Here is a 71,031-nt window from a genome sequence, read left to right as displayed (position 1 = left end):
TGAGTGCAGGTATGAGACAGAATGGAGCTCAGGAACTTCCAGTTCTCCAGTTGTCCCATGGAAGGGGTGAGGAGTGGAGCTTCCAACCTCTTGCCCACTGCCAAAAGTCAGGTTGCCCATCCAGAGCCACGGATTGAAGATCAGAAGAAGAACTTTTGTGATTATTCAGCTCAGTCTCCCATAAATCCCCCAGTCCCAGTCAAATGTGGTTTTTAACTCTGACATGCCCTGCAAGACAGAGCAGACCTCGTGTTCTCTTTCTTGCTGTGGCCTCAGTGAGCAGTGTCCTCTCCAGCAGTGCCTCTGAATTTGACTAATGATATGCCAGTCATCATTTATGGAAACAGGGGCACAGTGCAGGGAGGGTGTTTAAGTGTTTGTAAGTGATTAAAGGCAACATTCAGAAACACTCTAGTATTAGAGGCAAGCTCAATCTGCATAACTCTACACAGTGTCAAAGACTCATTCGACACAAAGGATGGTTAAGGAAAATCTCTGTAAAAAGAGGCCTTGCAACTTCCTATAAATATTAGGCTTTCTGCCTTCCTTCTGAAATATATTAACAGCCTCAAGAGGGATTATTGATGCTGGCAAGTTTAAACAGCCCTCAGAAGTCCCTGACACTGTGTACAGCATTAGATTTTTGCATATGGTTCCCCCCTCATGCACTGAAGTGTTTTGAGGTTGGGGTGACTGCAGGTCTCTGAGAAAGCAAGATTGATAAAGCAAAGCAATCGGAGTTATTTCCTATGCATGAAATTGATTAAATGCTTCACTAAATGGCTTATAAATTTGGCTCTCATATTTCTGTCACCCACTGCAAAGATTACAGAAACTCCGTCTATAACCATGTTGTATACAATACCAAATTACAAAAGGTTGTAAAAACTAATGTTTTGTTTAAAGTTTTGAGCAGGACCATATGCCTTCGGTGACCTTGAGTAAGCTATTTTAATTCAAAACATTTTAAAGAGTAGAGGAGAAGGAAAAAAATCCATCTGCATAACAAAACTGAACTAACAGAATTTAATACTTAGGATGCTGCATATCATTTTTTACTTCTTGCCAGAAAAAATGTTGAATACCCTTCTACCAGAGTATTCTAATTTTATAGCTACAAAATATACATGGCATGGAACCTAGAAGCTCAGGTTTCCCCAGATTGAATTTGCTTTTCTTATTTTATGAACTCTGTTATCAAATCTACCTGGGAACTTACATGCTCCCCTCTACTCTTGAACTCATGTGCATCAGGCACTGGTGTTTTCTTGACCTCATCAAACCCTTTAAAGCAAAGCTTTATTGATTTTTGCCTTAGCATAGAGTTTCATTACCTCCCAAAATAGGGTGAAAAACTGAGCCACAGAGACACTGAGGATCTTAAGATGCCAAAAACAGGTGTGAGTGTAGTTTGCACCCAGATCTGCTTGCTTTCCTTCCACAGCCATAGGACTCCCTAGAGTTTGTGCAATGCTCTGTGAGTAGTCAGCTGCTGAGATCTGCTGGTACAACATTAATTTCCTGGCTGTGCTCAGCCATGTGCAGTGTTCTGCACAGATTTGACAACAGCTTCTGCTCACACCCAGTTGTGCTCCTGGTCTACAGCAGAACAAACTTCAGGGCATCTGAATCTTCTGTGATTTTAAAGTCTTGTGTTGGCTTATGCCTTGGCTGGCCATGTGTAAGCACCTGAGCTGGAAACAAGCTCTCCCATAGTGTCTAATTGTGGATGTCCCATCCCTGGCAGTGCCCAGTGCCAAGACAGACAAAGATTGGAGCAACCTGGGGTAGTGGAAACTTCCCTGCCCACAGCAGAGGAGTTGTAACAAGATGATCCTGAAGGTTTCAACCCAAATCATTCAGTATTTCTGTGACTGTAGGCAAGGACATTACTTAGCAAGTTACAGATATATGGTTAGCCACACTAAAATAGGTAGATTGCTTTATAGATCCAATAAACACTGAACTTTTGACAGTCACAAATAAAATTTTGTAGGATCCTTTTTGCATGGAGCTCCATTGTACAGATGAGAAAAGTGAAGTTCAGTGGGCAAATTGCTTTTGCCCAGTTTCACAGTGCAAGTCTTTTGGTAAAGCTTGAGGCTGAGCTCTGGCTCTTCTACTCCCCTGTTCTTCAAGAACTCAACCATTCTCTCCTCAGCTATACAAATAAAGACTTTAAGTGATTCAATGTAAGTACTGAAGAGAAGCTCATAGCAAGCAAGAGTGATTTGGCATGAAATGCAAACACAAGCATGAGAAAACAATCCATGTTTTAACCATAAATGCCTGTTTTCTACAGGAAAAGCTGTGTTCTCCCATAACATTTACAAGCCATCCTGTCCCCAGCAAGGATTAACATTTGGCATCCAAGTACTGATCTGGCAAAGGGCTGCCAGTAATGTAATCTTTTTTACAACCAACAACATGCTTAAAGTCTTGACAGACTTGACCTCTGCCCATTGCTAATCCCTCACTTTCTTGCCCACTCAGATATACATCTTTAAAGAGATGGCACCGAATGTATAGCAAACAGCTAAACTTTAGCTGAGGTGAAACAAGAGCTGCCCAGGGAAAATCCTTGGGTGGAGGGAAATCCAACTGTGCTTACCCAGCCTGGCTGGATTCTGACTCCATGGTGGGTAGAGGTGCCTGCTCAGTTACACATTTGTGGGGGCACTGTTGCCCTGATGGGAGAACACACCTTTTGGCAAGGGAGGATGTAATGTATTTGCTTGGATTACTGGAGAGCCCAAACTGTAATCAGACTCTTTGTGCTCAGACAGTCTGCACAGTCCTTGATCCCAAAGGATAAAGCTAAACAAAGTAGATGAAACTCACACATGGAAAAATGAGATATAAAGAGACCTTGTATTTTACTGAATCAGTTTCTCAACTCCCAGTTCAGGAGTCTGGTTGAAAAACCAGAGTGGTAGATTTACATTATATTCACAGAAAATAACAGTCAATCCAAAAAGATTCCAGCTGTCTTTTCTTTCATTTGTGTGACAACCAGTCCTGGGACACATGCCAGCTCCTCAGATATTGCTGCTCCACAGTCTAGTTATTTTAACTTCTGGCAACTGGTTATTTGACCTCTTGGTGGCTTGTCACTTTAGTATCACTTTCTCTATGTGGATAATCTAGTGGGAATCCTTCCTTTATAAGGCAACGTGGTAATTGGCCAGAACACTGAAGTATTGTGCTGTTAAGTCCAGTCTTGAGCTACAGCTGAGGAGCTGTGTCTGGGAAGCACAAAAAGTACATTTCAGTGTCATGTTCATGAATTGGTGGTCATCAGACACTGGGAGAAAACTAATTTTGTCTAAGCCATGTGTTACATATCAACTTGGAATACTCCATAAAGCAGTATAGCAACCTCCTTCTCCTGGGTGAGCACAGCCTGGGCTCCAAAGGACACACAAGGAGGAGATTTGAACAGCATCACCCTCAGCTTTCACTGGCTTGAGAATGCTGAGTTAGATCACTTAGGTGAGAGAAACCAGCCAGGTGTAAAACTGATCTGTCCTTCTCTGCCCCATCACCAGTGATGCCAGCAGGGTATAAAAGCCAGAAATGTCTCTGCATCCCATGGACATCCTCCAGTGACTGCCCAGCACTGCTGGATGAGGGTTTGCTTTTCAACAGTTTCCAAAGCAGCCTTAAAGCCTTCAGCAGAGCCTTGTGTCTGTAAACAATCTCATCTTCTGATGACAAAAAGCAGTGAGAAATGTAAACAAAAGAGGCAGTCATATATCTTTAATATAAGGCAATATTCCTTTGTCCACCTGGGCCAGTCAAAGCACAGCCACAGATTTTTCCAGTAGTCTGGAAATGGGATCTCAGAAAATGGTATACTCAGTCTGACTTGAACTTAAATAGGTTTGAGAATAATCCATTATGCATCAAGTGTTTAATTGACATAATTAATATTTTTAAGGGGAGCCATTTACACTGTAAGTTCTATACACATTATTTACAATTTCAACAGTAACAGTTAATGCTCTGTGACAAACTATATTGTTTCCAGCTTGTTATCCATTCATAACAAGGTCAATCTATTACCATTATTTTTGTGAATGTAGCTGTTACCTTGAGGCAAAAAGTTAATTGTAAATTACAGAGGAGGGATTATTGAGTTGGCTTTTTTTAACTGTATTCACTGCAATGTATGGTAATGCTGCTGTTTTATGAAACATTTACATTTAAAAGCATTTCATTATTTATATCACACATGCTGGACAAAATCACTTTTAAACTTTCCAAGAACTTCCTCAATGGGAAGGGAAGAGCCATTTGGAAGAATCTAGCTGAACTCTTCACAACCACTGCAGTTAAAACCAGATGGAATCAGATATTTCTCCTCTTTGTCTGAGGCTGGTTCTTCTGCCATCACCAGACAACACAGCTCTGAGCAGGGTTTAGTGCTCTGAGGAGTAGGAGCAGATTTGGCTGAATTTAGAGTAACATCACAAAAGTGGTCTGGAAGAGATGTGTCTGCAGATTTTATTCAGCCCCTGACACACAGCAAGTACACAGGGCCACTCTGATCTCTGGACTCTTCTCCCCCCTACTTCTGCACAATTTCTACTGCATTGGTTGATGCCCTGGCAGGCAGAGTTAAATTTTATATTTACACCCTGCCTTGTTTGCCCCCACCTGAGCAAAAGCCAAAGGGTCTGTGGCATTGCTGTTTCCAGACAGCAGTAAAGTTGTCATTAAGAGATGACACAGAAAAGGATGGAGAACCATCATAAAACCTGTCTTTCCAACATCATTTTAACAATGCATCTCAGGGCAAAACCCATGAGCTTTCCAGTAGATCATGGACCTGCCCATCTTAATGGAGAGCTGATATCATTTAACTCCAGTCTAGATCTGCCTGCAGTGTTGATCTCCAGTTTAGGTTTTTTTTCCATATTGTACTTGGAATTAGGTGACATATAATCTCATTCTATTCTGGCTTCAATTAAAATACTGTCACTTTATCTTCACAATCACTTCCAAACAAACTTTATGAGACAAACTCATAAACACTGAATATTTTGAGCACACTAAAGAATGTAAGAGACTGATCAGATGCAGAAATGCATTTCCAGTCACACAGAAATAAGAAAGTGTGTTAGAGTTTTATCTTCCTTTCTTTTCTTAAGACTAGGCATGTGAGAGTTGTTGGGATATTTCCTTAACCAGCCTGTAAGAGATGTGTTCTAAATTCTCAGTAATGACACTAGTGTAGTATGCTGAGGATGTTTAGGTGAAATTTTATAGAGAACAATTCAAGTCTGTTAGAATCTCAGTTGTCACTTGAAAAAAAAATTATTCCTTTCTTCCACAAGTCCTAAGGAAAAATAAATTTGTCAGGCTTGTGTCTTATATTTAAAATGTTTAATGTGCTGTGTCAGACCAATGTTTTGTTCTACCTCATGCTCTCAGAAACTTCAAATCATCATCAGGTATTAGCATATCAAGCTTGAAGTGGGTTAATTAACATGATTTCTGTGGTCTCCTTTGCTGGTAGCATGTTCAAAGTGCACAAAGCTCAGGACATGTGCATTCTCCATCCAATAACTTGTCCAGTAATTGGAATATTGATTGCTAATGTCATCATGTTTTAGTATATATAAACCCTCTCACTCTATCACACAGCCCCCAACAATCCAAGAAGTCATTGTTTATTCATTGCAACTCCCAAACTGGCCGTGTCAGATTCTGCTCCAGGCCTTGCTGATAAAAATCAGCAGATGATTGGGCACACACATTCTTGACATGGCTGACCCATGACATCTTAGGGCCAGCAGGGAGCCTGTCATTATGTGTACAATACTCTTCTTTCTTCCCCCTTATCTATTCCCAGATGACTTTGAGATTTTTATTAACTCATTAATGACTGAAGATGTCATTAAAGAAAGTGGGGAGGAAGGGGGAAGAAGGACATTGTGTTTGTTTGTTTAAAGGTGGGGAGCAGCAAGCCATTGGCTCCACTTGGAGAAAGGTGAGGAGCCTTAAAGACAAAGCTGAAGTAGGAGGACTGAAGCCAAGCTTTGAACAGAGGAAAAAAAATATTAGGTCTTATTTGAAACAGAACTAAAAAGGGAAGGATGAATTTCTCCACAAAAGTAGCAAAAAAGGGTGGTCAGGTTTATTTAGCACATAAGGATGTGTCCCTGGCACTGACTAGGTGTTCAAACACTTCAGTATTCAGTCAGAAGGAGTTTTGTGTTCAGGATTAGAATTTTATCATGTCTTTAAAAGAGCATCACTTTACACAGAGAAATAGAGTCTGGGTTTATGGTTTTTTTTCATTTTCTTGCATACATGTCAGTTGAAAGAACATTGAAAAGCATTAAATAGTGATCACACCTGAAGTTTTTCTCAGCTTTTGTTTTTCCCTAAGTTTATGAATTCTATCTGTAAATGTAGAAAACTACTGTATATATAATTTTGCAGATTTTTACTATATGGTCAGAATTTTATTACATTCAAATATATATTTTTAATGAATAATTTTCATTAGTGACTCTGTTGACAGCCTATTTCTGATCCTACAGCATTTGGTCACAAAAATTACCCTAAACTCAGGATAAACAGTTAGTTCCACTTTATAGATTTTTCTTCCACCTGAAAATATTGCTTATATTTCTTAATCTCCCTATAAAACAATCTCAAATTTGATACTTTATTGGAAGCTGGATTCATATGACAATGAAAACAGCATTTTCCTCCTGAAATTTGTGTGTTTCCTATCATTAGAGACCTGTCAGTTTAGAACCAAGGACTTAATATTTTAAAGATTGCAATTATTTTATTTTAATGATTGCCATTTGTGGGTTGACTGAGGAATAGTGAACATTTTCCTTTCCTGGACAGCTGCCCTCCATATGGTTGTTGATCTCAACCTAGAAAACTGCTGTGATTCTGTGATTCCAGTGGTACTGGGTGCTAAAGTGACACAGAGCTTGGTGCCATCTGCATTGGCTGGCCCTTAACATTCCTTGTTTCCATGTTTGCCTGCTCCATGAGGTGAGTGGAAGAAAGGTGAGCCTGCTTCTCAAAGGGAGCTGCAAATATTGATATAAAAATAATGGAATAACCTCCACAGACTGGACCTGTGAGTTCCTGCAACCAACTCAAACAGGAATCTGCTTATTCCATCACATAAACTGCAGATAATGGATCAGATGTATCAATCTGATCTTAGAGACTAAGCACAGTCAGTTTTAGTACTCCTAATAGGAGCTAAATTAAAATAATTTAGTTAAACCACAGTGTTTGTGACAGCTCTCCATTCTCTCCACTCAATAGGTGATCAGATCACCTGGGTCACAGGGCAAACATTTATTCCCAGGAATAATGATAATATTTGCTGTTCTGAGTCCTTGAGAGGACAGTGGACATTTTCTGCAATATTAGATGTCATTTCTGGTTTGCTTCTTTAAGAGTGATTTCTATTCTTCTTTTGTCTCCTGATAATTAACAGAACATTGTTTGTATTGTAGTGGGAGCTGGAGTTCTCCATCATAGGTCACAGACTTGTGGAAGGTTCTTCTGGGGCTTAAAAAAGCTGCACATACATATATTTATATATATATCTATATTCTCCAAAGGAACACAGATGGGTTTGAAAAAGAAAAAAAAAGCAAACTGGCAAGCATTTGCTGGCCTAATCAGCTATGCCCTGATCAACCAAGGTGTGTAATTTCCCAAATGCACCTTTCTGAGAGGAAGCTTTCCTTTGTCCTTTGTCCTGCCTTTCTGACATCCAGCCTCTCATCCCCGTGTACCAGAGTGGGAACCTGTGATGAATCTTTGGATAATGGATTGTTGCTTTGACAAAGTGCTCCTGGTGAAACACGTGGCTGTCTTGGTGACAATAATAGCAAAGTGCAGATTTTGTGGAAGAAATAGAGGTTTTGAGGGCTACAGCAGCAGACTTTGACTCTATAAATTGCTGGCCTGGGACGTTAGATGCCTTTTAATATTTTCAAACATCCAGTAGAGTAATGAAAGAACTGTAGGACTACCCTGATGTAAGACCTCAGGAGAGTTGTTTTAGAGATCATGGGAGCTCACAACTTGTTTAAGAACATGGAGTCCTGTCCAAGTAATAGCTGGAAATAAGTTGCTTGATTTTTCTATCCCTAAAGACAAATTCTTGTAATAGCAAAAGTGTAAAATACAACAAAGAGGGGCTTGATACTTTCAGATACTCCAGCTACTTCCTAGTGGGGAAAAAGAAAAGGCAGACTGACAGTGAAACTATTTGGGGTAAATAATGAGGACAGACTTCTCAGAAATAAACTGGCATGGATTTGGCCATGAGACGTCAGATTCATAACTTGGGAAATGAAAGCCTCTGTATTCTAGAGAGCAGGCCCTAGCCCAGCAGTGGCAATTCAGCCTTCTGAGCCACAGGGATTTCTTTATAAGCAGTGGTATATTAAACGTGGGATCTGGTAGGCCAAAGGGACAGCAGTAAAACAGAGACAACGTGCAGTGACCAAAAATGAGCTAAAGTCAGACACTAATTACTTCACAGTGATTTTGTTTTCCTGTAGAATTGACCAATATTGCTTCCTCCCATAAACTAAATGCTTTCCCTATCAGTTAGGTTTTACACCTAGTACTTTTTTTTTTCCATTTAAGTGAAACTGACTGGGGAGAAAGCACTTTTTGTTTATTTATCTGATGTTGTGCCTTTTTCAACGCGAAGATGAGGGGTGGATTGTTACACTGTGCACATAGCTGGAGTGGGCTGAGGAGGAGACAGGCCTAGGTCAACAAAACAGATTCATCCATCACATCTGGCAGAGTGGAAAGATAGTCTGGATGCTCGGTCAATCCAAGTCCTTTCTGCTGAGTCAACTGACAAGATTGCAGATATTTGTGACAATGAGGACACTCACCCACTGGTGAGTGGAGTGAAGACCACCAACAGTTTGGCAGTGGGTCTTTATCTTGGGGAGCTCTGAACTCTTGAACACCAGAATTGCAGCCCTCTTCTCCTTATCAACTGAGAATCCTTACCAAAAACTAAGATGGAATCAGATAAAAGAACAAAAGGAAGGGATTCTGAGGTGCTAATGGTGGAAGGTGTGAGAGTCAGTAGAAAGTACAGTAAAGAAGCCCATGACAAGTCATGATAAATGGGTCGTTATAAAATTCATGTTTAGGCTGCACCAGTCTGGGGATAATGCCATTCGTCATGGCAACACTGGGGCACTAATGAGCCCTCATTGCATATTCATGGCTTTGGCGCCTCTCTCCTCTCTCTGCCTCCCTCCCACCCCCGAACCAATGCCTGGTAAATATCTCCACCTCAAGCTGAAACTCGACTTAGGCTGGTTTTTTTTTTTTTTTTTCTTCTTTTTTTTTTTTTTTTTTTTTATTTGTTATGTTGCAGCAATTACACTGTAAAAGTGCTGCACAAGATTGATTGCTCTGATCTGTAGTTCAATTGTAAATTAGAATACACATCCCCCTGGGGACACACGGCCCCTATTTGTGATTAAGAAAAAAGCCCCATAATAGACTAATAGCTAAAGTTCTCTCTCTTTTACTTTCAGGCAATTAGCTTGATGAAATGGCCTCTTTTTGTGTACCCTGGAAGTGTAAACCGATATCATAATGAAGTATATGATGTTTATTCTATTATTTTCACCTTGCCATGTATGCAGGAATGCATAAATAATGGCTGCTTTGTCTAGTACATTTACTGATTCAGAAGTAAACTCTGTCTTAAAGATGCAGAGTGTGATCCCTTAGCCTTCTGTTAAGCTGGACACTGTGACTAGTCCCTACAAAAACTCACATTCTGCCCAAAGTTGGAGAGCATTTTTATCCAGGTGATTAAATACTGTTTGCAAGTCACTTGCATCTATGACGAACCTTAATTGGAAAATCCTCCTAATAACCTTGTGAGGAAAACAAGGTATGTCCATTTTAGAGAAAGGAAAACGGAGGGGCAGATGCTGAAAGACCACAAGCCCACACAGGACCTTAATAAGTACTTAAGAAATCCTACCTCCTCGAAGGTTTTTTTCAGGCAATCAGAAGCTCCCTTTCCTGTCTCTTGTAGAGTTATTGATGCTGTCCTGGATGGGTCATGGAGTGGCTCTGACCTTAGTCTTCCTCAAAGACGTGCAACTCTGCGGTGTCACGGTTGCCTTCATTCCCACATGACACACACAGACAAAGCTCTTTCACCTGAATCCAAGGTGGATATGGTCATGCCCATTCTCAGTATCATGTGTTGGATGTTGGCTTTCCCAAGGCTCAATTTGAGCTGTCAGTCTGAGCCAGTCAGTGAGTGCTGTTGTGCAATGGTGTTATAATGTGGGGATGGTGTTCGTGCAGTTGAGCTCCAGATAAATATCTGGGAAGAAAACTGCCATGTGATGATAGCTCTGGGCATATCTGCCTGCTGAGGAAAGGCTTCTGCATCAGCCTTTCACTTGGCCCAGGAGTGCACTTTGGAAGAGAATCCTCCAAATAACCCTGCTTACCCCATCCCACCAGGGCAGGCAGCCTCGGAGCACGCAAAGGGAATTCTTGAGTGTGGAGTTCAAGCAGGTGATGTGGTCTGGGAGCTGCAGCAGTTAATGGGAATTCAGTCCACATGAGCATGCTAGGGCTAGTCTGAGTAAATCTTTCAGTAAAGCCAGATCCTGCTCCTCAGACCTTTCTTTGCCTCTTTGCTGACAGGAACAGGGTTCCTATCCAAGGAGTTATGACAAACTTGGATAGGATGGCAGGGAGGACGTGAGAAATGGCCTGAAAACCCTGCCTGAGGAAATCCACTGCTTTATGTACAACCCCATCAGTTTGCCTGCAATAGAAATGTCTCCATTTAGTTTAAATTCTGTGTGAGAAGGGTTCTGTAGGGGAATATAACAGAGCTTGGAAACATTTTGGTGAGAAGCACTACCAAGTGCAAGCCTTCAAAGGGTAACTCTGTACATGGCTACAAAACCATATTCTGTTTAAACTTGTTCATCATTGTCTTCTTGCATGACAGCCCTGGCATTTAAAATATGTTAGGGGTGACACAATACTTTCACCTGGTGCAGACATATATCACTGGAAGGATGTTCTCATAAACAAAGTGCTGCAGGCTATGATCTTATCATTCTCCTCTTCCTTCTTCTCAGCTCAGTTCAATGACAAACACGTATTTCTCTTCTTTGCTCCAGTTTCTGCTCTACAGGAGCCTGGTGTTGGAGCAACAGGTGATGTTGCAAATCAGGAATGACAAGCGTTGGTGGTGGCCTGGTGGGGGGAAGCATCAGAGGGGGCAGAAAACAAATGCATCAAATTTTATCCTGGTTCAGCTGGTGCAGTCTCACGGCAGGAGCAGAAGTGCATGCCTGCACACGCGTGAGTTTTTTGAGAAAGACAAAGCAAATTAGAGTGTTCATGTGTAATTAGCTGACTATTAGTGTGGTTCAGCCAAGGCAATAGGCAGACAGTTAACTTGAAGATAGCTGGCAGATAAAAGGGCTGGGGAGGGTGTTCTGGGGAAAGCTGGAGGTAATAGTTCAGAAGATAAAATCCTGACAAATTGAGCAGGCATCTCAGAAGTTCTTTCCCCACACCATTAGCACAGTGAAGCTACACAGGCCTTCCCTCTCTCCCCTGTAGATTAACCCTTCAGAGCATCTGGGGCTCTTTGTCCTTGGATAGCTCGCTTCTACATTATTTAATATTTATAATTTTCTGTTTAAATACATTAGTTTGAAATAAAACTGTGAAATTTCCTGCTCATGCTTCCTGCCCTCCTTGTGCTAGCATATGAAACAGAGATTATTACCCCTGTAGAGACTGGAATACCTCCAGCTCTTTATCTGAGAGTGTGGGTGACCAGGTCTAGTAAAACATTCTCATTAAGCATCACACCTGGGGAGAAACAGAAAGTGTGTCTGAGTTCAAGTCTTTGCAACTTCTGTGAAAATATGGGTGTTTTAGTAAATCTCTGCTCTAAATGAAAATGTCATTATAATTTTCATTCATTTTATAGCTGACAGGGAAGTGCTTTTTTCTGTCCTTTGGGAGTTTTCAAGATTTCATTTTTTTTCAGCTAATTCTGTGGCTAACCAATAAGCTGCTAAAAAGTGAAAAATCTAAATGAGCCATTTGCTTCAGTAGTTTCAAAATATTTCATTTTTTTTTTACTTTCACTTATAAGTTAAAAATTAAAATCAAAATATATTTCAAAGCAAATATATGTTCAGTTATAACAATATGTATCGGGACACTTGCAATAATTTTGAAAAGTCTTTAACATCTTTTTTTCAACAGAGAAGCTTCATGAAAACTGCATGATTCAATCCAAACCTTTTTGCTTGTTTGGCATTTTCCAGAACAAAGTTCTCATAGAAATACCTAGACATAATCCACTCTTGTCATTAATTCAGTACATCAGGTTGCTCTTCTTTGGGAGGACTTCTGGGAAAGAATAATTGAGAAGTCTGTGCTGGGTTGATCCAGAAGTGAAATTCTCAAATACTGCTGTAATTATCCATACTTCTGAGTATCCATTCATGGAAAACTTCAATTTCTCAAAGGTCTATTTGCCTATGGCCCCTTTCATTCCTCTCAAACAGGATTGACTAAAAGTGCTTCTGTTGGAGTAAAAGTTTATCACAGGTTTTGTACAACCTGTGCACTATTTCTTTGTCATTATCTAAAGTGTTGGAACTTTTTCCTGCAATGAAAATGTACTCAGGGTATTTCAGATGAGATGTTCTTTTTTTGTTCTTTTTCACCAAACCCACAGGAAGACCTGCACTGTTGGGATGGGCAAAGCCATATTCATTGAAGAAAATGCTATTTTTTGCAGGCAGTAAATCACCTCTCACTGTACAGTTAACATATTTTTGTTCATAGCTATTCTTTAACCCCCCAAAAGAAAATTGCCACTGCTACTTTTAATGCTTGTTTGTCCAAGCCTTGTGAAGGCATTTGTCAAGAGCAAAATTTGGAGTAAATTCTCTATTGAAGAAATGCAGAATCAAGAGTGGGCAAGACTGTGTTGGTGTTTCTGTTCTTGAAGGAGGGAACCTTCTGCTGCAGATCTCAAGTGATGCTCGAGGGGAAGAACAGCACGTTCAAGGAGGAGAGCCAAGAGCCTGCCACTAGAGAGAAACCCTGGGGACAGTGTCAAGGTAAGGGCCCTCACCAGCCACTCAGCAAATGCTTTCTTTGTGACTTTTGCTGCCTCACTTACCTTCTTCCCACGTCCTGTCGTTTTCCTCACCCCGTTTTGCACAATGACAGGAAAGCCTGAGGTTTCACACAGGTTTCTGGAGAGAGGAGCAAGCTTTCAAACAACTTTCCTTGGCTAAAAACAGTGGTTGGGTGACACCAGAGGTCCTGCAAGCCCCTCACCCCTCACCTGAGGAGCAGCTGAGGGAATTTGGAGTGTTCAGCCTGGAGAAAAGGAGGCTCAGGGAGGACCTTGTCACTCTGTGCAACTCCCTGACAGGAGACTGCAGCCAGGATGGGCCAGTCCCTTCCCCCAGGTTACAAGTGACAGGACAAGAGGAAGAAGACTCGAGTTGCACCAGGGGAGATTTATGTTGGATATTAGGGAAATTTAATCACTGAGAGGGTGATCAAGCATTGGAACAGCCTGCCCACAGAAGAAGTGCAGTCACTATAGCTGGATGTGTTTAAAAAATGTATGGGTATGGTGCTCAGGACACGATTTAGTGATGGACCTGGCAGTGTTGAGTTAATGGTGAACTGATGATCTTAGAGGTCTTTTCCAGCATTACTGATTCCATGATTCTATGGCCCCTGTGGCAGAAACTCCCAGCAGATATACAGAAAAATGTCATAAGTCAATAATTCTTCTCATGAGGTATTTTCCTTGTTCCTATCACTCAGTGCATTAGAGACTGGCAATAGAAGTTGCATAAAGCAAGAATGTTTAATGGCATTCTAAGTTGATTATATTTTTGGTATTCTTTTGGCAGAAAGTCCTGCAATTTAATTAACTGATTGTGCTGCATGACAAAATGTTATTCACTTTAAACCTCTTTTGCTCCTATTAACATAGTCTATAAATATTCTCCTCCTAAGAACGTTCTCCATAACATTTGCCATGGTATAAACCTCAGCCACCTCCTTCCAAAGATTTCTAAATTTATCTAGTTTATCCTGGCATGGAAGCAGATACATACAATTACTGACAAGACAACCACTATCAAACCCAACTGTTGTTACTGAGGCTGAAATGCTTCCAAAAATTAATTATTTAAAATAATCCAAACGGTGCAAATATCCAAAGATCAGGCAGATCTATAAAACTTGCCTGTAGCAAAATCATGCAATTAGAATCATGCTCATAAGTGTTGCAGTCTTAAAACATTAATGGAAGGAGTTATTAAAATTGTATTTGATTTGCATTATTACAACACTGAATGCACTATGGAAAACTGAGTCCATGAGTGGGGTGCAGCACAAACCAGAATCTTATTATCTGAGTTGGAACTTTAAAACTGACTGTGCTTTACAGTTCTTCCTTAATTTTCTTTAGTTTTATTGCTGTTCTAAATTGATAAGGACTCCTGTTTTTATATTAGAAATAGAAAATGAGGAGGAGGATAAGAAAATAGTTGTAGATAAAGACTCAGAAAAGCAATTTGAGAAAAAAACAATCTTTCCCAATGTAAGTAATTTTTATCAGAAATGAGATGTGTTGCTGTGATCATAAGTGCCATCAAAAGCCCCAAGAATTGCAGAGTTTCTGCAGACAACCTAGGAAAAAGTTGCCCCAAATGTGGAAGCAATTATAAAGAAATTCATGACTCATAGTAAGAATTCCTGGTTTTATTTCCATTGCATATAGACTGTAATTTGTGGATCCCTATCTGACATCTTTTTATTGGGCACTTACCCTCCCTGACATGTTTATAAAATTACCTGTTTCATTAGTGGGACATCACCAGCAAATCCAATGCACAAATTTCACATTTAATCCAGTAGGAAACAGAGTTTTTTAAAGTCAATGGAATAATTCCAATCATTTCCAACAGAATTAGGGATAAACCTGTGAGGGTTAAAAAAGATATATATATAACCACTATGACGAAGTGTAAGAAGGAATACAGGGAATTTTCTTTGCAACTGAGATATTTTTAGGTTTTTATTCTTTAGAATCCCTGTACAGGCACGTCCCTCATGCACAGTTGTCAAAAATAGTGTTTAGGCATTTAGACTTGAGTTGATTTAATCCAGTACAGAAGTGTGCTCTAAATTTTTCAGGGCAGTGAAAATGTGTAAAATGGTGTATTCATGTTCAAAAGCTTCATTTCATTTAGAAGAACGGTGCCAATAAATTAAATAAATCAGAGTATTTCTATTAAAAATAGAAATAGTGTCTTGTAGAAAAAAATACTCTTTCCTCTGAACTTAAAATACGCTTTAAAATTCAGTATTCACATCCTTAGCAGGTGTAAATCATCACAGAAATTATGCTGTTACACTTTACATGATATTACCAAATTGTCTTGCTGGTAATTAAGAATATCCTCTATGGAATAAGGACCAATGACAGGAGAAAGTATAAGTTGATATTGTCTCAGCACGCATAAGTGGTAGACAGAAATATTCATGTGCATAATCTTACACCTTCCCTACATGATACCCAGTGGGCTAAAGTAATAGTGTACAGAATTATCTTGGAAAAGGCAATTCTCAACAGAAACTAAAAAATCTTATGAGTTGTCTGTGTTTCTCATAATTATACATGGCAAAAAATGAAGATAAAACTAACAGGCATGCTCTTGGAAAATGTTTCTTTAAAAATGTTTCTTTAAACTTTCAGCATATTATACTCAAATGCTTTCCAAGCCCAAATTTTCTGTATTTCATTCCAAGAAAATCAATATCCCTTTCTCCATTTGTTTTCATGGGTCTATCATATCTATAATGTACAGCCCAGGGAAACCAATGTCACTCCTATTATTACTCTGGAAGGTTCTAATCAAAGATGAAATTTCTGAATTTCTGGTGTAAATTTCAAGGGAAAGGCCACAGCTCCTCAAATTTACCAACAGAGAGTCTTTTCCAGAACCAAAATTTTCTTTAAAATGCAAGTGCTCTCCTTCCTCAGTATTATAAGTGAATCTCTTCTGATTCTTGTGAAAATTATTTTCAACACCTTCCTTGAGGATATGTCCATTATGAGCAGGAGAGGCTCGTGGCTGGAATTTCAGGTGTTCATGAAACGTGCTCTGAGCTATGTGTTCAGCTCCTGGCTCTCCCCAGTCTGCTTTGGACTTTAGAAGTCACTTTTCTTTAATTCCACCTAAGTTACAGTGAGGATACAAGATCTAAATTCCATGTAAAATGATGTTACATTCAGGTAACATCAGAATGCAGCTGATGACCAAGCCCCTGTTTTCTCATTTTGGATAAAAATGGATAAATATTGGTTTCAGTATCCCCTCAAAAAATTTTGGAAATAGTCAACTGAGAGAGGAAAAATCTGTGGTGAATGATGCTTTGATGCATGTGTTTAAAATATCCTATTAGTGCAGAGTAATCAGAATCATGATATCATAGACATGTGACATTAAAAGGCCAAATAAATTAAGACCAAAAAACATTCTATAGAGATTACTGTTGGGCATCTTTATGGCAGAAACTAGGCTGATTCTGAGGGATATTCTAGACTCTAGCAGGAATCAAGAAAGAATTAGGCATATATGTATATGTAGGATGAGTCTGATCCCATATAAAATGTAGAAAGCATAAAATACTGTGTGTTAGAGGTCCCCTGAGCAGGAACTATTACCCAGGCATCAGCTGCAAACACATTGCCATCAGAAGACTTATTCCAAGGTACAAAAAACCCCACTAAGAGCAGGAAATAGAAAGATTTGAAAGCTCCTCTGGAAGCCCCAGAACCAAACCAGGATGCCTGTGTGTAAGGCAGGCTCCAGCAGCACAGTCCCTCCAGCTCTGATCAGCACTTTCCTGATCTTTGTGCCTGCACACTCCAAGCAGGGACATGCTGAATATCAGCATCTTTCTGTAGCTGCTTAATGTGTGAGGCTCTTTTTTCACCTCGTGGTATCCTGTCTTCTCATGGAATGCAGAGAAGTGTTGGGGTTTTTTCCTTATTAATATAGAACTTACAAGTAAAAAGTCACCTGTTGTAATGCAGGAAGAGTTTTGTACAGAGGGAAAATTCTGTGTCCTGCCTTCTAAATGACAGGCACAAGCAGTTCCTTCTGTATGGCCCCCAGTGATCATATCTCATTTTTTTGTGCACATTGGAGCTTTTCAAACCTCCTGAGTTTTGTGTTTAGCAAAGCAGATGTGCAAATGGAGATCTGGGTGACCTCCTCTCTGAGAACCAGGCCTTTGACACACATTACTCCCCTGCTGACAGCACCAGAAGTGTGGATCAGTTGGCATTTCACACCTGCAACTAATGTAGAAGTTGTAACAATATGAGTGAGCATTAGGGAGAGAAGGGATTCTTTGGACATAAACCAGCTATATTTAACAGGAAAGGTGCAAATCCACATTATGACTCAGGATATGTATTAGCTGCAGCCCTTCTCTAACCTAGAAAGAAAGAATTATATCCAAGGGAACTTACCTCAAAGAGTTTCTCTTTCCTCAGGCAGAAGTGATGATTAGGCTAAAACTGGCCATTTGTTTTATCTCTGGGTTGGGAATAGACAATTTAGTCCTTGCAGCTTCAGCTGTCTTGGCTCAAGATCCTGATCTACAATAAATACCTCTTCCAATCAATAGAGCACTGAACTTGGAGTAGAGCCCAGGACCTTTCCCGGCAACTTTGGCCTGGACTGAGCTGACCTGGTAAATCTGCAGGGCTTGGGGAGAGATCTCACTGAAGATCTCCAGTTCTGCAAGTCCTCTCTGCCTTGGGAAGTCTGTGCCTCCAGTTAGGCTGCTGGGGACATGAATTACAAGCTTTTCACATGCTGTTTTCTTGTTGGTGACAGATGCTCTGCACTGCTCCTTGGGCTTTTTGGACTTTCCTGATGCTGCAGCTTTTATCCTACAACACCCATCACTGCTCAGAGCTCCTCCACTGAAGCAGGGATGTCAGCTGCAGAGCATTTGGGGTTGAATATATTTGTTCCCCCATTTAGGAGTAGCAAATCTTGTTGGTGGATAGAAAGGTACCACCATCCTTTGTACCAGGTCCAGCCCTGGGAGCTCATCTCCTCTGGAGGTTTCTTTTTCTGGAGGTGTCTAAAGGTGGCTGCTCTGATTCCTCCCTACAGCCTGATGCTTTTCTTCCTGCCTGAGAAATGTCACAGCTGTAAATGAGCAGTTCCAGCTCCTCCTGCCAGGGTGGGAAGGGGCCACAGCACATCTCTCCTTGAAAAGCCAGGGTGCAACCCCCCCCAAAACTGGGCAGTTTCGTGACATTCAGCCTGAGAAAGGAAACCGGTTTGTCACCTCTTGCTTAATGGTGTCACCTCAAGGCAGAGCTGAGGAGCACCTATGGGCACGAGAGATAAGACTGCATTATTAATACCATATTCATCTTGTTCTGAAGGTCACAGAATCATAGAAAAGCTTGGGTTGAAAAGGACCTTAAAGATCACCTAGTTCCAAGATATTCTGTTTTCCAGCCTCAAAATGTGATACAACATTAAAAATGTGGTGAGAGTCTCACTTACATAAATGTTAATTTATAGATTCTCCTACCAAAGAAAGTAAAGCATCTCTCCCAACTCATCTTCCTGATTTCTCTTAAAAGATAAAACAGCTCCAAAGTCAATGTGAGCTGTCATCATCCATGACCCCTTGGCCTGAGAACTGTAGGAAAACATAGAAAAGGTGTTCTTAACCCAGAATAACATAAACTACAGATGAAGTATGTGTGAATACTTTTGTGTAAGGTGCTCTGCAAAATGCATTTTGGATGTAGCTGAGAATAGGAGTGTATACATTTCAAAGTTACCAGGAATATTAATACAGGTGGGAAGGGCACAGAAGAGACAAGGGGAATTGTAGACAAAGGCAGGCAGAAAAGGAAAGATGATAGATGTGGAGACAGCTATGAGGATGACAGGTGTGACAGGCAGGATCAGGTAGGACAAATCCAAATGGTTCATAAGATGGAAAAATGCCTCTCTGCCATTGTACCTTTAGTTTGTTTTTCCACAGTGGTGTTACAGTTCTTTTTCTACTGCTACTGCAAATGCAGCACTGAAGTTCTCCTGATTAGTTTTTCCCCCCTGTGTAAGATGTCCTTTATGCTGGGATGAGATCATTTGTGTATTAGTTCATTTTAATCTTTTCAGAAGGAATCCAGGAACTGCAGTGAGGTCATGACTGCAGTAATGTCTAAAAGGATGGTTTTATAGAGGAGGGGAGAAATATTCCTCTCATTTAGCAAAACTGTAACAGAATTTGTGGCTCTCAAGTGTGTTGGACAAGTTAAGGTTTGGTTTTTTTTCCGTTGCGTGTTTGCAAAAGACAGCCTGCTTCATACTCTTGTTTTTTCCCTAAGTATTGCATAAATCTAATAAAGGCTGCAGACAAAGCACCCTGTTAGAACTCCACCTGAACAAGCCTCTAGCATCATCCCAACCCATGGCACCTCCCAGCCTTACAGCCAAGAGCAGGGTAAAAAACCCAGAACCTCTGATGGGCTGAGTGTTCTCACATTAGACCTTCTGTACCACTGAGTAGGGAGATGCCTCACTGGGAACATCCTTGTTCCCATCTCTTTCAAGGAGAAAAATCCTTGGGACATCCCCCAGGGCCATGGTGTCACTTTAATATGACATATTTGTCCCTCATGGATCAACAGAACAATGTCGGGCATGAATTTGGACCGTGACATTTCAGGCAATGACCCAAAAATATAAGTGCCAAAGTTTCACTGTTACTCTGCTTTTCACCTACAGTCTTTTCCACTCTCTGTGGACATGACAAGACTTAATGATATAATTCTGAAAGGTGTCTGGATGGATTTTGTACTGGAAAGAGACTTGTACACAGATGGAATCACGTGCCTTGCTTTGCCATGGACAATGTATTATATTTTAATGTGTCCTAATGAACTTTAAAATTAGTCCCCAGCACAATTGGTCAGAGGGGCTGTTCTGACTGTGCCATCTTCCTGGATCCTTGAGATCATTCCCTCTGGAAGAACAGAGCAGTGATAACAAATACAGTGCTGCTTTAACTCAGCACTGTGCTTTTCCCTCTTTGCTAAGTGCACTTGTTCATACTAAGAGTTACACTGCTCCTCTTTCAGCAACTTCAGGGCATTAGTCAAGTGCTCAAAAACAGTTCCCCTTTCATATCTAGAGACCAAACATCTTGGATGATCCATGGGACACAGAAGATGCCACAGGCTTAGTTTTGCTCCAGGGGTTTAAGAGATTTAGTTACCCAGAGAGGAGTGGGAGATTAATAGTGCTTGTTGATGGTGACAGGGACCTGTGTGCTCTAAATCCCATCACAAGCAAAGAACCCACCTCTACACATTACTAATATGCATAACTATGGAAAGTCTTTTAAATAAAAAAAGACTAATTAATAGTGCTTAGTGGTCTAGGTGTCTAAGTATGAATTGTCAGGGAATTCTGCAGGCTTAGGGAGGTGGGGAAGTGGGTTAACATCACATTGTTTCAAATTACAGGCTTTAGATTGTTTCAAAGGAGAAGCAGAGAGGGTTTCCACGCCAGATTTGAGACGTTTTTTTCTCTTTTATTTGTATGAAAATTTCGGCTTCAGCTCACATTCATTCTACCCAGGCTGCTCCCCAGACCAGCTAATTTGTCTACCTGTGCTCCCTTTTAGGCCTTGGTTTTAATTTGAGGATGATTCTTGCTAATACCATAGACTGGATAGGACATCCATTAAAAGTCCACACAGCAATTGAAATGGAAAATTCCAAAAGAAACCCTATTAGAGTTTTTCTCCATCAAATCAACATTACAGACTTCTTATGCATTTCTTAATTAGACATTGATATTAACTGGACTGTTGCATGATTTAAATCTAGCTCTTAATCTCAGCTATTCTATGCTGCTGTAGTTTTTATGACATCCAACTAGCGACTGCTTTATGCATTAATCTATCTGGAAAACCACCTTCACATTTTTTTTGTCTTTTTTTAGAAGAATAAAGGCCCCAAGAAGGAAATGAAAGCTTTTGGGTTCAGCCATTAGTAATTTTCTGCTTAGTATTTGAAAAATTGCTTATTTTAATTGCTTCATAGAAGAAAAAGATATCAAAGCTAACGTTCTTTCTCTCCAAACTTTGTAATTATTTCTCTCAGACTCTTATTTGAAATGCCTTGAAAGGATTTTCATTGAAATGTAGATTTCTTCTCTTTCAAAAGTACTTTTATTCCCCTGTGCTTCTTTCCCTTTTTTTTCCTAGTGACTTCCTCTCTAGATTTAGAGCAAAAACATAGTCTCCAATGTCTGGACACTGCAGCATGTGTCACACAGATGTCCCTAATGTGACATCTTCTTTAAACCTAACCTTCCCATGGCCTGTAGACTGTGCTGACAATTTGCCTTAGGTCTTAGTCTGGTACCCCTGGGCTTCCTCCAGGGATAGTGAAGAAAAGTTATAAGTGTTATAGGGGTTTGCTCTGTCAGATGACTCATTCTGAAAAGTATTGTGTGATTTGCTAATTAATATCACCATTAAAATTAGGAATCTAATGAAAAAATTCTATAAATATGAGTGAGGGGGTCAGTGAGCTGAAGCCAAGGCACAGGTAAGCCTTGTATAGTTTTGGGTTCTGTTTCCAGCAGTGTAAATCCTGAATATCCTAATCCAGAAGGGAATTTGCTAACCAAACCCTGTAGTCAATTCTGCATTGTATTTAAATGTCAGTGGCACAAAGCCTCAGGATCATGTTGGCCTCCACAGTAATCCTTGCTACCAATACAGCAATAGTAGCAAGGAGTTCTTTATTTCACCTATGCATTTTCAGAGAGCATTATTTACTAATAGATTATGATCTGGTCAAAATGATCTATACATTCATTACATCTGGAGTGGGCCTTCATAACTCACAGGACCTAAGAATGAGGCAAAACTCACATTTGTTTATAGTCCTGCAATTCTGCTCAGCAAAAAAAGGTGCAGAGAAAACACTGTCCTAAGCACTTGTGGCCTGCCCTGAGTCCCAGGTGGTTTCTCATGGCAGCTCACAAATATCTTTAAGAGCCTCAGAAGAGTGGGGACCTGGCTGCCTCAGAGCCACCTCAAAATACAGTGGCTCCTCTGCAAATCACTCACCCCACAAGCCTCGTGCACTCTTGGCTGAGGTTATCTCCCAGGGGGAATCTTCCCAGTGGAACAAAACATTTTGAGAATAGAGGATTGAAATGAAGCTAAAGCATTCTCAATATCAGATTTTGCACACTTTTTTTTTTTTGCAGTAACACAAAAGGAAGAAAGAGAATAAGAAAATGAGTTAGAGGGAGATGGAGAGAGAGATGGTCTATTAAGCAAAGCTACATTTTTACTCTCTGAATTTACAGTCCTGATAGACATCTTTTTCCAAAATTACTCATTTTTTATATTCAGATACTACAGCTTTCAGTACTCGGTCCTAGATTTGTCTGGACAGATTACCCTCTTATTCCCACAATGAAACTTAATTATCCTTTTTATGTCTTGAGATACTTCCAGTTATTTCCTGAACTGTTTCTGGGGACAGAGAGCAGCTGATGGGTCAGTCAGTAAAGTAAATACTGTGCAGCCCTGCTGTTTTTAAGGTAAAAGCACTTTGGCCCCAGGTCTTTTTAGAATACTTTGAGGGCTAGTACATACATGTAAATTTGCTCAGAACTACTTTTTCTGAGCTTTTTTTTTTTTTTTTTTTTTTTGTGTGTGTGTGTGTGACTAGGCAGAAACTCCTCATTTTCTCAGCACCTTTCTGTGTATTACTTGGAAGCATCTAAATGTGACTAACTCACCTGGAATCCATAGAGGGATATTTGAATGCGTCATCAGTGAGACAAGAATAACTCCTCATGAAATCCAGGGTGGAAATGACTGCATGGTTTCAAACACCCCTTCCTGTACCCCTGCTGCTGCAGCAAGAAGAAATGCATCTGAGTAAAAGCCCAAATGAATAAATAAACTGGTTCAAAGCAATGGTAGGAGCACAGAGGGATGTGGAAGTGGCTGGTATTGAGTATTGGACTTTAGGACACTCTGTAGGTTTCATCTGTAAAGAAACATATAGCACATTGCCCACTGTCTCTACCTTCTGTCTGAGCAGAACTAACAACATAAAAATGTCACCTAAGATAACCTAGGACCTGCAAGTACTGAAGAGAAAATTATAGTGAGTAGCCATTCACACTTTGAGAGTTATTTTTTAGCTTTTTTTTTTTTTTTTTTAATCTTAGTTGTTCAAATTAGGAAGTAAAGAAGTGTTACAGATAATTAAAATATAAATTGGCGAGAGAAAATCACCCAAATCATCAGGAAGTAGAGAGAGAGAACAACTGGGCATGTTGAATCTTTTATGAATGAAATGCTAAATCCTAAAGGCCTGACCTGGCAAAATAATCTCAATATGTAAATAGAGCAGGTGTTGCTGTGGTACACAGGTACACTTTACTGGGTTGAACAAGTAGTGATCAAATGCAGTTTAACTAGGCAGGGATGAACAATAGACTTTGTATGGATTTTACATATTGTATAAACCCCAAATTAAACAAAATTTCTCTTACCCTGGCACAGTATTCACACTGCAGTCACATATCTGCATGGAAGTTTCTTCCAAGTCCAGCTTGTGACTCCAGCCTGAAAGCAGGAGCTGGGATGGTTCAGTATCACTGAGTCTGTCATACCAAAACCAGAAATTAAGATGTCACTGCAGTATAAAACACAAGTTTCTCTGTCACACCCAACCTACATTTTCTCCAGATGAGTTCATCATACTCAGTTTTCACTATCCTGAGTGAACAAATAATCTGTTTCCTGTAAATACAAGAAAGAGTGCTTCAAATGACATGGCATTTTTTCAATTCATCATTTCCGTGGTTCAAAATAAGTGTGAAAAGAAAAGATGCTGAAAGCAACAAACAGCAGGACTGAGGCCCTCAGGAGGCTGAGTCCCCATTTTTGCTGTTGATGGATTCTCCCATCTCAGACCTGCCACCTGAACCTCCATCCTGGGTGCATTTTCCTGCCTCCACAGGGTCCTGCAGCCCTGTGTGTTGCACAGTCTGCACAGCCATAAACTGGGCCCTGATCTCATCTCTGCCCTCACTCCCTGCAACTGGAAAAGGAGTGATAAAAAATAATAATAAGCCCAGAATAATTATGTATTGTCTTTATAGTGAACAGGCCTTGAGCAGTGTGAGCTCTCCACTGGGAGAAGTCCCATTTAAAAAATCTCCCTGGTATAAAAATGAATCGAATCCTGTTACATGAATGGCCTGCATTTACTATTCTTTTCACTTACCTTCTAGTGGTTCATTTTCTGAGCTTGCTTGTGCCTCTTCCCCTGTTGTCAGCGAGAACTGGGTAACTAGAACTTGCTGGAAATGGACTGGTAAATAAATAAACAAACACAGAAAAAAACCTGCTGACTTGGCAGAAGAACTATTACAAACATGATGTAAAACTATCTAACAAAAAAAATGCAACTTCTGAATGTCTCATGACTCACATCACAAACAGAAAGGGAGGAAACTGAAAGAGGATTTTAATCAGTGATAATGAATTTGGAACAACACTGCATTTTTAAGTCCTAGGAAATTCAGAACAAGTCTGCATTGAATTCTTGGTATGAACCAAATATTCTTCCTGTAGCCAACAATCACTTCATCTATTATCTGTAAAAAGGACTTGGACTACCCCAATAGCAATGACCACTCTACTATAACCAAGAAAATCAGTCAGCATCTTTATTCCAGAGTAAGGAAAATATTTAGATGCTTCAGAAGTACTGATTTCTTCTCCCAAGAGCCCAACACCTCTAAGTGTGATACCAGGGCTCCTTGCTTCATCTGTTTCAATTTTGAAGCCCTTGGAAAAGGTAACTGTTCACAGCTGCTGCAGCGGTCTTGCCCCAAGGAGAGAGACAGAACAGAGCAGAGGCAGAAACACCACAAGTAACCTAAAGGATGTTTTCTTGGGAAAAAGGGGAGATTAATTAAAGGGGAAAATCTGCAGTGTCCTGGAGCCACTATTGTGACACTGAAGCAGTGAGTTTCTGCTGGCTTTAAGACATCTGCCCTAAGGACACATTTGCAATTGAAACTGTGTCCTCTTTTTCCCAAGTCTCTGATTCCCATGGGCCAGCAGTTGCCTTGCTAAATGAAATGCTTCTTTAGGGAGACTGGCTGGCCCCAGGGATTGGTAATGCAATATAGAGCCTTTCATCTCTCACCCATGAACCCAAGTCAAACAGAGTTTGGTAAATGGCCAATAACCCCTACCATTCCAGGGCTGTTTGGTGACCTGTGCGAAATGAGGAGGGTCATCTCTGTGTCTGTTTACTAGAAGGCAAGTGTCAACTTCACCATAAAAAAGGACACAGTTACTACTCATTATCACCCAATTTAACATTCTGAAGACAAGAGAATGAGCCTGGAAAACTCAGCCATCTTCTGACCCAACCATGGCGGTCCCAGTACATCAGGGCTTGAAGAACATTAATGAGGACAGTTGCATTGTAGCAAACCAGGCTGTGCCTCTCCTGCCAACAAGGACTCCAAGTCTGAGCTACTCCCAGCTGCATGTGATTACAGTCCTTCCCAGATCCACGTGGAAATCCACAGGATTCAGTCCAGTTTCCAGGTGCATCAGGCACCAAAGCATAACCATGAAGTTACAGAATGCTGCAGACTTCTGCAAACTTTCATTTATGGTCTTAAATAAACACAGGCAACTTGCACAGGGACCCAGAATCCAGCACTGATAGAGTTAATGTGCTGAGAAGCCCTGCACTGGAAGGCTCTGCTCCCTCACCCATCATGAATATACTGTTCTGGTTACCAAAATAGCTGTATTTGGAAGGGTTGAAGGCCAGAAGCTCACTGCAGTACCCACTCTTGCCCTATGCACTGCTCATTTTAAGGTCAGACCTTTAGCATCAGGAATCTGTTAGAAGAAAGAGGAATCACTTTAAAAGTTGTTGCCACTCTGGGGATTACCCTGGAAGGTCTGAGAGGGTAAAGGAAAGGGCAGGGGCAGATAAACACTTGGCCACATGAAAAATCAGCTGCCCCTAAATTTCAATACATCTGCATAAACCTCCCAAAACTGCAGCCAGCTTGTTCTTCCTCACAGTGTTCCAGTCACCGCTCTCCTTCTGCAGCCCTTCTCATGCCACAGCAATGCTAACACTGTCGTTGTCAGCTGAGTTACTGTTTAATCCCTCCTATCTTGATTAATTGCATTAAATTGGTATACCTATGTTAATTAAACAGAAGATGGCAGAGGCAGCTTTTACTTCTTGTTCTTTTGTGTAGATCATTTCCCAGGGCTTCACAGGTTGTGGAATAATAACAATACAGACACACCACACGTCATATTTCAGCATAGCTGATAAAGCTATTTTACTCATACAGTGGTCCATGATTCCTTTTGCATATCACAGTATAGGTTTAATTACCAGGCTGCTGCTGCATGGCAGCTATTCTCTCTCTTTTCTTTTTTTTTATTTGTATTATTTGCGAGGCATAATCATGTTTTCCTGTCATCCCCGAGCAATGTGCATGCGTGCGTACAGGCAAATGCCAAGCCTGGAAAGGAAATTTGATGCGTGTCCATGAATTAGAGTTTTCAAACTTTGGCTGAAGATTAGTACATGTAAACATAGCTCTGCCCCCTTCATCTTGGATAATTGGTCACAAATGCTACTTGACACTTCTCAAATCAGACACTTTACATACTTCTGAGCATAGCTGAACTTTTTTGGCAGGAATTAATTTGCTTTGCAACTTAGCTGCTCATTCCTGGCCCGATCCCTGCTCCAGTGATTTCAGGGCAGTGCTCTGTCAGTGTGAGGAGCACAGAGGCAGGACCAGATCTGTTTGCCAGCACAGACGAGCCCAGCTCTGTTGACTCCCTCAGAAAAACAATTACTGCAGCTAATGTTCTGCCCTTTGCCAGCCTTGATTAACAGTGGGAATTTTACCTTCAGGTCCCTCTTTCTATTCCAATTACTGAGCAAGTTACAATGCATCAGGGGACATCTCAAAAGAATGGAGAAGGCGATGTAGCATCACCAGAAAACTTCTGACACCAAGACCCTTCCACAGCATTACCAGCTTATGGGAGATGGTTACAGACACCATCCGAGGAGACTCTCTCACTTTTTTTTCCTGCCCTTCCTGCAAACAGTGCACGCTCCAGCAGAGAAGGGAAATCCATTTCTGGAGTAGTGATGGAGTTTGAAGCAGGCACAGAGTCTCCTGCTATTAAAGAGCCCCCTGTTTGCTGTGACAGTGCGACGTGTTTACTCAGCATGCACCAGCACTGCGAGAGCTGAGCAGACCATATGCTCACTTAGAAGGGCTGCCAGGTCTCAGGGAGCATTGCTGTGCCTATTCCAGGAGGGGTCTGGGGCAAGAACACATTCCATAAAGGATTTCACTAGGAATATTGTATTTTATCTGGTGATATATTTAGTCTCTGGACTAAATGGCAATTTATCAGCATTTCCATGTAGATCTATGACTAACCTGTGGAAAATCTCATTTGCCCTTTATTCACTGGGATGTTGATAAGCATATTAAAAATATTTGTCAGTTTGTTCTTTTCAGCTATCAAGTGGGGTATGTGCCAGCATACCCTCCTCTTGCTGCCTGCTTCATCCAGGAAAGGGAGAGAAAATGATGAAACAACATCAGCTCTAGAAGTGGGTGACCATTTGCATGAGTTAATTCAGGATTATTGCCTTGCTTCTAACTAAAACTAAATCTGTAAATTAGATTGAGCTCCTACCTGCAGAAGCAAAGGGTGGAACTTTGTGCTGTGCTTCAGGTGTAGACCATGACAGGAGCAAATCCCTGGGGGTGCACTCGTGTTGCCTTGGTTCTCAGGGCTTCGTGCAGCTCAAAGCACTGATGAGGAGTAGCCAAAACTGAAACAATCCCCATGATGTTTCTCTGGCCTCTGGTGGCTTCTGCCATGAGCAAAAGCTGACCCACAGCCCAGGGCCAGGGAACCAGCTGCATCAGCATCTCCCTGAGTGCTTGGTCCCCACACTTTTCAATCACAGTCTTGTGGTGGCTCATCCCTAGAAAAGAAGGGAAGCTCATGTTATCAGAAATATGGCAGATTCACTGTGGAGAAGCAATAATTGCCCCAGATTCTGCCATGGAATAATTTAAAAGAAGACATTGTATGTTAGTATGTCTTGAGTTTTCATAATTCCTACCTTAAAATAAACAAATTGAGATGTATTTTGCTTCCTTTTGTTTAAATCTGATATTTGAATCACTGTGGGAGTGGTGAGTATGATATTTCTAGGTGAACAAGGCAACAATTGGCCAAGAGATACAGCACAGCTCTAAAGTCTGAACTAAGGAGGATGCTTGGTTTCCATTACTATTATCTATCACTATAAATTTAGCTTTCGTGTCCTAGACATTTTAAAATAACATGTGTAGTGTTAAAATAGGAGACTATCAGAAAAAGTGAATTACAGGTTACAGGCTTCCAATATTTGCAGTACAAGAACTATTACAGTAATTATACCTGCAGAGTACTCATGTTGTTATTAGGGGAAGGGATGGTAGAATTAGGATGTATGGAAAGAAAACATTTCAGAAGGGGAGCTAAATAGTTTAGCTGGGACAAAGAACTATGATAGCTCCTGGTCACATTGTTTTCAGCACGTGAAATCACCATGGGCATGTAGACCTGCAATGTCCAGGGATTTAGGTGAAATCACTATAGATCACTAATATCTGGTACAAATGGAAACAAGCCTCATCCCACAGACTGGGAGCTGATACCTTATAACACCATTGAACATCTCCATGGTCTTTGCTGGGTGCAAATGGGAACTGACCCCATGAGCTCAGTTCTTCAGAGACAAAAGCTCTTCCTCAGAGGAGATCAAATCCATATTCTTGAACATGAAATGAGACTAGAATAAGGAAAACAAAATCTTTCTTTTCAGAGGAGAGGTGAATCTCCATTTTGACTCTCTATTTTGTGGTCAGGTCTAAGTGGCTGTTATTAGTCCTTAGGTGCTTGCTGGTGTAAATCCACTGCATCACCTCCTGGGTGTCATTACTTCAAGTCAGCAAACTCATGCTTCAGTGCCTGAAGATTTACTTGCTTAATGTCTGGTGTCATCAACAAATTCAGGCTGGCAATGAAATCCTACTTGTCTAAGCTAATATACAGCCTTGCACTGTCCTTGTTTCCCTTTCCATTCAAACTTATGGCTCAGTGTTAGTGTCTACCAAAAACCAACATCACAGCTGAAGAGAATGAAGTGATGAATGAACATGAGGCTTGCATGTAGATAATTAGAAGTCCGGCTGGGTAGATTACATTATTTAATGTATCATCATTATGTTTGTATTTAAAAAGCATTTAAAATATATTATTTCTTTTATTACTCCATCTCTTCAGTGCTGTGACTTCAGGGATGAATTGTGCTGTGTGTTTTGGTAGAGATTTGTTTTCTAAAATATGATGGAACCATGTGGATCTTAAATCATTACTGTAATAAGCTAGTAAGTTGTCCCTACTTGAGGAAAATCTTGTGTCAGGAGTAAAAGTCCTTGTTTGGTTGTGCTGCAAGAAGCAGGATGATATTTAATTATGACAGTTGAAACTCCTCTCCAAGTGCAGACAATATTGATTTGTCCTAATATAGAAAAGGGGGAATTAAAAAGCTGGTTTATTTAGAAATTTACTTATTCCTAAAAATGTCTGTTCAGCTCATTTTTAAATTTGATTTCTTATCCTGGGTGAATTACACTGCATTTCTGAATCTCAAGAACTGCCTGTGCCTGATAACAGCTGATCGAAGTACCAGCATAATTCAGTTGTTTTGATTGTAAGATTTTTGTTAGCTGCTTTATTGAACAATGGTGTTTGCAAAAGAGAGGTTAAGAGCACTAGAGACAGAATTACAGCCCACAGTTGGTGCATAGACTTAATACTAGGATAGGACCACAATCTACAAGGTCAGTGGCAAATGATACCAGCTAGAAAGCAAAATCAATGCCAGGTTCTGAAAAAAAAAAAAAAAAAGAGTGAGGAAAATCTGTGCCAGTGTCCCAGCATGGCAAATGAACTTGGGCAAGTTGAAGATAATCATGATTATTTAATATTCCAACTTGATATTCTGTGGACAAAAGATCAGAAGTCTGCTGAATCCAAAGTTTTGAATCTTTGGGTCAATACGCTTCTCATGTCTTCAACATTTAGTTTAATTTAGGAGGAAACAGTTCTGAGCTGAGATAAGATCTCAGACAAAATTGATGTGGACTCACAACATGGCCTAACATAACAATTTAATCTATCCTGTGCTTCCCCTGAAAGAAGGCTTAATAACTGTGGTATGATTTCACCTGCTGCTTCTAACATTTGCTCATTCTTTTTTCCTGAGCAAATTTGGATTATCAGATGGCGAGCAGCTTTGTTCATGGTAGACAAACTTGAATTCATTTAGGATTAATAACAATAGGTTCAATCTTGGATTCAATGGCAGTTCTTAATGAATGGAGTCTTTGGAAGACAAATGTTTGTTTGTGTTAAAAGAGAAATAATTAATTCTCCATTTTTCTGTGTATGAGGTGATTATAGTACATATCGCAAAATGTTTTCCCTGTGTTTCCAGCCCTGGGTATAAGAACTGCAGGAACGCTCCCCAAGCCCCAGCATTGCAGATATGAGCCATTTTGACCTTGTCATTTCCAAATTTGAAGTTTTGCAATGAATTGTTTGGTGTGAGAAAAAAGCATATCTCCTTACTCACAGTACTCTCAGGTGCTCCTGGTGATGTGATGCAGGGCAGTGAGGAGAGAGGACGCTGCGCTCCATCAGCAGTCGTGGCTCAACACAGGCTCACTTGGATGAAGGAATCAAGGCTGGATCTGGATTTTGGCCCAATCCTCACCAGTGTCTTAGACATGGGCGTCTTCCAAATTCCTGTGGGAAACCCCACGTTGTTCATTACTGTCCCTGTCTCTTGGGAAGCAGCAGGAGCACACGCGGCCACCGTGCCCGGCCAGGAGAGGCTGCACTGCCCAGCACCCCGTACCCACTGACCTCAGGAGAAATTAACAGGCTTCAGCAAATCGACCCTGCAGGCAACTTTATCCTGGAAAAACATCACCCACGTTGCTAGAGTTTAGGACAACAAATTAGAGCTTTTAATATGCACTGGCCGCTTTTTTTTTCCCCCACACCACCACCATCCCCCCTCCCAGCCTAGTAACATCCAGTTGCTTAATTCCATTTGAAATCACCCGGGTTAGGCACCTAAATAATCTTGTCCTTCATGCCTGTCAACATCTTGAGGCACCTAACCACCTTTAGAGATGTGGTGTGAAAGCTTGTGAACGATGCAATCGAGGAGGGAAACAAAAGACAAGTATCCCTATTTGCTGCCCAAGAATCCACAAAGAATGCTGCTTCAGCTCTGCTCTGATTTCTAATTAGATTATGAGTGATGTAGGACTCTGAAGCCAAGCTGGAGTTTGTGCTAGCACTTTGCATGTATGAATGACAAAGGGACACCACTTTCATATTGATTTAAGCAAGCCAGTGGAAGAATGTTTAAACATCAAGTGCTTGATGTCCCAGTTTGCCAGAGCACCTGGAAATATCAAATTAATTCCAGGTGTTCTGCCATTAAGACAGGCTTGCTGCTTTTACAGCCACACATACAAAATGTGGCACCCAGTTCCACAAATAAAAACGGAATGGTTTCTGCTCCTAATGCCTCGATAACTCCGACATATTGCAAGTTCTGGAAAGAATTTTAATCTACATAGATTTTTTTTTTTTTTAATGGGGAGGGGAGCAAGGGGGAAAAGATTTTAAATATGCTGCATACAATTTGTGATGGTCATCTCTAAAATGCAGCTCCATTATCCTTTTCCATTTGGAATGAATGAGGCTAATTAATTTCAGGCCATACTTGATGAGGTCAGCACCATACGAAGGGTGCGTGCTAGACATTGCTAATCTCTTTCAGCTGAGAGTGATGAATTAAAGATGAAGCATTCCTTTGCAGGCCTAATTTAGAATGTATATCAAAAACCTACAGCAAATAATACTATACCCTACAACAAAGGAAAACTTGTTCTCTCAGGCTCCCATGTAGGGTTGATTTTAAAGGCATTTTCATTTCGCTTTGGAATTCCAGCTGTGGATGGGTGAAACAGTTCAGAAAATTCAAGCTTTCTCTCTTTCTATTGCTTTTATGGACAAAAGTAGGCAAGGGGGGGCTAAGGGGAGAGAGAAGCTGGTCCGTGTTTGATCCTGTATATCCTGTGATTCTGACTGTATGCTCAGCATTTAGGAAACCAAGTACCTGTGACGTGACACCCCCCCACGGCCCACACTCACATTTTACTGTTGGGGTTTTCTGAGTCTGAGGGGACAGCAGCCAAGAGTTCCCTTTGGCTCAGCATCCTCCCAAGAATGTTTTGTTGGACATTGCAGGAGGAAGCAGGATGGGGTCACCCCTTGTTGGGGTCACCCAACAAGGACAGGAGCTTCCATGCCCTCACAGATCTGCAATTCTCGCCTGGGATAAACACTTTCCCATCACATCTAGACATGCAGATAGCAAAACTGAATCAAGTCACTGAGAAAGCAACCAGGTCTGGGAGCAGGACAAATTCCTACACAGCTCCCAAACTGGCTGGAATTGAGGCTCAGCCAAGCTTTGCCACCTTTCTCTCAAGGCAAATCCACCCACAAAGTCCATAGGGGTTTTCCCATGTGAGGGACTGCAGGATCTGGCCCTGTGGGCAGCAAGAAGCTGAATTGTCATTTTGGTAAAACAGGACTTTGGCAAATTTGACTCATGAAATCTTAACCCAGCCTCAAAAGGAGGCTGCAAACAACAGCCCATCGTGTTCCCCACCACTTCTCTGTTCAATACCTGGCAGTTTCTTGGAATTCTTGACAGGTTGTTGCAGCGAGTCGGAGTTCCCAACTGGTGGCCATAAGCGGCTGCTGTCTTTGTATCCCAGTAGTCCTCATTAGAACAAAGCTGCTTCGAATTAAATCCAATCTACATGCCGAATCAATCTTTCAACCCTTTGATTGCTTCTGAAAATATTTATACTTCTTAATAATGCACATTTTGTCCCAAAGCCTGTGATTAAACCCAGACAAGGTCCAGAGAAGCCTGAAGTATATGTGGAAGGGGTTATTTTGGACAGGAAAAGAAAGATAAAGACACAGGTTTTTCCTATTGTGAAACCATTAGAGTGTATAAATCTAGCAATTGCAGTTGTATAAGCATCAGAGTGAGGTTGTAATAAATACAGATTGGAGTATTATAGTAACCAAATGGAGTTTATGGATTATGTTCACTAGTTCATATTTCTCAGCTACTACAACCTAACTAGCTTCATGCCGCACTCACCTCTGTTAATATTCCCTATTAATATTCTCTTTACGTGTTTGTGGGCGGAAAAAAAAAGTTAGGATTCAACTGCTGCTCTGTGCAAAACAAATATGTTTAAAGAATCATGCTCTCCAAAGGAAAAAAATAAACACGGGGATGCTGCAAAGCGACTGCGTTCGAAGGGCACAGGCTGTGGCTGGCTGAAATCAGCCCCGTTCTGCTGAAAGTTAATAACTTCCATCTGAGTAGAACCTGGTCCTAATGCAGCGCACTTGCTTCATGAAAATTGGGGTGCAAAAATGAAGAAAATAACTTCTGCTATCCTGGTAAATTTTTAGGGTGGTGAATAATAAGCTTTGGCTGGCGATGAGAAACGCACAAAGGCTTTGAAACTGTGCTGTGTGGTAAAGAGCATATTATTCCCTTCTCAAAAAGCAGCATGCATCACAGGTGAGATATGTGGAGATGAAGGGAAGGATACATTCCTTGGCTAGGAAGTAACCCGGAGAGGGCCAGATCCTCCAGAGTGGGAATCTGCCGTCGATTAAGAAGGTGGTGGTGGCTGGGGACGAGGATCAGATAAAAGCTCTGTACCTGTCTCCCTCCCTAAACACAAATGACTGCCCTTGTCTCCAGCAAAAGGGAAAAATTGACTTTGGAAAACACGCCACGATAAATCCCCTTGGATAAAGTATGCAGTGCCTGGGTGAGAGGGAAAGAAATCCTAGAGACTGAAAGTGTGTAATGCTTATTTAATATCATTGTCATCAGCAGCATCAGAAGGTAAATGCAGGTAATAGTCTTCAGGAGAGGGCTGGTAAATGCTTGTGGTAGTTTTGGTTGTGACAGTTTCCCCTTTCATGAAGGAGAGAAAGGAATATTCTCAGTTAAAATATTATTCATTTACTCTTTCATCGCATAGTTCATTATATTAAGCTGTAATTTCCTAAATATGTTGGGAGTGGTATTATTATTATACATATATCCTGAATCATGATGGCTATTTTGCATTAATGTATGATTTGGATGCTCAGTCTTTAAGGTAGAGGGGGGGGGGGTGTTATCATCACCATAAATAAGGGGAGAGCAGAGATTGAAAAAAACCTCTCATAAATAGGGACGGATTCAAAATCTAATGACATCCATGAAAATCCACTTTGGATCAGGCCCCCACCAGAACTCTGTATTATATAACCAGCATTTTCTGAGTATCTTCTATTGTTTGACAACCCTGATTTCACACTAAACTTGGAGTTCATTTCTGAGCAGAACCTTTTTGTACAGAAACTTTAAATCATATCCCTTCATGAACACACACATACCATTGAGGATATTGTCTTATTAAAGAGTTTAAGCCTAAAGGTGTATGCCTACTTTTAAAAGAAATTTTCTGATTGCAGATAACTGCTCAATTTGATTTAGTGTCCAATGATAGTGATGGGGTTGATAACTGAGCATTCATCGGTAATTCATCTTGTGCTAGTAGAAATTTACAGCAAAGCAGTGCTTTCCCAACACTGACAAGTCCTATTAATCTTCTTCAGACACATTTCAATAGGTGTCTCCATCTGTGCCCAACATCTAAACACTCTGGCATCACTGGGGACTTGGAGACACCTTCATTTCAGGTTACACTAGTGAAAATGTGATACTAGATTGTACTCTATTTTTAACCTAATTCTCTCTTTTCATTCAATTAGCCTTTCTTGCCTGCATTTTTCTACTCATGTGTAACATCCTTTTCCCAGGAATAGCTTAAAAATGAGATTTAGTTACTTAAAGAGACAGAATCTGCCAGGGCAAGAACAACCAAGAGCTTAGTACAGAAAAGCAGAATAGCAAAGCTCAGGGACACAGTGTGGAGATGGAATTGCAACATTCCCACAATATTCCCCTCCTGATGCACCTCTTGCAGGCAGCACTGGGTTAGGATAGGTCTGAAACTAAACACCTCAAAAGTGCAAACAATTGCAGGATGTTTGGGTGTTGAAAACCCAAACACCTCTGTTTGTTCGTGCTGCACGGGGATCCCCACCATCCATCCCCACTCTGCTTTGCATATACAGCTAATGCATGAACAAACACAGAGCAGTCAAATTACAGCAATAACATTTATGGCTGGATTATGTTCCAACTTCCTCACTTATTATTAAAAGCCAGTAAATTGCGAAGCACATGGAAGAGGTAGGGTGCAAATGCAGGCGAATTTCCACTCTGAACCAAATGTTGTTTTTTCACTTTCAAAGCTGCGATGAGTTTGCGAGCAGACGCAGCACAGCTTTAAAGCTTACTCATTCAAAAATGTGTGTTTGGGTTCCTTTTTTTTTTTTTTTTTTTTTTTTTTTCCCTCCCCTCCTTACTCCATTTACGTTTGCCTTTCAAAGAGGAGCAGATGCACACCATTTGGGTTTGGGTGGCTCCTACTTGCTCTGAACTTTCTTCTGAAAAGAGCAAACCGTGAGCCGTGCGTCTGCTCCGCGCCTCAGAGGCAGTTTCAAACTTTGTTTCTGCCTTTATGAAGTTCTCTCGTGAGTCGTATTATAGATCTAAATGACCTTATTGTAGGTGGCAAGTTTAAATGTGCCATATTAATAACTTGTTATCCAAGACAAATTAAGTCCTTATGTGTCAAAAGCACTCTGTTCTGGATTACCTACAAGACAAGTATTTATTGAATAAACGTTGGATCCAATTTCATTTTAATGTGACTGACTGTATGCTGCAGCCCCTCAGAACCAGATAAAAACACTCAAACCTACAACTGTGTTGCAACATTACACCTAACTTGTCTATTTCTATTATTGTCTTTTTAACATGGGATATCAAAAATGTTTGGGGGGTTTAAGGATTTATTATTATTATTATTGTTATTATTTTTTCTGAAGAGCTAGGAGAGAGATAGAAAAAAAGACTGGCATTCAGCCTAAAGAGAAATCATTGAAACAAATTAATCCTATGCCGTTTAAATTGACATGGTAATCCATCATCAGCAAAGGGAAACTCTGAAAGCAATCTAGAATCTGCAGTGTTCTTTCACTGGCCCTCAGGCACAAAGACAGATAGTAAAAGAGGAAAGGGGGGGAAAATCATAAAAGTTAGCAGCACCTTAGCATAGGGAAGGGCTAGAGAAAGCAGCTTTCACTTTTTCCTGCTTTCAAGCACCCAGCTCAGAAAGCAGAGCTGATTAACCTTCAGTCACTGCCTGCTAACGTTCACTTGTGTGTCAGATCATCTTCAGCTGCTGGGATAGGAATTATTTCAAATAGTGCAGAGCCCCCATCCTGTATAAACTCCACCATTGAAAACTCTGCCAAACATCAACTTGGGCATTTCTGCTTACAGAGAACCTTTTATTAGCCTAAACTTGATCATTCCAAATGGACAATAAATTCTATCTGCACAGCCCTGGAGAAAAGAGCTGTGCTATCCTTGGGAGTTTAATAGCCAGGACTTTCATAGAACTAGCATGAAAAATCTGGGGGGGTTTATTTGGGTTTGGACTCAGGGTTTTGTTTTTTTTTTTGTCTATCCCCTGCTTTCTCAGTGGAGCTATCTACCATAATGTATGTTTCCCAAGAGATTTTTCAAACTCGTTTTAAATATCTAAAGTGATGAGACTTTGTGCACCTTTAAAATTTTATTAGACTTATGGTCAGAAGAAAACATAAACCTCTTGGGCCTTGAAAGTCCATTGCAATACAGCCATTATCCCTATAATGTCAACAGAGCTACAAAATTCTCAAGAAATAAACCTTTTAAGAACAGCTTTCCCTGCTTCATGTTTTCTTTTAAGGTCAGTGGTGCATCACTTTTTTGGAAAACATTTCCCCTCTCTGGCCAGGTTTAGCAATGTGAAATAGAATGTATATTACTAAATGAATAGGTTTAATTTTAGACACTGAAAAAATAAATAGAAGAAGAGAGCCAGGGCAGGAATAATACCTTTCAGTTAGAAACAGACATAGTAGAAAGAAAAAGTCAGAACTTTAGTGCCAGGGGCAAAGGGGTGAAAGGCTGGCTAATATGAACCATATCCAACATCTGCCCTATTTTAATTTAGCCGGGATAAAGTTTCTTCTTTTTTATTATTAAGAAAACTTTATGTGGCAGAGAAACCCATGAGCTATGTTATCAAAACTGTTTTATTGTCACACTGAAACTTAGAACTATTAAGAATTGGCGGGGCAAAGAGATAAAAAACTCCCCTTCTCTCTCCTTTTATACTCTGTGACAAGCCTGGGCTCGGGTCCTGCTGACTGGGATGTCCTTTTCATGTCTTTATGAAGTGCTTCACTTGGGGCTGTGATATAAAGGGGAGGTTAATTGTTCAGGATGGGTCCAAATGATTGATTCTCCAGGTTTAAAAAAAAAAAAAAAATTAAATTAAAAAATCTGAATATTTAAAACAAAATCCTGAGGTGGCGGTCGCCTCGGAGGTGAGCAAAGGTGGTGATGGTGCACAAGTGTAAAGGGCTGGACTGGGGACCTGTATGAGAAACAGCCCAAACTGCCAGGCTGGAACATGATCTCATTCCATCTAAAAGTTTTCCACCTCAATAGTGCAAATTCCACTATAAAATAACAAAGTATACCAAACCACATGTGAGTAGCTGTAGGAGTAAGAGAGCAAATTGGTTTCTGACAAAAGAAGGATGAATACCTTCGGATAATCTAAAGTTAAAATTTGATTGAAAGCATAACATTCCTCTAAGCATCAATATGCTTAGGATCCAAAATATGGTTATTTTATTACCAGTTAATACTTAGATCAAAGCAAAACACTGTAGCTGGAAGGGACATTCTCTCTGGAAATAAAGTTCCATGTAATTATTTCCTATTAAAAACTAAAACTGGTCTCAGATTCAAAAATTTGGGCTTCCTTACATGTGATATAATGCAAGCTTGTCAAGAGAGAGCAGATGTACATTTTTCACTGCTTGCTGGTATCTCTTTGCTTTAAAGTTTTCAGTTTAGCTTTAACTCTTTGAATGTGAAATATTCTCATTCAATTTACCTCGATCAGACCAAGGGGACTGTTTTGGATTATGTTGACTCATTTCTTATAATATGAAATTAGGATTTGATATAAGCTAACATCATTTTAAATAAAGCCTGCAAATGTAAGGAGGTGGAATCTAATGAAAATGATATGGCGATGGGTAGGCAGCTGAAAGTTAAATATTAAATTGTAAACAAGGGTTTTACTCTTGGGCAAAACAGCTCATCTTAATTCAATTCAAGACATGGAGTTTAAAATATGCACTCAAAATACTTCCAAGAAAGCTGCAACCTTTCAGAGGAGAGAGATAAGAATGTATTTTAATTATGAGGTTATAAATATGCGATAGATTTAATTTTTTTTACCAACTCCTAATGTGCAACATAACATTGTTCAGATGCAGTTATACATTTATCTGTCTGTCTCTATTCCTGTCCAGGGTTTTGCTTTTATTTTATTCTTTCTCTCTTTTTTTTCCCCTCCTGATAGTTCAATCTCTATTTATGGCATCGCTGAGGCAGGCCCTGGGAAAAAAAAAAAAAAAAAAAAAAAAAGAATCTACCCTTCTGTATTTATAAACCACCACAGAATAAATAGGGAATGGTTCCTTTTTACAACTGAAGGGCTGGTATTATAAGTAGCAATATGAAATATTTAGACACATTATTTCAAGCTTCCCGGCTGCTTCTGATTCTGCTAATTATTTTTGATCTGTCACTCAGAAATAAAGAAATAAATAAATAAAACTTTAAAGAGTTCATTAGGACTGCGGAAAGGAAGAAGAGTCAGATATAAGGCAGCAATTATAATTTGGTTTTAACATGTTTTTTTCATTTTTTGCTGACTCCTCAGCTACATTGTTTAGTGGAAGGATGGCTACAATATACTTCTACATTAAAGCCTGTTAAATAGGGAAGAAGCTGAGACATTCAGCTGGGATATTGTTTGCTAGCTCAATTAGTATCCCAAGAATTTGAAAGTACAATAAATGTATCTGAAGATCATATCTAAACATACTTACCAAAAAGTACCCACCTCTTTCAGCAGTTCAAATATTTCTGCCTTCTAACTGGGAGGGAAAAAAAAAAAAAAAAAAAAAAAAAAAAAAAAAAAAAAAAAAAAAAAAAAAAAAAAAAAGAAAAAGAAAAAAAGGCAGTTCGATGTGCAGGTTAAGATTGGCGTATGGTAAGGTTTGTGTGAGATACAAAGAAATCTGTATTTCACTCAACAATTTCATTGCTTAAACATATAGTTTAGAAGCATCTTTTCCTTAAACATGTGGTTCAATAACATTTTCTTCAAAGGAACAACTCAGTGTGTTAAAAGATTTAAGAACAAAGAATGTGCTGCAAAATGCAAATTCCTTCAGTATTATACTGTGTATGCAATTATGTATGTAGGCAGATAGATATAATTTGAGAGTTATTAACTTTCAACATCAATGGTGTACCCTGAATCAATACAATGTAACTACCTATTAAAATATAAACCAGGTGTGTTCCCAGGCAAATACAGTCTGAGAAGCTTTTCTAGATTTTTTTTTTCTCTCTTTAAAGATTACAGCTCTGTGGACAAGAAGCTCAAGAGATTGGTGCTGGTCCTAAATATGGAGATTGCTTTGCCTTTTGCTGATGGTTCTAGAACGTTTCATTTCCTCTATGTTTGGGGAGAAAAAAAAATTAAAAATAATAAACAATAATGAAATGGTGTAAAGGGGATGAATTGCCTCACAAATATCCGTACATTTATGCACCTCCGGATGCTTGGGGAAAAAAAAAAGAAAAGTTCCCTATTTCCATATTTCCTTAGGCTGAAGGGAGGGAATGAAGGGAGCAGAAATCATTTTAAGCTTTGCCCTCCAGTCGGATCGACCCCTCTTGCAAATCCCTTTCTCCCGGCCGCCCTCCCTCGCTCCCCCGAGCACACAGCCCGGCGCAGTTAACCTTGGAGCGGCGCCGGGGAGGGAAGGGTTAATGAAACCCAGCTCTTTACGACCTCCAGGGTCAGACTCTTCCTATCTGCAATCTAAGGAATTAGGTAAGGAGGTTATAAGATTATAGTGAAAGGAGTTATAGGCCCTCGTAGCCTCACACCTGAACATATTGGGCTAATCCACTGGGATTCTTAAAAATCGCTTCAGCTATGGAAAACTGTTAATTAGGCTGAGTCTGTCCCGAGGTTTCCTGTTGCATTAGTGATCCAGCCGAGCTGCCTGCACTCCATAGGCTCACATGAAACGCTCTCAGTATGCCTATACTTTTTGTCCCTTCTCCACAACTGAAATCACCACCAGCCCGCGGTTTCGGGGTAAAAAATAAAAGCAAAGCTGGGGGAAAATGCAGCCCGAGAGATGAACAAGAGTCAACCCCCTCCGGTCCCTGAGCTCTGGGTGCCCAGCAGGCTATTTGCAGCTGTTTCTAACTTCGGTGTTTGTTTACAGTAGCAAAATTAGCACTTGGAGGAGAAGTGAAAAGCTGTTTTCACATCAGTTTTACTCCTCGGTTCCTAGCTTGAGATGCCTTTTCTCCCTCCCAGCAATCAGCATCATTTAAAGTGCGGTTCAAACTTTCTCTCGCTGCTTTGACTTAGTTCTCTGCAGTCGCATCCTATTTTCTGCTAAAGAAAAATACGCGGAGAGAAGGTAACGTGAACACGGGCCATACAACACGGTTTAGAGGCAAAAATAATAATAATGATAATAATAATCCTGAGCATCCCCAGAGAACGTATTTTAACGTAGCATGGCAGAGCCCTGCCCTACTCCCAGCTTTCTGCCCTTTGGCACTCAGATATTTGCTTGTCTCCAGCAAAGTTTTCTTTAATCCGCCGAGACACTCCAGGGCTGTACCTGAGCCACGGCTAAATTGCTCCCTACAACCGACAAAATCCTGCAGCAGCAACTCCCCAGCTTCAATACTTAGAGCAAGGGCTGGTTTTAGCCATTTTGTCATTTGCAGAAATGCTACTTTTTTTTTTTTTAATTTTTTTTATGCCACTTGTGGTCACCCTCGAATGGTAGTAATCTGTAGATTACATATTACGAGCCTTGTCATTACGTGGATAAAATGAGGTGGTTAAACGCTAAAATCCATTTTACTCACCACATTTGCTTGTGGGGAGGGAGGGGGGCGGGAAGGAGAGGGGAGAACAAACTTGTAGGAGAAGGATTTAAACCCTCGGATGGGAGCTGGATGTGCCCTCGCTTCTGCTGTCAGAGCCCTCTCTGCCTGGTGGGTACACGGGCTGGCCACCCCTCAACTTCACCTCCAAGGCAGACGCCCGATTACTCCAGCCCTCTCACTCGCTCCTGAGCCTTTTGTCCCCATTTTCGTGGTATCTCAGCTTTGCTCCACAGAGGCGACTTTTCTCTGCCTCTCCTGGATTTGCTCTGTAGCATTTCTAGGCTCCCACTCTCCAGCTCTCCCCCCGTTTGCCTCTTTCATCTGTGTCCCTGATCCCTCTCCAGCTGATGTGATTCTTTAGAAATGTGGGTCTTATCCCGTCCCTACCTTTGCCGGCTCTGATTAGATATTATTTTTTCATTGGCTCTGCTACAATGGGTTCCTCCCTTTAATCTCTCGGTATATTTTCCCCCTCCCGGTATAACCAAATCCATGAAATTCACAGCCTCTCTCTTTGACACGACTGGTTCGTCTAATCACTCCATATCGATTTCCCTAACTCTTTTCATCCAGCTGAAGACACATTTTAAAACACTCCAAGCCAGAGTGTGCTCTTTGCTTTATACACACTAATAAAATGATTTACCCTTCTCTCTCTGCTCTCCTCACAGGAGAAAATCGTTCAAGTCGCGGCTATTTGTGTGTGATCAGTAAATATTTAGTGTGGCGACATCCTCAGCTCCTCTCCTGATCAATACGCAACCCAACAGGAGGTGGACTATTGTCCGGGTAGTGACTTGCTGAGATCTCCTTTAGATGAATTCTTTGCCCCCCATACTGTCTGTTATGATTTATCCTCGAAAGTGACCAATAAAGAAAAACTGAGTCTTTAGAGACGTCTGTTTCTAACCTGTTTACCGTGCCATTAAAGCACCTAAGCAAGGAATGCCTTAATTCATCCCCGTCTCCCATATCCCTGGGATGGGCTGACACACGCAGGGCACTGCTGGAAAACGGGGATCAAAGCGGGCGGCCCCCGCACCGCTGCTCTGCATCCCCGAACCCCTCGATCCCCTCTTCCCGACCCCTCCAGTGAAACCCCGACCGCTCTCTGCCGTGCAATGCCACGGCAAAAGGGCGATTCCCCGCTCGCACCCCGCAGCATCTTCGGGCACGGGGCACAGCTCAGCCTCAGCGGGTGGGAACGATGTGCCCGGGGATGGAGGGTGCCCCAGCAACTCCCAACCCACCTTCCGCCTCCTCCTCACCGCATCCCGCGGCCAGGACCAGGCTGAGGCAGGGCTAGGGGCTCAGTGGTTTTTTGTTTATTTGGCTGGGTTTTTGTTTGGGGGGGGTTTTTTGAACGACATGGAAAATCTGTAGTAAAGAATATAATAAAAATAAAAATAATGGAAATGGAGAAGAGCTTAAAGCCCGTTTCCTGTGGTTAACCATAACGAGAGCTTTCCCAGAGTGATAAAATGGGCAGCAAGAGAAGTTCGGGTGTGTGTGTGTGTTTTATCCTGATCTGCTATTTCAGCCCTGGGAAAGCCAATGCCTCCCCTTGCAATTACCCCAGGAGTGTGCTGTGCCCGGAGAGACGTCCGAGACAGCAGTGCCTGGTGTGTGGGTGCCTGGCTGATGCAGGCTGGGTGCCTCCACACAATGGCTACACAGTTATATCTGCATCGTCTGTGTGTGCTCACTCACTTCGTGTCCTGCAGCCCACAGAGGTGCCCAGATATTTATTTTATTCCCTTGCGTGTGCGTTTGCACCTCAGCTCTAGGTCGAAGGCGTTTATCTCTGCAAATGGACATTGCCTGCACAGGCGCCGCATAAATCCAGGGGCTGTGTATTACAGATGTGCGACTGTTATTCAAATGTAAAACCAGCTACATCCACCTGTTAACTTTGTTTAGAAACCACTTTCACTAATGGCTTTTCTCGAACTTATTCAGCCCGTTACTCGAGTATAGGAGGCAATGGAGGGGAAAAATCCATATGAAACCCTGCTCACAGCCTCTCTTCCAGAGGACACTTTCCACACCTTGCCTAGACAGGGCTCCTATAGAGCGCTTATCTCTCGAATATATCTTTATACTAATGCATACTTAATTGGTCTGTCTTGACTGTCCATATAAAACAATTTAATTAGGGTGCTTTCTGCTTTGGAAAGAAAGAAAAAAAATCTGCCCAGCATTTATTGTATTTAGCACCAATACAGGCAGAAAATGTTGCACAAGTTTTTGGTTGAAAGAGCACCTATGTGTCCATTGAAGGGCGTTGATCCGAAAAGACAGAGAGGACAAGTAAAATCGATTTGAAGCAACCCTCTCTGTCCCTTTCACACCATTCAGACACTCCATTCCTTCTAAGACAAAGACCCAGCGCCTTGGGAATGCTGGCAAGGGAGGGGGGAAAAAAGGAGGAAAAAGGAAAAAGAAGAGGAGAAAAAAAAAAGAAAAGGAAAAAAGCTTCAATCCCCCCAAGCAAAAGGGAGAGCTCTGAAATTCCTTCATATTGCTGTTATTTACCCCCGAAGATATGTTCAACTCCAGGATTTACTTCAATTCGGCGTCTAACACTGCTGCTGCGAGGAATGTCCCTGGAAGGGGAGGAGGTAATTATGGCTATTAGTGCTGCGAGCCCAGCCGCAACCTTGGTCACTCGCAGGCTTTTAGGGTTAAAATAGCCCTCACCTCTGACCCCTGCGGAGCAAAGTTGTAGCTATTGCCACAAGTTGGGCCAAAGTTTTCAAATCCAGGGCTGGGCAGCACCGGAGGGGGCAAACTTCTCCCTGGAATTATTTTTGGTTGGGATTTAAATCATCTTTAGTCTATTTAATTGCCTTTCCCTCCTCCTTTGGCCAAACAATCCCTTTCGGAGAGGTGGGGGGGATTTCAAAATGCCCTGCTCTCACTACCTTTCCCACTGCTCTTTCCATTGAGGTTTAATTTGGCAGATTGTTTTCAAGCATGAAAATGGTTATCATCAAACTGAATTACTGGGTCAGCCTTTCATCCAGAGATCTCTAGAATAAAAAAAAAAAAAAAAGGGGGGATGGGGGGGGCAGGGGGCTCCCCCATTTAGGCTTTCCCCACCATGACCCGTTCAGCTTTACAAAATAAAGGAGCATTTGGAAAAATGAAGAAAGGACAAAAAGCTTGGATTTGTCTCCTGTGCTTTCTGCACACCTTCACGATCCTCCTCTGCAAGGGGGAATTTTGGAAGGGGGGGCGGGGGGTGCTCAAGCTGAGGAGGGGAGGGAGCCCACAGATGCAAGTACCCCTCTGGCAATAATAAAAATTCATTCAAGTGGGCTATGTCTCCATCTTCCATGTACTGATTAGACTTAACAAGAGTGGAAACTTGTGTAGACCATATTTATGGTATTAACAAGCAGTTAAAAGATTTATCCTTCTTCTGATCAATATTGTTCGTACCCGGTCCTTCCCCTCCACCCCCCGGGCCCTCCCCGAAGGCTGCAATGACAATCGCCTTCATACTTTTTCATCACCGATCGAGGTGGCAAAACCCTTTTGTAATTTTCATTAGCCCAGTAAACATGCAATTAACATGCAGCACTGTGGTTAACTTAATTCCTGTTTTAAGGCAAGGACAAGCAAGAAATGGAAGAGCGTTTGTTCCATTTGTCAAGTATGACACACTCCCTACCCTAACAGTTTCTTAAAATAAAAGCTCGGCTCCCCACCACCACGACCACCACCCCTCTTTCCAGAAACCCCCCACACTGATACACACACACACACAAAAAGGAGCAGGAATCCATTAGTTGGAGGGTATTCTCCTGCCAAAGGCGGTATAATGTATTCCAAATTTTCCCAAGCCCTCACTGTACCGGGGTCCCGTTCCCCCCACTCCCCCCCTCCCATCCCGGGGAAGGGGGCTGACTCGCTGATATTTCTCGTGGGTGAAAGATTCAGCCTTTTCCTAACCGTATTTTTTTTTAATAAAATAAAAACTAAACGTGCTTCCCATGACTAAAAGTTGCCATGTTTGTGAAGGGGGTGGGGAAAAATGTCTCCAAGGGTTTCAATTAGCAACAAATGATTATTGCAACGGATTTTTGGTAATGAAAAAATGTGGAGTACCTCTTTCGAGCTGGGATCTCAGGGGCAGTGAGAGAGAGAGAGAGGGGGAGAGGGAGAGAAGGAGAGAGAGAGAAAGAGATTGCTGATTAGCTCGGATTCTTTCCCAACTTGCTTTAGCGTGTGCTTGCGTTCCCTGCCGACCCTACACAGGACACTATATATTTTTTCCCCTTCGGTGCATGTGTTGATAGTCCAGCCTGTAGTTGTTTGCGGTTGGCTTTTTTTTCCCTTTTCGGTTTGTTTTTTTTTTTTTTTTTTTTTCCTGCCGGGGAGGGGGGAGGTGGGAAAGGGGGGGAGGGGGGGCTGAAATCCGTCGCATCCATCCTACCCCCACAGTCATTAACTTAGGAGATTTCCCTCTCTTATTTTTTTTTTTCTCCCCAGTTGGAAGGGTGGGTTGTGAATATTTTTCCCCCATTTTTCCCTTTTCTTTTTTTTTTTTTTTTTTTTTTTAAAGTCTCGCCTTTCCAGCTCCAAACAAGGTGTAGCGAGACGCTCTTCCTTCTAAGGAATGAAATGAGACAAGGATCACTCAAAGACATCTCCTACCTTGGGCTTGGGGATTTTTTCTTAAAGGCAAGGCGCACATTCCTAAGCAGCTGTGTACAAAGCCCCCCTGAAATCTTGTCTGTGTAAAGTTAGAGTGTGCTCAGGGTGTTTTTTTTTTTCCTCTCTCTCCCAAGGCTGATCGCTAATAATACATCGAAAGCACTTCCCTTTAGGTTGTGGGAAATCTATTCCCTTCACCTTGCTTCCTTTTTTTCCCCCCCCTGAAGGCTGTAACTTTACTTTTTTTTTTCTCTCTCTCTCTCTTTTTTTTTTTTTTTTTTTTTTTTTAAATCAGTTTGCACAATCGCTTAGATAAACACCAAGAAGGAGACTTCTCTTTAATTACCCAACGCACATCTTTCTGGGGGGCAAACAGCGGTCTGAATTTTTTTTTCATTTGTTTGTTTCACCTGCCAAACTAAAGGAGAGGTAGAAAAAGGAAGATGCAAGCGATTTGGGACCTTGAACAAGGCAAATATGGTTTTGGTATGTTTACTTATAGTTTTTTTTCTTCTTCTTTGACACTTTTTTCGGGCAATGTGTTGTGATTCTTGTGTTTCTCTTTTAAGGAAAACAAAAAATCCAAAAAAGCAAATGTTAGCTAACGTGCGTCTTAAACGATCGTTTCTAAGGTTACGTGGGTTGCTCTAAGGAGGGGAAGAGGGGAGGGGGGCAGACCCAAGTATGTGTAATTGCAGCACCATCAGTTAGCACGTCCTTTAGCTAAATAAAGCAAAGCAGCAAACAAACAAACAAGCGAACAAACCCAAGGAGCGGACCCGGCTCGCAGGTCCGAGGCAAAGCGCCTCCAAGCCATTTCCCCAGGAGCAGCGCCCGGGCGCTGCCGCCCCTGCCCGGCGCCGGGGCTGCTCGGGGGGCAGCGCGGACAGACCTGCTCCGGAGGGTGGGAGGGCAGCACGCCGCTCTTAACTTAAGTGATAGGTATTAAACTGCCCGGGATCGCGTCGCCGTGTGCAGCTGGCAGCGTTTATTTGGGGGGGAAGGAGGGAAAAAAAAAAAAAAAAAAGGTCGGTGGTGAAGGTAGAGCGCCGAGATCCCCTCTCCCCCTCCGGTCCCTTCCCTGGCTAAGCAAGTACAATGGAAAGAAGCTGGAATATACTCACCATCCGAAGGTGTGGTTGGCAGTTCGGCTGAGGCTTTAGGCATTTATTTATCCTTTCTTTTTTTTTTTTTTTTTTTTTTTTTAATATTATTGGAAAAGACGTAGATCTGACTTTAAGCTGCAGAAGTGTTTTGCTCTGACAACAGCAAGCGAGGCACGGATCCTCGTTAAAAAAAAAAAAATCACAAAACAGGATCTCCCCCCCCCCCCATCCCTTACCACTATCCCTTAAAAATACCTATTCGGCACAGCTCTCGCAGAAATCCTGATGCAGAAATCTTATAGTCCGGTCTAGAAGTGCTCAAGCCAATTAATTTTAAATCCTTAGGAATTAATCAGATTAAAATGTACAGAAGTTTCATTCTCGTATGCATACGTGAGCCAAAAGTCGTTTCCCTTTAAGAGATCCTTTTCTTTTAAAGTTGAATTTTAGGCAGATAAGAGACTTACACTAGGGGGCAGCCAGATACTGTACTTGCTCCAATCTTAAGCAATTTTTTTTCCTCTCTCACAGCATATGCTCTGATTTAGCACTGTAAATTTTTCAGAGGACCCAACTCTGACAGCCCCTGGTGATTTTCAAAGTACCACAAGCCAGTGGTTAAAAATTGCATTGACTTGGAAGTTCAGAGGCACACAATAGGAGCCACTTTCCCTATTCATGGAACTTCAGTGTGGTGGAAGAGAAAAACACACACATACTACATTGAGGGAGAAGAGGAATTCATTGAATTCTGTTAGACGTAACTGCTTTCCACTGAGTTCAGAGCGAAACTCGGTATTTGTTCGATGCTGTATTCATATTGCGATTTAATCTAGAAAGAATTAGAAGACTGTTAGGCAGCTTTCTGCCAGGAAAGCAGCTTCCCCCTCCTTCCTCTTCTCTTTTTGAAACCTAAAGATTTACACCGGCTCTATCCCCAACTCTATTTTAGCAAAATAAATCCTTCCACTCCCTCTCATTAAAATAAATTTACATCTGCAGTAAAATGGCAGGAGGGATGCGTTTGTTTATTTGGAAAACCAACACGGTCTCACTTTTAAACCAGAGCATTTCTATTGTCATTAGACTCGGAGAAGGACAGTGGAGAATCTCCCCCTTCCTTGTGAGGCGCTCAGGTTTCGAGGATTATTTAGCGAAATTAGCTGCAGTTCATTTTTACATTCATCTCTTCTGTCTCAACCCACTCGCAGGGGTGTTTTCAAATAAATAGCAAAGCATCTAATAGTGCTAATAGATAGTTATATCGCTGCATCCCTCGAAGAGCAAATAGTTAATCTGGGGCATTCTTCATTAATGCTTGAGCAATCAGCGTATACGGCGGCTTTTAAACGTGTATCAATGGTTTTTCATTTTTACGATCATACGTTCAAACTATTAATATTGTGCGTCCTGTTTAAACCGCTTTCTCTTCTTATTTCTGCGTTTGTTGGGACTGCGTTTATGTTTTTTCATATGGTGAATTAATCCTGTTTACTTTGTCAGATTCGAGACAGGAAAGGTTGGTGTTGGGTTGTGGTTTGGGTTTTGCCTTTTATTTTTTTTCCTCAGGAAATTCAACATCAGCAACAATCTGTGACTATTCTGTATTTTGAACCCCCACTTTCCCCTACCCTCCCCGAAAAGTGACCTCCTCAGCTCTGGGTTGTTTGGAAATCATAAGGCAGTTCCCCACATTTTAACCAGGAAAGGTTGCTTTCCCACTTTCTATCTTCCCAGTCCCTGCTGGTCACTGTTACGGGTAAAGGTTATTTTTTGCTCCGTGAGGATCAATGGGATCGCTGCAGCCTTGTCTTTGAAATTGAGTCGCAAAAACATCTTCGCCTGTGGGGTTTGAACACACCAGGTTTCCAGGCAGGACACTCTCAAGTCGAGGTGCTTTTTACAACTTTCCAATCATCTCCGCACCTGCGGCTTTAGCCACATGTATTCTTTCTGCGGCAGAAGTGTGTGGGCATGCGGCAACATGAAAAAGTGTGTGTGAGGAGGTGAGGGGCAATTACTGCCTGACAGACCTGTGCCCAGGTCTGTGTCCCCGCGGCCGTGCTTGGTCACCGGCTGGGATGTGAGCGCTCATAGTCGCGTGTGTTCGCAGAGGAGCAACGGTCCGGCCGGGCATTTATCTGTCTATGTTAACATGTTTTCTATTTTATCTCTCCGTCCCTTCGCTTGTTCGAGTATCTTTTGGCCATTTTCACCGGGAGACGGACTCGAGTCCCCGCTCCGCTGGCGGGTAGCTCCATTCAGCGGGAAATAAACACGGCCCCGCGTTTGGCTGTGTTACCTGCTCGCGGTACAGCACGGAGCTCGTGTTACAGTGTCGGGGTACGTGTGGTCATGAAACTCCCGAGCCCGCAAAACCCCGAAATAAAGTTAAAGGGGTTGAGCCGAGGCACGGCGCGGCGATGCCGTGCGAAAGGCAGGGCTGTCACGCTCTGCGGAGCGGCGTGCCGGGCTTCGCTGCTGTCTGGAGCGGAGCCGCGGTGCCGTCGCGCCGGGGCGAGCGGGAACGAGGAGCGCTCGGGCGGAGCGGCGGAGCCCCCGCGCCGCGCCGGGGCCGGGCTGGGCTCCCGGAGCGCCGGGCGCGGGCACGCTCAGCTCGGCGCAGCCTGGCCGGGCGCGGCTCGGCTCGGCTCGGCTCGGGCGGGCGGCGGGACACGGGGCGAGCGCAGGTGCCCGGAGCGGGGCCGGGGAGCTCCGCCGTGAGACCCTCGGAGGGCCCTGCGCTTCCCCGACCGCTTTCGGGGGAACGCGCGGCCGCCCCTTCCCCGCGGCGGCAGCGGCAGCGCCGGGGCTCGGCTTTACTTTATTCCACGGAGTTTCGCCTCGGTTCAGCGCCTGCCTTCCGCTTCGCACCCGCCGCCCCCTCCGACCCCCGGGGCCGTGCCCCGGAGGGCCGCCCCAGGTGAGGCGGCGGCGGCGGCGCTGCCGCGCTCCGCACGCCGGGCTCGCCCTAACCCCTGGCCCCGGCGGGCGGAGGGCGCGGGGCGGCGGGCGCGGGGCGGCGGGCGGCGCTGGGACCGCGCGGGCGGCGGCGGCCGCCATGGCGGGCAGCGCAAGGGCGGCGCGGGCCAATGAGGGCCGGGGGGCGGGGCGCGCGCTCCTGGCCACTCAGGCGCCGGCCCGGTTGCCTTATAAGGCGCGCGGTCGCCATGGCGACGCGCGCTGAGTTGCAGCAGCCGTGTCAAAGTTCACTCTCCCGCCAGCGGGGCGAGCGGCCGGCGGGGAGCGCGCTCGCCGCTCCTCGGCCCACACGCCGCCCGCACCGCCCGCCCGCCCCGCCCCGCGCCGCCCCTCCCCGCCGCCGCGAGGGGAGGGGAGCGGGGGGAGCCCCTGCTTCTTTTTATTTTGGGGCGGGGGGGTGGGGGGGAAGCGCTGGCGCGCTCTCCCCGTGGTGATTTTTTTCCCCTCCTCCCTCCCTCCCCGGCTGAGGAGCGATGCTGCGCGCTGGGTTATGATCCTTCCCTCTCTCTCTCTCTTTCTCCCTCCTCCTCCTCCTCCTCCTCCTCCTCCTCCTCCTCCTCCTCTCCTCCTCCTCCTCCTCCTCCTCCTCCTCCCGCTCCCCTCTTTTATCATCCTGGCTGGCTGGGCGCTGCTGCGCTGGCGAGTTGACTCCTTCCCTCCCCCCCGCCCCGCGGCCCCCCTCCCCCTGCCCGCGCCGTGAGCACCGGCGGCGCGGAGGCGAGAGCCCACTTGCGAGGCGGCAGAAGCAGCATAAGGCAGCGCGGCGGCGGCGGCAGCGGCGGCGGGAGCGGCGGCGGCGGGAGCGGCGGCAGCAGCACCCGAGCGGCGGCGGGAGCGGGAGCGGCGGCGGGGACGCGGCGCGGCGGGAGCGGCGAACCGGCGGAACGGGGCAGAGCGGAGCAGAGCGGCGGCGCCGGAGAGGAGGAGGAACAAATAAACAATCATAATAATAATTCATAATAATCGTAATCCGTAACGATAATAAGAATTTTTTTATAAAACAAAAAAAAAAAAAAAAAAAAAAAAAAGAGCGAGAGAGAGAGGAGGAGAAAAAAAAAAAGCCAACAGCCCCCCCACACCCCCGAGCCCAAAAGAGGGAGCGAGAGAGAGCAAGAGCGCAGCGGCCGGGCGGAGCGGCGGAGAGGAAGAATTAAAGCGAGCGAAGGAGGGAGGAGAGACAGAGCAGAGAGAGAGGAGGAAAGAGGAGGAGGAGGAAAAAAAAAGCCCACAAAAACAAAGCGATCGCAGTTGATGTTGCTGCTGCAAGCTGGACTTCCAAAAACTACGGCGAGACCGACCGCTCTCCGCGCCGAGAAGAGTCTCCTCCGCTGTGCGTGTTTTTTTCCGCTGTGTGTGTAATCTTTAACCTTTTATTCATTCTTATTTTGATGGCTTTCCTGAATGGCTGACTGCGAGCTTCCCTGGACCTGGCCCCCAGACACCCGCCTCTCCTCCTTCAACTACTCTGCTGCAGATCAGCTCTAAGAGAGAGAGAGGGAGATCTTTGAAGAGATTTTTTTTTTTTTTTCTCCTCTCTCTCTCTCTCTCTCTCCCCCTCTCTCCCCCACCCCCACCACCCCTTTACTTTGCTCTCCTGGAGCCCAGACAATCGACTCGCACCTCGCCCCCCCGCACACACACCTCCATCGCCCCGTGCTTCTGCACCTTCGCCGGTACCGGGAGATCCCCCCCACCCCGACCCTCCTGAAAAAAAAAAAAAAAAAAAAAAAAAAAAAAAAAGGCAAAACAACAAAAGAGAGAGAGGGAAAAAGAGAGAGAGAGAGGGGAGGACAAAAATAAAAAGACTGCTGCAAAGCTGATCTGAAAAGCAAAGCAAACAAACTTTGAAAATAAAGGGGGAACAGGAAGTTTGGCAACGGTGTCCAATAGATATGGCAATGGTAGTCGGTGCGTGGCGAGACCCCCAGGACGATGTGCCCGGAGCTCAGGGAACGCAGCCTTCGCAAGCCCCGCCGGTGCAGGGACCCCCGGCCGGGGCCCCGCACACCCCACAGACCCCGGGGCCCGGGGGCCCTCCCAGTACGCCAGCCCAGACCAACCCGCCGAGCCAGCAGAACCAAGGAGACAAGCAGCAGCAGCAGCAGCACATTGAATGTGTGGTTTGTGGGGACAAGTCTAGTGGCAAACATTATGGCCAGTTTACCTGCGAGGGTTGCAAGAGTTTCTTCAAGCGGAGTGTAAGGAGGAATCTCAGCTACACTTGTCGTGCCAACAGGAACTGTCCCATTGACCAGCACCACCGCAATCAGTGTCAGTACTGCCGCCTCAAAAAATGCCTCAAAGTTGGCATGAGACGGGAAGGTATTGGGATTTCATTTGTTTTGCAATTTTTTTTTCACTCGCTGCGTTTTGGGGTTTGTTTGGTTTTCCTTTTTTTATTATTTTTAAATAATATATATAATTACTCTTAGCATTTTTAACCTTCCTCTCCAAACCCCAAACCCAACCAGAACCTTTCCTTCCCCCCACCCACCCCCCTCGAATAAACCAGCCAGAAACTTTCTCGTAATGAAAGAAAGCGGTGTTGGGAAGGGTGGGCAGGGAGGCAGGGGCTCTCGCATGCTTTCTCCTGCACTCGTAATTGATTTGTGTTTGTTTTGATTTTACTGATGGAGGTTTATTGAAAGTGGATTTTTAGTTTCACGCTGCTTAGGAGCGAGATGATGATTCTGACGTGTGGTTACTTTTCCTTCGTGTTTCCTCCTGCATGCTCAGCCTTAGCCCCTGTCCCCCGAGCAGCCCTGTGTGTGTGTGTCTGTGCGTGTGTGTACACACACACACGGAGCCTCCCGAGATGCACACACACACATGCACGCATATATATATATGTGTGTATATATATAACCTCCAGCACCCTGCCTTAGACTGCAATTTTACACAGGCGGTTCAAATTACTATTACAATGGGACTCACCCTACCGAGGCTCTACAGCACTCCACTGTGGATTCCCAGCCGGATTTTTCCTTCTTTAAAAATATATGTACACACACACACATGTCCACGAGTGTGTGTGTATATACACACTGCCGTGTGGCTGCCTTTTCTGGGTGTTATTACCTCACTTTTCTCTTCTTCCTCTTATTTTCTTGTTCCTCCGGGAGAGGCAGGAGGGGGTAGAAGGGATGGGGTGGGGGGTGTAAAGAGCAGTCCAGAAGTAAGTGTGGGGTGCTCGGATCTCTGCAAGTGCAGTCTTTGTGATATAAAATTAGACGGGAAATGTGAGCCTGCAGTTTTCCAGTGCGTGCTCTGTGTCTGGACGCTGCTATGTAGGTTAAGGGTGAGGGGGCTTGGGACTCGCCGGGCTCCTCTCTTTGTGTTTCTGCAAGAGTAACTAACCTTGGAATACAGGCGATAACAAATATAAATCAAGCACATTTTTAGGCGTTCTCCCTTCTTGTCGTCTCGCTGCCTCTGAGCCCTTTTTCTCTCTCCTTTTTCTCTCGCTGTCACCGTGTAAATTTATTAACAAAATGAAAGGCCCACTTTCCATGGGCAGCGGGGGAAGGTGCCTTTGGATAATGCCCTCAGCCTCACCAGGGGACCTGCCGGGGATGTTGTGGGGTGATTTTGCCTCCTTTGGTATTTTTTACGAGAGGGGGTGATATATAATACCAGCAGCAACAATGTATTCAGTGGGCGAGAAACGCGTGTGGGACCAGAGCCGGGGATTTCGAACTGAAGTGTTTCTTCCTTCTCCCCTCCTCCCTCCCCATCCCGCTCCCCCAGCCTCAGATCAATGAGCTGTTTTAGGTGTAATGGAGAAAATACACAAAGACATATCCTGCATCTCTTGAAGGAGGGGGTGGCGGTGGAGGGGAGGGGGGGTAAGTGTACTGTGGTGTGTTTTGGGAAGTGAGGAGCCGGGCTCCCGCAGCAGCCCTGGCCGAGCCTGCAGCGTCCCTCAGCTTTTATTGTTGCTTTGACTTGACCCGAGAACTGCGGAGCCTTAGAGCGGGGCTGGGGCCGAACTCTGGCTGGGAAAATGCATGTTTGCCCCGAAGCCGGCCGGGTCCGGGGTCACACAGGCACGCACAAGCACACAAAGCAGGCTGTATTTGAACCGATGGTCGCAATTCAGATATTAATAGCTGTAGTTTCTTCTTTATTTACTGCAGCGGTCCAGAGGGGCAGAATGCCACCCACACAGCCAACTCATGGTCAGTTCGCCTTGACAAATGGGGACCCTCTCAACTGCCATTCCTACCTATCCGGATATATCTCCCTTCTTCTGAGAGCAGAGCCCTACCCCACCTCCCGCTTTGGCAGTCAGTGCATGCAACCCAACAACATCATGGGCATCGAGAACATTTGTGAACTGGCAGCTAGGATGCTCTTCAGCGCGGTGGAGTGGGCCAGGAATATCCCCTTCTTCCCAGACCTCCAGATCACAGACCAGGTGGCCCTCCTGAGGCTGACCTGGAGCGAGTTATTTGTCCTCAACGCTGCCCAGTGCTCCATGCCCCTCCACGTAGCTCCGCTCCTGGCAGCTGCTGGCCTGCACGCTTCGCCAATGTCTGCTGACCGAGTGGTCGCCTTTATGGACCACATACGAATCTTCCAAGAGCAAGTAGAAAAACTGAAAGCATTGCATGTCGACTCTGCAGAATATAGCTGTTTAAAGGCCATAGTCCTCTTCACCTCAGGTAGGCGGCATTTCTTTGCTCCTTTTTTTTTTTTTTTTTTTTCTCCTTCCCCGGGCCCCCCTTGAGAACTGTTTGCTCTTGCAAAGTGTTATTGCCTGCACCCCATCCCCGCTCCCTGCCCCCCGAGAACCAGCGCGGTCTCTTTTCCTTTTAGGAAGCGGTGCCCTGTGCTCTCCCCTTCAGGGCCTCGGATCCGAGCATCCCATCTTCCAGGGAGAGCAAATCAGAAAAAAAAAAAAAAAATAATAAAATACACGCACACACTATTTTATTTTAAAGGGGGGAAAAAAAACCAAAACAGCCAAAATACACCCCAACCCTAGCAGAATAATGCTGGGGAATGGGAAAGAAGGGGCCCGGGAAGAGGCACCCATTCGCCACGAGAGACTGCGCTCTTCCCATTGAAAATAATATTTTACTTAACAGTATAGCTCTGGGTTGTTGCATTTAATGACACGCATCCGAACAGCAGCAAAATCTGTTTGATGTTGTTAAATACAAGTCGTCCTATCAGTGAAATCACTTTAAAAAGAGGATCATTTTATGGGCAGCCAGGAAGGGAAAAAAGCCCTGCAGGATTAAGAATTGAATTAAAAAAAAAAAAAAAAAAAGTTAAATGCACAAATCTGAGTTTAAAATATGTTCCCTGCCATCCCATAAAATAAAATAAATCAACTTTGCAAAGAGCTGTCTCTGATTTAAACAGAATGTGGCAGTGAGCAGTTCTGTGTCATTTAAGCTAAGGGGAAAAGTTTGCATTTGTACCCAGCAGGAACTGCATAGTCCAAAGCGAGTAGCGGGTGCGAAAAGATCATTACCATAAGTAGACAGGGATAGTATCGAAAAGTAAGAGGAGGCTGAAGCTGCCGCTCCGCAGTGTAATTCCGGGGTGGCACAACCATGACTCTCCCGAGGAAAAGACCTCGAGGTGTTTCTTAGATAATCAAAGAGGGGGGGAGGGGGGGGGGAAATATGTGTCAACTTTTGCTGCCTAGAAATAGTGCATGAGTTATAAAGCAATAATTGAGTGCGTTGTGAAATCTAATTAGCTTGCACTAGAGTTTAACCTGGGTGAGTAATAATCCTGATATTAACTCTGGAGGCTAAATTTTTTTTTTTTTTTCTTCTGAGGGGAAAAAAAATCTGCTCGCTAATTTGTGCAATACGTTATCTCAGATCACTAACTTTGAGGCTGCACCAGCAACCCAGTGTGCTGGAGCCCTGGAAGTTTGGGGATTAAATTTAAAAATACATATATTTCGCCTGTAACTCATTTGGACGCTTGGGAAAGTGGCCACGCGATAAACATATGAATGGAAGCAGGACCTGCAAAATAATTACTCATCAGAGTTTTTTAAAGCCTGATATCAGGAAACAGGAAAAAAATGTAGTTTATGTGGGAAAAGAAGGGCTCACAATCCATTCCTTGTTGTGTTAAAGGGGGTCTGGGGAACGAAGTCATTTTCTGGACTTTGTCCAGGTTCTGGGTCGTGACCTAAACTTCCTTTTATATATTATTGCTTTACACATAAAAAACTTTTTTTTTTTTTTTTTCCCCTCCACCCCTCCCTCAAATTACTCGTGCTAAATCCTGAGGTGATCAATGAGCAGGGCACTTCTAGCCACAGGGAGACAGGGATCCCGAGTGGGAAGGGGTGTCCATGGGGTGCTTATTTTATTTTTCTATCGTTTTTCTAGGATGCATTTTCCTCTCCCTCGCTCAGCCGCTCAGCGAGGATCCCACACACGCTCCCATCCCTCCCCAGCCCCTGCCCAGCTCACACCCACACCAAGGAGTTTATTTCCAATCCTGCCTTTTCTCCCAAATCACTTTTTTTTTTTTTTTTTTTTTTTGAGCCTTCTGAGAAAACAATCGTCCGATCCTGTCGTAACTGTTTAATTTATGACTATTTTCAAAATGGGAGGCCTGGCGTGTAAATTGCCTCCCAACTAGATAAACGTTTCTTGTTATCTGATTCTAGGGAAGACAGCCACATGCAAAAAAATACAGGGTGATGCTTGCAGCTTCTGCAGCACCCCAATAACCCTTCCTGATGTAAAGCAGACACACATAGATGCATATAATGTTTGCTGCAGCCTCTTTTAAGAGGGAGGGGGGAAAAATCTGGGTTCTAATGACTCGCAGAATATGCATGTGTTAGCCCTGTGCCTAGGAAAGCCACAGGGAGGTCAGGTCACAACCTGTGCTCTTTCAGCACAGACGTCTCTGATTTAAAGGGAACTTATTGTATTTTAGCGTATCAGGAAAAAAAAAAAAAAAAAAAAAAAAAAAAAAAAAAGAGAAAAAATGTCCAGACCCTATCAGGGAGTTTTCTTCTTGTAAGGGCCTTTAGGTTTAAAAAGAAGAAGAAGAGGAAAAAAAAAAAGAGGGGGGAGTGGAGGGGGGGGAAGAAAGAAAGAGAAAAGAAAAGAGGGGGGAAAAGAAACAGCTCAAATGAACAGAGAGATCACAGTTTGCATGGCTGCCTCTGAATAGGCTAAACTGACAAGATCAGTTTTAAAGGGCCACTTAAATCAGTTTCAAAGACTGAAGAAAAACGCGTTGTCTTCTTTGGGGGAGAATCTGTTGCTGGATCCGGGGCGCCATTATCTTTGGCTGGGCCAGTTTTTTATTATTATTATTATGATTTCTATCACTATGAGTAGTATTCCTTCTCATTGCAGGGTTAGGCTCTCCCCAATTATTTTCCAAGGAGGGGGGGTGTGGAGAAATAGTGGCTCCCTTTCCCCGCTTTTGACTCAAGCCTTCCCTGCCCCCCTGGCCTTTCCCCCAAAAAATACAGATATATGAAATTAGGCTTGGCCAGCAGCTCCTTGCCAACCCCTCAGGTCTGTCGTGCCATTAGAAATCTCGACTCTGGGAGCTGTGCTCAATCCTAAAGGAGACCCTCTAGAAGAGAGAGAAATACAAACACACACACACATGCACAGAGAGATTGTCCCTTTTGGTAAAACCCACTTAAACTCTGGGGGGCGAGGTGATGGCGCACGATCGACTCTTAAACCCAACCATTAAAAAAAAAAAAAATTAAAATTAAAAATTTTTAAAAAACACAAACCACCAAAAATTTTTTTTAATATTATTTATCTTTTTTTTTTTTTTTTTTTTTTTTTTTTTTTTTTTTTTTTTTTTTTTTTAATACACTTTCTTCTAGATGCCTGTGGTCTCTCTGATGTAGCCCATGTTGAAAGTTTACAGGAGAAGTCACAGTGTGCTTTGGAAGAGTATGTTAGGAGCCAGTATCCCAACCAGCCAACACGATTCGGGAAGCTATTACTACGTCTCCCCTCCCTTCGCACTGTCTCCTCTTCTGTCATAGAGCAATTGTTTTTCGTCCGTTTGGTAGGTAAAACCCCCATAGAAACCCTAATCAGGGATATGTTACTGTCTGGCAGCAGTTTTAACTGGCCTTACATGTCCATTCAATAAAACATTCGAGAGAGAGAGAGAGAGGAAAAAAAAAATGACAAAAATTAAAAAAAAAAAAAAATTCGAAATTGTGAAGGGAGATGAGAGTGAAAGGAAAGCAAATGACATTTGGGTTCTGGTTATTTCTTAAATTTCCTTCTGCTAAGAAAGGATGTAAAAGGATGTTACAAGTTTGCTAAGAGAAGACAGGAAAAAAATAATGGACTGTGAATTAAAAAAGAGACTGTCAAATGAACTTTTACAGAATGCATTAAAAACTCCCGTGTCGTTCAGAAAAAAAAACTTGCTACTTATAATTTTTTTTTGTAAAAAATTAAAAAGAGGGAAAGAAAAAAAGAAAGAAGAAGAAAAGAAACGATGGTGGGCTTTTTCTTTTTTTCTTTTTTCTTCTTTTTTTTTCTTTTTTTTTGGGGTAAACTTTTTAAAAAATCTCGCTTAAAGTGCATTTAAAGGAAATTTGGAGTAAATTAGCAGAACGGAAGAAAGTAAGTCTTTTTTTTCCAAATTATTAATTGTCCTATGTGTCTATGTACCTATAGCTGTTCTTTTTTGTATTTTTCTGGTTTCAAACCAGTTTATTCTGTGGTTCTATAATAATTTTTGATATAACCTTGGCTTCTTTAAAAAAAAAATAAACTGTGTATCCTTAAAATATATGTTCTGAAAGAATTAAAACTGAGTCCACGAAAGTATCATAGGAAGAAAGGAAAAGAGAAAAAAAAAAAAAAAACCCTCAACAACACAATGATGGAAGCGCACTTAAGGTGGTGACCCAAAATCTAGCTTGAAGCTGAGAGAGCTATAATTATATAGACCCGAATGAACCACACGTGTCATATAACTCCCCCCAAATCTAGGTTTTTTGATATTTCGGACAGAAAATGAACTGTGGGGATTTATTATAGGTAGAAGGATTTTGTGTCCAAGACACACTGCGGTTTTGATTTAAAAAAAAAAAACAAAAAACAAAAAAACAAACAAGCAAACAAGCAAAGTGAACTTTTGTAATTTGAATTGGGTTCCACATAGTTCATCATGAATTGTTATTAAACTCCTCTATCTGTTTGTATATTTGCAAGCCCTTTGTATTATAATAATTGTTGATATTTTCCCTTTTTAAAAAATACCATTGAAATCAGCATGACAAAATAACACTGTTGGCACTTATAGATAACGTGATTGATTCAGTATCTTAGAGTTTACAGTTTTGTGTTTAAAAAACTGAAGGTTTTTTTTTTTTTAAGTGCAACATTTCTGTATACTGTAAAAGTTATAATAACTGAACTGTTTGGTCGAGTCTTTGTGTGTTATATTCCAAGGAAAATTGAAAGTATTCAGAAATTAAAATATTATTTGATATCTGAAACTTGTTTGGCTGTCATAAATGTCTTTCAGAAACCACATTACTTCTCTATAGTTTGCAGTCATTTAAGTCCATAGGCGATTGATTTGTTTACTTGTCACAGTAAGTTTGTAGCAGATGTATTGTAGTGTATTTACCTGTTTAATTCCGGGATGGGGGTGGAGGACTTAAGTTCGTGGTTTATCTCTGGTTTTAGGAAGTACTATGCTGAAATGGTAAACCATCAACCCCCACTCATCTAATCCTCCTGTTAATTAAAAATGGATTTTCTGGGAAAAAAAAAAAAAAAAAAAAAGGCCCTTATTTTTGTCACACTTAAGTGCCTGCGTAGGAAAGGTATTGTTGTGAAAAAGTATTAGAAATCTGGAGATCAGTATCTATTTTATGATCAGAATGGGGCGAAAAATCTTTTGTAAATGTCTGACATACGCGCACAAGATCATTCAAGCAAGGTAATAGCAGTATTGTAAATATAGGTCAGTTGTTTGCAATGAGTTTTCTTTAAGTATGTGTGATTTTTTATAATACTCCGTAGTTGCCATCTATCGTTGTCATTGAGAGGTCTTCAAATGGAGTGGCTTTAGCTTCTAGCACTGAGGAGTCGGTTTTTAATGTATATATACTCTCAAGTGGATTTTTTTTTTTTTTTTTTTTTTTTTCCCTTAGACTGTGAAAGCATGACCACAGGTCATCTCTCTCTTTTACATATGGGCTATATGTCTGTGTGTATGCTGGCACACAGACACGCGTGGGCGTCCCTGGCTGTCCCCCGTGGAGGCACAGGGCCCTCTCCTGCAGCCCTGGCACGGGCACAGCTCCCACCGGGACTGGGACCTGCCTGGGCGGGTGGCACAGCGCCGGACGCACCGCTGGGGAACGCAGTGCTATCCCGAGCAGGCAAAAAAAACCCACTAAATAACCCGACCCAAACATGAAGGAAGGCAAGATGATGTGGTTTTTGCAAGGGGTTGATATTTTATTTCGTGTGTGTGAGTGTCATTATTTTTTTTTTTTCTTTTCTTTCTCTCTCCCCCCGCCCGCCCTCCCCTTGGTCTATAGCAGATGCTTTGTATGTGAAAGCTTGCAATTTTGTTCCTGTCTGAGGCTTCCCCCTCTCCCTTTTTACCACACGTAACTACACCATGTTGTGGTTTCACAAAAAGAGAGAGAGGGAGGGAGAGAGATCATTCTGTAAAGTCGATTAAACCCTGATCTTTAGTGTGTTCCAGTTAGACACATCTGTACTGGGGGCTGAGGGGCGTATGACTGTGAATTTGAGCAGAGTTTTACATCTGAATCATGGCTCCTTTTCTATAAATATATAAATATATATAAATATATAAATATACTATTATTGCAGGGGAATTGCTGACCTCTAGATTTAGCTTTTTCTATTGCAAGTGCTATCCATGTGAGTGTGTGTGTGTGAAGTTTTTATGCTTACTAAGAACACAGGATCTTGACTTGTTTGTTTTGTGTTAGTTTATTGTAAACAACCATTTGTTGTAAATTGTTATTGGCATTAAATTATAATTTATGATTTTCAAATCCAAAACATTCTCTGCTTTTTATGTTTTAAAGCCTGTAAGCTATCTCTGTATTTATAAGTTTCTTGCAGCGAGCTTTGGTTCACAGAGAATAATAGTAAACAGAAAATGCACCAGGGTTAAATAAAAACACACACACACGCACGCACGCACACACACACAAGCCCCGTGTATATATGTTTGGAATGCTCAGAGGAGGATTTGTTTAGGGACTTCAGTTAGTTTTAAGTTTATAGCATTTAAAGAAAGTTTTTCTTTTCATGCTGAGTTAGAACAAAAGATCTATCCAAAGATTGAATTGGACAAAAGAGGAGGGTTGGGATCGAGAAGCTTGTTCTATGTTGAATTGAGGAGATCCTTTTTTTTTTTTTTTTTTTTTTTAAGAAAAGGGGGGAAAAAAAAAAGCTGTTAAACATGGCGACTCTTTCCCTCTAAGTGTCTAATTTTTTTTTTTTTCCTTGCGATTCCCCCTTGCCAACCCTTCCTTTTATTATATTTTCTGCTTTAATCCGATCTTAGCTCGCTCTATTCCTTCCCCCCCTCCCATCCCTGCCACCGGGACTGGCGGGGAAAGACCCAAGGGCGACCCGGAACGACAGCGAGAGCTGCGGAGCCGCCCGCGGTGCAACCCTCAGCTCGGGAAAGGTCTTCTTCACCCCCCCTTCCCCTTCCTCCTCCTCCTCCTGCGCTCCGCTCTCCCCTCCCCGCTCGGCTCTCCCAAACCTCCCCCGGCCCCGCCGGGGGGCGGCGGCCCCGCGGGGCGCGGAGGGGGCGCGGGCGGAGGCGGCTCCCCAAGTTCAGACAAAAGCGGGGGCTGGGGCCGGAGGAGGCGCCGGGCGGGCGGTGCCAGCCCCTGGTGTGAGCGAGCGAGCGTGTGTGTGAATGAGCGTGTGCAAGTGTGTGCAGCCGCGCGTGTGTCCGTGCGCGCCCGTCCCTCCGCGCCCGCGGAGCCGCGCGCGGGGCTCTGCCCGGGGCCGCGCCGGGCCGCTGGCAGGCTTTTCGGAGGTTGTTTTTTTTTTTTTTTTTGGAGGTTTTTGGAGGTTTGGAGGTTCGGCTGAGCAGCGGCGGGGATGGAGGTGGGGGGGGTGCGCAGAGCGCTGCGCGGGCGCGGGCGAGACGCGTGGGAAAGTGCGCGGAGCCAACATGGCGGCCCCGCGGCCGGAGCTCGCCCCGCGCAGCCGGGGGCGCCCCGCGGGCCCGTCCGCGCCCGCGCAGCGCCCGGGCCGAGCCCGCATCCCATCCGCATGTCAATGACCTGTGGCAGCATCTCCCCCCTGCGAGCGCGGCGCGGTGCGGCGGGGTCACACCGACCCCGGCTGGGATAGCGGGGTGCGCGCCCGCGGGGAGCGCGGCATCCCCGGGACCGGCCGGACAAGGGATGGGGGCATGCAGACCAAAAAAAAAAAAAAAAATTAAGAATAAGAAAAGGGGGAGGAAAAAAAAGAGGCATAGCGAGAAAAAGGCAAGGATGTTTCGAGGCGCTCGGTAACCGCCGCTGATAACGAGCGGGATGTGGGAATGGATATGGTTTTTATTTTTATTTCTTTCTTTCTCTTTTTTTTTTTTTTTTTTTTTTTTTTTTATTAAAACTTTAGTGGGTCCTGGGGATCGCGCTCGCTTCGCTTTGCTTTGTAGAATGGAAAGAGATACACGGAGAAATGCAGGCCTTGTCAGGATTTATTGAAGTTGGGTTTAAAAAACGTGCTTCAGATGATTTTTCCCATTTTCTCAGATTTCAAAGGCTCCCCGCAGTGCGGCTGCCTAATTAATGGTGAAATTCAACTAAATCTAATTATGCAGTAATTTTAAAGCAGTTAGTCCTGGGCGCTGCTTTGTAATAGGAACCCAGTTTTTAAAGTTTGCTTAATGTGTTGGTTTAGGGAGCTGGGGAGGAGAAGGGTGTAAGGGACAGAGCTGTGGGGTTGGTTTTTTCCCTTTCCCCCTTCTTCCCTTTTCCCCCCCACCCCCCTTTTGTAAAGCAAAGAAATGCAAAATATAAACCCAAAACAGCCAGCGAAAGGCAAGGAGAGAGAGGCTGTGTTATCCCCTCGTATGTGATACGGGTATTGAGTGAGAAGCACCAGCGAAAGTGTAAATAACACAGTACTTAATAGGGACCATAAAGGTATTCCTGGCCTGTGGATTTCCAAGTGCCGAGCTGTTTTAGAGAGGATCTTGAATCCTGCGGTAATAAAGGGGCAACGGAGACACACAGCGTCTCTTCTTGGGAAATAGAAACCAGATTTCTGCTATTGAACATCTATTGTCATTAAGAGGAGAGGCTTGTGCTCGCGAAGTTATAAATCTTATCACCCTTTTGATAACACAGTTGTAATCAGTTAGCATCGCATTCAAACCCAATTGTAAAACTGCCTAATTTAATATGTCATACATGTCATTAAAACTTTATTTTTCCCACTTCTCTTTTTTCCCCCCCCCCTCTCTCTACCCATCCCCCCCCAAGTAAAATGTCAACAGATCTGGCTGGTAACGTGCAGCAGGGAGAGCCCGAGGTGGCTGCGCTGCTCCGGGGGCGAGCCCGGTGTTATGATGAAGAGGGTTTGCTTTCTTCCCATATAGGTAATCGGAAGCGTTTCTATCATATTAGAAGTATAGGGGGAAAAAAAATAATAATAAAAATAGAGCGGGGTGGGAGGCAAGGGAGAGAGGAAAATGAAATCCTTCTCCTTCCTTCAGAATTGCCATCGCTCAATGAAGTTCTTTGAAAGAAACTTGTCTTATGATTAGCTAAGCAAACACATCTGCTTTCCTAGTTTGGGCTTAGCTAATTATCAAAACAAAGGGGCCGTTTCTTCTTCTACCTTGCTGGAAAGAAGATGTTATTTCAGGAGTCCTGTCCCTCCTCCCCCCCCCTCATCCACACACACACGCAGCCCCCGTCCCAGCCCTTCCCTGCGAAGCACCACGCTCCTTTTATTGGGATTACCGATGGGGAAATGAGTTTGCGCACTCCTCTTCCTAATGTTAAGCTTTATCATTACCTTCCTTGGAACAATATTTTTCCAACCAAATGTCCCTGCGGCAGGGCGGAGGGTGGAGGTGGGAAGGGGAAGGGAGGAGGGGGAAGGTGGTTTTGAATTGCGGACCAACTTCGCAGCTATTTGAATCAAGGCTGCACTCGGTTGATTTTAGTTGACAGAGCGTGTGTTGAAGCTGAACTCTATAATTTGCACTTCTGTTCTTTTATTAGACTTGGACAACGAACTAATGAGCTTTCCCCCACCACTGTGTCACTTGTATTTATTTTCTTTCGGAAACTTTTAGATAGAAGGAGTGCTCTCGCAAAAGGGCAGAGGTGGAGGGAAGGTTTCGCGTGGTGGCTATTTATTTATTTATTTTCCTGGAGGTGCAGGGATCAACTCTGTGCTTGTGCGGATGTGTCTGTGTGTGTGTGTGTGTCCCTGTCCCCGGTGAAAGGCGACCCACGGGGTGTTAGAGGAGGAGAAGCTCCGAGCTACATGTGTTATCCGGGCGATGCCGCCCTTAGAGTGACTCGGGTGGTGGGAAGGTAACGCGGAGGCGATCCTTGCAAGACGCCTGGAAAAAAAAAACAAATATATGGATGTGTGTATAAATCATTAGTCCTGAGGCAGAGGCTCCGCGGTGCGGGCGCGCTGTGGAGCGGAGGGCAGTGAGCGGCGTGAACCCGAATTTGATCAGATCTCTGCAGGAGCGGGTTAACTTCATAAAAGCGAGGGGTGGCTTTAAATATGTACCTGAGAGACGATGGAAGGAAGGGGCTTGGAAAAAAAAAAAAACCAGCAAGGTTTAAAATACACCTATATATTTTAAAAAGGGAAAAAAAGCCAGAGGAAGGGTTTCCGCACACACAAAAATGAGGGTGAAATGTTTGTCACTACATGACCACCAACGCATGAAGCCGTATCCATCGCTCGGAGCCTGTTCCATCCGTGCGAGTCGTGAGATATTTTGAATTTTGATTCCAGCGTGTTTTCTTTGAACTGGGCCTTTCGGTTTATTAAGGCAGGAAGAGGAACTCAGCAATCCTCTTTGAAACACGCTTGGTTTAACTATTTTACACAAGTTTGCCCAGGTCCCTGGAGATTCTCCAGTTGAAGAAGATTGAAATTAGAGTTAAAAGCTGGCGGGGGGGAGGTGTGGGGGGTGTAAGAGGGGTAAGGGGGTGGAGGGCGAGTGTGGAAGAGGGTGATGAATCTATTGTAAATGCTCTCCTGTATTCTTGTGTGTTGGGGAATGGAACAGAAATCTGCGTCGCCTTGTTTGATCCATACGCGCTCATCTGCGTGTCCGAGTGCATGGCTCATACTCTATATGGAGACATGCACACACATCTATAGGCCACGATTAATATTCCCAGAAATGCAGGCGAAAAAAGCTGGTATTTAGCGGCCATACGGAGAGGCGCACGCTGCCTGGTTCCCAGCAGCTTCACTCCCAAACTTTGCCTTTTCTTTTGTTTTCTTTTCTTTATTCTTTTTCCCCCCTCCTTCTTGTAAATTGCTGTTAACGTGTGTCTTTATGTTCTGTCTATAACTAGGATGTAATCAGGCGCCCCATGTCTCTCTCTGAAAGCATTTAATAAATGTCTATTAAAGCGCTACAAATGTAAGATAAATTTAGTGGCGCTGCTGTCTCCCTGTATCCAAACGGTAATGATGGATTTATCAACAGGGATTCGCCTTCAGCGCGGTGAGAGAGATTTACTCAACAAATAAGTCGGAAAAGCACCCACCCAAATACAATCATTTATACAGAAACTGATTTCTTTACAGCACCACAGATTCGAAGGAACATACAGCTTATTGCCTTTTTTCCCCTTCGCTTTTTCTTTTTTTTTTTTTTTTTCCCCTTTTTTTCACCCGTCCTCCTTTTTTCCCCCTCCTTTTTAACATAATCAGTGGAGCTGGGAGAGTGTGTCTGTCTCTGTTTTGGGAGTGTTTGCTTGCTTATTGCTGGTGGAAGCTCCCAGACTCGATCAAACCCGGATCAATGCTTAATTTCTCGGCATCACCCTCTCTCTTCTCCTCCCTATTTTCACGTATTCTTTTCCCTTTAGCCCCAAAATATCGACGATACGTGTATTCGGTATCAAAACCCGTCGAGTTTCGAAGTGCAAGATGAATAATAAAAGAGGGGGAAATTGTCCCTGAATTATCTGCGTGTCGCTTCATAAATGCTTGCGAGCGGCTCTCAGGAGCCACACCACCTCGCAGAGAGATGCTGCCTACCTCTGCTGAAATTTCCCTCTCCTCTTTCTTAGCCTTTGCTTTGAACCCTACCCCACAGCCTGCACGCGAATAAAAGGAATGAACTCAGAAAGAGGCACCATTCATTGTTGGATTCAAGCACTGTAAAAAAAAAAAAAAAAAAAAAAAAATTACTGAAATGCAGCCATATAGCGCCTTTAAGATTATTTCCCTTTCCTAGAAAGTAGCTCCTAACCTCAGATTTCTGCCCCCTCCCCCTTCTTCCCTGGTTTTATCCCCCCCCGCCCCCCTCCCCCCCACCCTTGACCACATCTTTCTCCGATTCGCCTTGGAGAAAAAAAATTGCATGTGCTGATGTGATGGAGCCCTTTAAACAACGGGCATGTGAGAGCTGTATTCACTCTGAAACATTACCCCTATTTTCTGAATTTCCTTCCTTTCAAATAGCTGCTAGTATCTTACTATCCTGGATCCCTGATTTAAACATCCTCAGTTCTAGGAGCCTGTTAGATACATCTACATTTTAATTTAATTTAATTTCGGTATTGTACTTAAAGCAACAATAAATAAATCCGAGAACTTGTGTTTTGCTTTGCAGAGAGTTTTTTATTCTTCTCCAGAAATTTCATTGAGATGTCTCTGTACTTTGTTTGTCAGTTATCTTTGTTCCTTTTAAATAAAGGGCTTTTAAATGGACTTATTGCTCCCAGCGTGGGTTCTTCTCTCTAAATGTTAGAAAATTGTGCCATCTACCCGCTATTCTAAGTACTGTCACACTCGGAGACCTCCAAGGACCTTCCAGCCCCAACTTCAATACAACTGTGTCAAAGGGTGCCTAGTAGCGAGAGGAGAAAGGTTTGCGTGGATTTTACAGATTTCCAGCCTGAATCGCTCTCTGAAGCGCCAAAATGATCTGCAAAGATGCAGTTGGCTTCCTTTGATGGCTGGCGCTCCGGCCCCAGCTCCAACCCAAGCCTTTGCAGGAACTAATGAAGCCTCCCTGCCTTTAGCTACATGGCACTTTCTCTCCAGTGCATAGTTTTCCTGCTAATTTTAGACACGAAAAGTGTGGGTGTGCAGGAAAAGGGGGGAGGGGGGAGTCAGTCTTCTGTCGTAATTTTTTTTTTTTTAAGAGAAATAGTCAGATATTTATAGCCATGGCCTCTAATGCTGAAAATATAGTGTTGTTAATTGAAAAAAAAAAGTTCGCTCGCTGGGGTTGGTTCTGGCTGATTAGCTGAGGATGCTGCTGGCTGTGTTTCCAAGGGCGGGATGAGCAAAACAGAAATGTATATAAACTTTACAGGCCTTTTTATCTCCACCCCAATACTTTGCACAGTAACCCAGTTCTACCTCATTAGCCCAACTGGAACATTAGTGCTCAGGTTTAAAATTAGATATCAAAATCTTTCTTGCTCGTGAGTAAGTAGAAATAGTTGGGAAGGTGCCTTAATTTTTTTTTCTCTTTTCCACTAAAACTTAAAATCAGAAGTGCCTTCTGAATCAGTTAAAATGGATTATAAATTTTCAGGTTTCTGTAATAATGTAGTTACATGTCTTCGAAATTATTTTTGCATCTCTTAGGAGTATCAGGAGAGAACTGAGGGTGTCGGACGAGTATTTATGTGTGGGGAAAAAACAGTGATACGCTTTATGACTTTTATGACTTGTTCCACACTGTTCGAGAAATGGAGTTTCAAGCAATGTACAATTAAAACTATATTGCTCTTTGGACAAATTCCAAGTAACTTCAGAATCAATTAGTTTAGATCCTTCAATACTTGTTGCTAATACGTATATATATAAAAATATATATATATGATGTCAAAGAGCAAGGCAAACTTGCCAAGGACGGCTCTGCTCCAGATGTAATTTTTAAGTCCCTGTTATATAGACTGGAGAAGCTGCACAGAATCGCTTCTCCGATTTCTCATTTTTCATTTATTCCTGTCAGAATATCCAGGCATTACAGAATCATTTTTCTCTCCCTTTTTTCCGCCCCCCCCCCCCCCCCCCGCCCCCCCCCCCCCCCCCCCGCCCCAATCCCCTCTTTCGTGCCCTTTCGAGCTTTCCGGGCAGTTCCGCGATTTGGGGTTTTTTGTTTGTTTGTTTGTTTTTCCGTTTGATACTTCCCAGTGTGTTTTTAACCATTCCCGTGATTATTTCTATTTGTCAGGTACTAGGGTTAAAACTTTATCCTTCGCTACCCACAAACTACCGCCCCGCAGGCGAAGCCCCATTCAGCCACTCTTAATTCCCAGGTTTAAAGATAATCCTAATTTTGAAAGCGGCTTCACCAGCCGCTCTCTTCCCTTGATCACAAACTGTTTAGTCATCTTAAGTGCGATTTTCCATCCTTCTCCAATTATTTTTTTCCCCTTGCCCCAGAGCCTTTTCCAGACCACATTTCTGGTGGCTGAGGCTGGCGGTGGGAGCGGGGCTCTGGCGTTGGGGCCGCAGCTGCTGGGGCTCAGCTCCGGGCACCCCAAATCATCCCAATGCCTTCCGTTTCTTCCTCGGAGATCATTGTCCCTCCCTATTTTTTGCAACATTTATTTTTCTGGACAAGAAAGTCGTCCCCCGCTGCAGATGTAATGGATTCCACTCGCAGGTTTTCCTTCCTGCAGAATCTAATCTCAGCCAACAAGTTTCTGCCTTAACTCCTGCATCGTTATTAGTGAACGACCGCTGGAAATTAACTGTACAAGTGACCTCAAATTTCATCTTCTCGACAGACAGTTTCATTTAGCCTTAAAAAGAAGCTAAAAAAATTTAAGCGCACTAGAGTAGTAACAATGAAAATAATAATAATAATAAACAACTCTGACGGAGGAATATGCAAAATATCTTGAGGATAAAGACTTAAATTAGACATTTGACATCCAAACTAGTTTTTGCATTGACACTGCAAGAGGCTCAAGGGAGGAGTGAGAGGAAGGGCTGCCGTCAAGCAAAGTTTGCTGGACTTTATTCAGATAAAACTCGATCTTTCTCTCCCTGGAGCCAATGGCGAGCTTGTACAATAGGAGGCAGGTCAGAGCACATCACACTGCCCATATTGTCTTCTGAAACATGGGAAGAACCCTGCCACCTTCCTCAGCTGCCTTTAAAAAAAATATTTTTATTATGTTCTATGCCTGATAGACATCCCCTCCCCGGTCGTGTTTTGTATTTCCTAGTCCCTTTATAGGAGGATGATTCATTTTGCGCTGTCACTATTTTCAATTTTGTGGGTTTACTGATGTCTTACTAAAAAAAAAAAGAACTACACTTTTGCTACCCCAAAGGTCTCATTAGCCTCCGCTGGCTGCTTTTTAGACAGCAGCTCAGTCTCTCTCCTCCAGCTGAATTTGTCCAACCCCTTCATCTTCTCATGTTTTATTTCGAGGTCTCACTGAAAATAAAAACCAACCAAAACATTAAATCCCCAAAAGGTCAGCCTGTCCCCGCTGTAATGTCCCCGCAAGCCTCCCGCAGCCCCGGGGTTGGTCCGTGCTCCCGCTCCGGTGCCGTTCCGGGGATGTGGCAGCCCCGGGGCTCCGGGCGGGTCGGGCTGCGGGGTCCGGGGCTCCGCAGCCTCCCCCGGGACAGCCCCGGCCGCAGCCCCAGCACCTTCCGCTCTCCGTCTCCTCGCTCGCTCTGGCGAGACCGTAATGTTGTTGATATTACTAATACCATCATTATTATTATTATTATTATCATCATTATTATTATTACTACTGATACTCAAATGTGTGCCTGTTTGTCCCCGCCACCGGCGTGTTTCAGAGCGATTATCTCATATCTTTCCTTCAGCAGTAAGCTATCCTTCAGCCCCGGGTCAGGCATTGATCTCTCTGCAATGTAACAAACGGCCGGGTTAATTTTCCCTCATTACCATTTCCATAGCCCAGGCTGCACACACAGGACGGAGCCCTCCAGCCCGCAGCCGCTGTGTGCGGCTCAGGGCGCGCTCACGGACACACACCCGGACAGACGGACACGGGGACATGTGTCGTGACAGCACCCCAAACCTCCCAGCACCCCCGGCAGCGTGGGGCGCGCTCGCTGCCTCTCCTGTCACCTTGCATGACCCCCCCTCTTTGTACGGATTTGGGGGGTTTTTTTTGGGTTCTATTATTTTTTTTAAATGTTGTTCTGCTCGTTATAAATTAGAAGGATTTTTTTTTTTTTTTTTTGCTCACCCCGTTTACTTCTTAATCTTTTTTTTTTTTTTTTTTTTTTTTTTTTTTTTTTTTTTTTTTTTCATCGAGTCTTTTCATTCACTGGTTGCAAAAGAAAAGGGGGTTGGTCAACACCAAAATGGCAAAGTTCAGCTTGGAGAAAAAAAAAAAAAAAAAAAAAAAAAACCTCCAGCTACCTACAAAGGGGCTCA

At 43.1% G+C, this 71,031-nt stretch overlaps 1 protein-coding gene and 2 long non-coding RNA genes across 18 annotated transcripts; 1 reads left to right on the top strand and 2 right to left on the bottom strand.

Moving 5' to 3' along the window:
* Positions 1-13,225: 13,225 nt before the first annotated feature.
* On the bottom strand, positions 13,226-50,013 carry LOC306807858. Of its 13 annotated transcripts, none has more exons than XR_013775830.1 (10): positions 47,695-50,013; positions 47,458-47,619; positions 39,571-39,618; positions 30,941-33,328; positions 27,943-28,237; positions 24,452-24,527; positions 23,900-23,964; positions 17,615-23,825; positions 14,926-15,052; positions 13,226-13,301 (listed from the first exon to the last, which is right to left on the bottom strand). It is a non-coding gene; the product is annotated as an uncharacterized lncRNA (long non-coding RNA). The 13 variants fall into 13 exon arrangements; XR_013775832.1 differs by having other exon boundaries at positions 13,232-13,797; XR_013775835.1 differs by lacking the exons at positions 13,226-13,301; positions 14,926-15,052 and having other exon boundaries at positions 16,408-18,810; positions 22,950-23,066; positions 23,715-23,825.
* On the top strand, positions 46,627-59,902 carry NR2F2 (nuclear receptor subfamily 2 group F member 2). 4 transcript variants are annotated; one of them, XM_079317833.1, is made up of 3 exons: positions 46,627-46,819; positions 54,558-55,085; positions 58,262-59,902. In XM_079317833.1, exons 1-3 carry the CDS (start codon positions 46,777-46,779, stop codon positions 58,534-58,536), a joined length of 846 nt encoding a protein of 281 aa, XP_079173959.1. In that variant the 5' UTR covers positions 46,627-46,776; the 3' UTR covers positions 58,537-59,902. The 4 variants fall into 4 exon arrangements, with proteins under 4 accessions (XP_079173959.1, XP_079173956.1, XP_079173958.1 ...); XM_079317830.1 differs by lacking the exon at positions 46,627-46,819 and adding an exon at positions 51,074-52,743 and having other exon boundaries at positions 54,537-55,085; XM_079317832.1 differs by lacking the exon at positions 46,627-46,819 and adding an exon at positions 51,082-51,751.
* A 3,479-nt stretch (positions 59,903-63,381) lies between these two features.
* On the bottom strand, positions 63,382-70,050 carry LOC306808048. The gene is made up of 2 exons (XR_013775889.1): positions 69,937-70,050; positions 63,382-65,004 (listed from the first exon to the last, which is right to left on the bottom strand). It is a non-coding gene; the product is annotated as an uncharacterized lncRNA (long non-coding RNA).
* Positions 70,051-71,031: the final 981 nt, after the last annotated feature.

This window comes from Erithacus rubecula, assembly GCF_903797595.1.
Source record: "Erithacus rubecula genome assembly, chromosome: 14".
Lineage (NCBI taxonomy): Eukaryota > Metazoa > Chordata > Aves > Passeriformes > Muscicapidae > Erithacus > Erithacus rubecula.
Note: the sequence above shows the minus strand (reverse complement) of the source record. Positions and strands in the feature narration are given on the sequence as shown.

Coding starts and splice junctions, on each gene's coding strand:
- NR2F2 (XM_079317830.1), top strand. CDS start 52,314: ATGGCAATGGTAGTCGGTGCGTGGCGAGACCCCCAGGACGATGTGCCC. Junction 52,744..54,536: donor AGTTGGCATGAGACGGGAAG/GTATTGGGATTT, acceptor TAATAGCTGTAG/TTTCTTCTTTATTTACTGCA. Junction 55,086..58,261: donor CATAGTCCTCTTCACCTCAG/GTAGGCGGCATT, acceptor ACTTTCTTCTAG/ATGCCTGTGGTCTCTCTGAT.